Here is a 71,328-nt window from a genome sequence, read left to right on the forward strand (position 1 = left end):
TGCCTGTTCCCATTTGATAATTCAGATGCCACTTCTCCTGGAGAGCTCTGAGAAGGAGAATCTGACAATTCCTGAGCTTTCACGTTTTTTTTAGCCACCTTATCCTGCTGCATTATCCTTCGTAGGTTCCACTTAGCAGTCTCGATCAAACCTAACAGGGAAAGATAAAAATGAATTCGATTCAAGTAATATTCAACGACAGAACATGAGAGGAGATTCGACACGCAACAGGAGTTTATTAGGGGGGATTAAAAACCTGAATCAATATCAACTCCAAGAATGCTTCGACAATTAAATTTCATGGCTGCACAAGATTAAGAAAACAAACGTGAGAAACCTAATGACCTCATCTTGGGGATTGAGACATTTGTCTACAAGAACTACATAGCACCTATAAGCATGCTATATAAGAATGTAGCGAATGAAATCAAGAGTTTATACCCCAAAATGGCAAAATCAAAAGGTTACCTAAGCCAATCGTTACCAAACCCTGGTTGCATCCAATATCGAGACAATCCTTGTTTTCAAACCACTGCTTCTTGAACGCCTCGAGGCGAGGATCTTCACCAACATTACGGTCAATCTGTAGAATTATTGAAGTTATAATTTATATCAGCTGGAAAATGTTAAATCCCCTCCCACCCTAATAGCATTTCGGCATGCTATTACGGAATAAAATATTGAAAAATCCGAGGTTAGGAGTTACATGTAAAAGAGCTCCATCTACTCATCCCTGCACAGTAGTCCGGCCAACAACACTCAGTCCACAGGCCAGTACCAGTGCTTTCATCCCCGTGAACCATCTGTCCATCTCTAGTCACGCGCTTAGGGATGTAATCATGTAAGTTTAACTTTCTCTGGGTCATGGGTCAATCCAAAACAACCCAATTGAACCGAAATACCCAAACCCCACGAACACCTGAACCTACTGTGAGGCATATCGTCGAACAGCTGGCGACCGCGCGTGAACACTGATTGGAGAGTAGCAGTTCTAGGGAAAAGCACAAACGGAAGCGGTTTCGCGCTCACCCGGTAGCCGTAGTAGTTCTTGTAGTTGCCGTAGATGAAGACCACCTTCTTCTTCCGCTTCTGGCAGCCGCCGCCGCAGCTGCTACCTGCGCCTCCCTGGCCCCCCTCTCCCTGTTCGCTGCTCCCCTTCCTGTTGGCCTCTCCTTTCCCCTTAGCCGCGGGCGACGCGCCCTCCGGCTCGGTAGAGGTGGCCATGCTCCGAGAAGGTATTTGTTCCCTCGCCGCCGCAGTCGCGCTGTGGTCCAGTGCCGCTGATTTTAAGGGCACGTGGCGATGTCGTTGCAACTGCCCCTCTTAAATATATATAAAATCTTATAATATATAGATATTAATTTTAATTGTAAAATGAAAGCAAATTTAATAACATATTTTTAATTTAACATGTCTGATAATTATCGAGCAACAGTGCAATATATTTGTAGATATATGATAATTATCGAGGAGCAATGTAGATTAAAAAATCAATATATTTGTTTTCTTTTCTCGCCCATAACAAATGTTTCTTAGATAACATTCTAAAATTCTAACACCTAAATTAGAAGAAAAATATGACTATATGTGTACAAAGTACTAGAAGTCTGGAATACTATATAAATAATTAATTTTGATTAAAAATAAAAAGAAAAAAAATACCTTGGGCCTAAACAACTGATCGGTGATCGCATTTATCAAGACGTCGTTGTCGTGGAGCCCTGCCTGGTCGCCGTCCTCGTGCGCCATGTCCGTGTCTCCGGTAGTCTAACTCTTCGTGGCGGCGTGGCTCGCCAGCTCCACGTGTGTAAGGCGCACGTCGCGAACTCACGATCAGAGTGTGTTGTGTGCAGCGTGACTCTTCACCTCCTTTCTATCCGAGGGCCGTGGGAAAAGGAAACTATAAAAGAAATGTCAATGTTGTCTTTTTGGGTCGCCTGGTCAGTTATATGTCTCTCTTCTCATTAGTTTGCTAATGTCTAATGGACTATAGGACCTGGGGGTTTATATACCTGGCTTTGGCCCCTCCTCCGCTTGGGCCCTCAGCCGTCGCACCTCGTGCCCTACCCCTAGGGCCGGCACTGCTCTGGCCGGTTGTGATAGTTCCACGACTGCAAAGGGAGTTTTGCTGTTCGAATTGAAACGAGGGGAGCTGCACGATGGCGGTGAAAACCCTCGCGAGGTTTTGCGTTGCGGCGCCGGGCTGAGAAAGGGCCAGGAGCCAGGTCAGTGGCGGTGTAGGGCGGTTTGTGTCGTGGCGGGCCTGGCCGAGACCGGAATACTGTCTTTTATCTTCCTGATAAATTGTTCCTATTCGAACTTTAAAATTTGACATTTTAACCTTCAGCTTCCAAAATCGATTAAATTACTTTCATGTCCGGGTTAAATGTGATTTTAAAAAAAGTTTCATCTTTTTTTAGTTAAAAATATGATAGGGTCCGTTCGGTTAGCTTGGAACCAAGCTAGAACTGTTTTGTCTTCTCAACATTGTATAAACTAGACAGCACCCGCGCTTCACCGCGGGCAGGCTATTATGTCTGGAGTTAGAACATCAACTTAAAATGGTGGTGTAAACAGTGAACATCTTTGAATTCACGGTCTCCAATATTGATGTAACAATGGTACTGGGATCAATAGAGCTGCATGAAGTAAAATGTCATTGGAACTTAACAGGGCACTTAAGGAATTTATTACAACCGGGCTGTAGTTTTGATTAGGGACAGGAATAGCAAGGTACATCCTGAGTGTCATAGGAAAGGCAAGCAAAGCAAGATTAAAAAGCTATCGTGGCTGTAAATTGTAGTAAGTAATAGGGACATGCTGGATTCCTTAACCACATGTGTGGGATAGCACTTTAATCAATTTAATCAATCTTACCAAATTGACTAAAGTGCTATCCCAGACAGACTAATGGACAAACTACCAGCCATACAAAACCATGATCCAGGTACATAAATATCAACCATGTCGTCATACCCTGCGCTGGTCACAGGTCGGCATGCCCTGCGCTGGTCACTGGCCTTGCTTTATTTCCGCTGACCCAGTTGAGGTAGGCTTTTGAAGAACATGACGCATGAGGTATTTGAATTTATTACTGAACATATTATTCATATATTCAACATACTTCCAACTTTAACTACAAATCAATGTACTTCTTTTGTTGCGAAAGAGGTGCATCAATTTGCCAAATCCTCTAGAATTAAATTCCTCAATTTATCTCAAATATTATGCTCAGGCCAATGGCCAGGTTTTGAGGGAGATCTAGGACAAAACTTGTGTTGCCAAATCTTTAAACAAAAGGTAAGAAGCAAATAGTTTCAAGTTGGTGATCTAGTTTGGAAGATTATTGTCTTTCAGGACAAAGAAAAACAAGCTCAGCAAGTGGTTTTTAAGTTGGAAAGGACCATACAAGATGATAAAGGTCGATAAAACTTGTAAACGATCTCCATTCAAGATGATAAAGCTTGATCAAACTTGCAAACGACCTCAACGTCTCTCTATCATGTACGCTACTTTTTGATGAGCTATAGTGGATACAATCTCCAGATTGATTTGGACATTATCTCCAAGAATCCAACAGCGTGTGGGACTGTCTGGAAGAGTACACTTCCAATTTTAAGTAAGAAAGATAATAAATTATGGCCACCATGATCATATCCCTGCCATTGTAAAAGCCATGTTTAATATAATCGTGTATACAACTCAATGTAAATGTGAACCCCTGTTCTTTACAAAATTCTTGCACGACATCAAAATTTCAAACATGCCACAACTACTCAAGTGAAAGTCGCTTTGTTTGACATTTCCACAAGTTCCTACAGAAGACCATTCTTGTTCCTACAAGAGACCATTGAGAAGTACAACGCCCAACAGTCACCACATCTGTTTCTGAAAAATCCCGCATCTGTTTATCACAAGTCAGCTGAGTTGTATTGTTGTAAAGTTGAAAGGGGCAATGAGTCAAAACTTCAACATCTTTGTCTTGTCTCAGTCATTGTAGCTCTGTTTATCTCAGCGACTCAGCCAGAGTAACTTTTCAATGCCTTTTTGCAACAGCTCGGCTTGCCATTTCGCCCAAGACGTCTTTATGTGATGGTTCTCTCGATAATCAGTGGCCAATCATGGTGACAACTGACAAATCAGACTGAATACATATTCTGAAGGTGGTTTGTACATCACACATTATTATTTTTTTTAGAAAAGGGAATATATTAATATCCCAGCTTCTGCATCGACCAATGCATATGGCTCTACATCGCACAGGATTATAGTGCAGTATTTTAAGGTTAAAAAGCACTCACCACGACGCAGCAGACCTGAGACCTGTTTTAACCAAACTCAGAGTACATGCAAATTTTGCACATGAAGCGAAGGATGTTGATACCGGTCTTTATGGCTGATAAAAGAACAATCACCTCTTAAGCCAGTAACTTTGCTAGTTCATCTACTCTTAAGGTACCTTGAGGAACAACATTTTTTTTTTGAAAGAAACCTTGAGGAACAACATCAGATAGAAACTCTTGTGCATGGTCATTTGTCTGCATTGCCGATCCTCCATTAGCGATACATTTCTTTTCAACATGACTGCTGGACAGTTTATTTTCTACAAGATGTTTTTTAATTCTTGCATGATTGTCTGGCCCATTTCTCCTGGCACTGGACTTCCTTTGAGTATGCTCGAAAACCAGTCTTCACGGAATTGACTCTGTAAAAGCAACAGACTTTTCATAGATCAGGTCTGAATCAACAAGCTCATCTTCACTCAGAACAAGTGCCCTGCCACTGTCAATGGCCTGCTCCAGAAGACATAACAATCCCTCTATATAGGATGGAACTTTAGAACCACTACCTTTTATACCATCGTTTCTTTTCCTCTTTGTCTCCAAATTATAATCATCTGGACAATGTTCTGACTTCTCTACCAGACCTCTATTTTCACTGTTGTTTGTTGGGATACTTTGGCACTTCAGGGATGGATCCATAATATCACATACTGGCTTTAATGGTGAATATTCCAATGGAGTGTCTGCTGAGGGTTCAGTTCTAGATATACCTGTAGAATGGAACAATGCAGGAACTTCCTTTGCAGAATTCAGTACCGTATCACTGGCAATGGAATCTTTAAATTTTTCTTGACCTTAACCCAAGTTGCAGTTCTTGTGAGATGTTGCAACACTGACCAACTCAATCTGGGTCAGAACATTTCCTGAATGTGTAACCTTTTCATTAGATTCTTTGCCACTTAAACTTTCTTGCACCTTTGTCACCTCAAAACTATTTTCTTCTAATGGAGGAAGAGATGATTTCCAATCACTTCCTCTCCAGGGAACTAGATCCTGTGAAGGTAGAGCTCATCAACTTCTGAACAAAATAATCCATGACTAAAGAACATTCTTCAAGATTTATCAAACCTTTAGTTTAGCTCCAATTTTTCTGCAATCACTTTTGTTAAGACCTGAGCAATCAACACGGACAAGATCACATGCTTCAAATGCTTCTCTGACTTGCTTCACAAGGTTGGCATAAACACCATTTTTCCCTATATAAAATTGGACAAGTTAATGAGTGTACAAAGAGTTGTAAAAGTACAATTACTGAACGACACATTGCATACAAATGTGCTATGTTGCAGTTGGATATAAATATAATATGCACAGCATGAAAGAACTTCAGAAAACCAGGAGGAACCAAGAGTACATGACAGCTATCAAATGTTCACCGCTCTCTCTCAACATGACAGGGAGCCATTGGGGGCCACCTAGGTGGCAAATAGGCTAGTGCCAGGCACCCAGGTCCCCTAAAATCTTGCCAGATCCCCATGTGTGCACAATTCAAGGGCCCACAAAAAACCAACAAAGGGAGGATGCTCTTGGCAACCCGCCCCTCCCTAATTGGTCGCCGGTTGCCTCTCTCCACTACGGGGATTTTACATTTTTACCATTATAAAGATTGGCACTCATCCGAATATTACTCTTAGAACGACACTTACAACTTTACCAGATGAGAGAAGTTTTAGTTTTAGATTTACCACATTTGCGCATGTGGCATGCCACGCCAGCTCGACACGTTGTCGCCTAGTCAGCCTGAGCACGTGAAATGTCGTTGCTACCCCTGTCTTGCTCCTCTCTCTCCATCCCCGACAGCTGGGTCCCGCGGCACCTATCACTTCCAGGTGGACCCCACTCGTCAGCTTCGTCTTCCAGCTCCAGCACCTGGATGGGAGACAGCTCGCCGAAGCTCCATCACCCAGCGCCTAGATGTGGCACGCACCACAGACTCGGCACGGCCTTCACGCCCAGCTCGCCGGAGCAGCTGCTCCCCATGCGAGCTCCCCAGCGGGTGAGCCACCACCTCAGCCTCCCTCTCCGTGCGCTCGCGAGGCCGCGGCGGAGTTGCTCGCATGCGTGCCCGCGAGGCCGCGGTGGAGCTGCTGCTCGCACGTGCGCAGACGAGGCCGCGGGGGAGCTGCTCGCACGTGTGCCGACGAGGCCGCGGGGGAGCTGCTCGCGCCCGCACCGGCGAGGCTGCGGTAGAGCTGCTGCTCGCGCGCCTCCTCCTCGGCTTCCTCACGCCGTGCTGCTCCGAGCTCTGTGGCGCGTCCGCACTGGCCGCTGTGCGGGTGCGGCGTGCGCCTGTGCGTCCGCCGGCTGCCCGTCCGGAGCTAGACACCAGTCACTACTATCCTCCTTGGCTCCCTTCTTGTGACATGTGAGCACCTTTGGAGTCTTGTCTTGACTCGTGAGTGGTGACTCCCTATCTTCCTGTCCTTGCCGCTGGATAGATTGGCCGATTGGCTGTCTCCCATCCAGGTGCTGGAGCTGGAAGACGAAGCTGACGAGTGGGGTCCACCTAGAAGTGACAGGTGCCGCGGGACCTAGCTATCGGGGATGGAGAGAGGAGCAAGGCAGGGGTAGCAACGACATTTCACGTGCTCACGCTGACTAGGCGGCAGCGTGTCGAGCTAGCGTGGCATGCCACATGCGCAAATGTGGTAAATCTAAAACTAAAACTTCTCTCATCTGGTAAAGTTGTAAGTGTCATTCTAAGAGTGATATTCGGATGAGTGCCAATCTTTATAAAAGGGCGTACCCAGTGCAGAGAGCTCTTGCTCTGTGCGGGGTCTGGGAAAGGGTGTTAGTGGCAAGCCTTACCCTCGCCTGTGCAATGCGAGGAGACCGCGACTCGAACCCGGGACCTTCCGGTCACAGGCGGTAAGACTCTACCGCTTGCACCAGGCCCGCCCTTCAGTGCCAATCTTTATAATGGTAAAAATGTAAAAGCCCCCTCCACTACCACCAGGACTGCAGTAGCTCTCCATAATAGGTTGTCAGCCTCATTACCTGAGCCAGTGAGGCAACGCAGAGACGGTGGCCACCTCAAGGAATGGAGTTGTGAAGAGGCTTATCTCTTTCCAGTTCTAGCTGCTGCTTTCTCACTCCTAGTCATCTATTATTGAGTTACATGTGCAACCAGTTCAACCCAAAAACTTAAGTTGATAAGAAAAGGCTTATGCTTCAACACTCCCCCTCACGTGCAGGCTCCCTTAGGCTTCAAACATGGAAATAGGAGTCAGCTGCAATTATTTTTATTTAATTGCAGCCCACGAGGATTTGAACTCAACACATCTCGCTGAGATACCATATTGAATTGTAGCCCACCAGGATTTGAACTCAACAGCTGAGATACCATATTGAATTGTATGCACCAACCAACTCGACCCAAAAACTTAAGCTGATAGGAAAAGATGGGCAATTCACTTATATTTCAACAGCTATCCCCGTCAATCCCTGCCACAACATGCCTCTCGGCCATCACAAAACCAATGCCAAATCTCTCCACCGCCACCGGACTCTTAGAGTTGAATCACAAGCTCGGTGCATGCTGATCTGATTGGCCAGTGCTGCTTTTGGTTGAGTAGTGAGCGCTTTGCTGCAAACTGCAAGAATGCATCTAGCTATTTCTGTTGTAAGCGTGAAGGTCACATAGCTCGCAATTACATGCAGCCTCAGTCTTACACGTGCTAAGTTGAATGGCCAGTCATGTCAGCAGGTCCTCCTCCCAGAGCACCCCAATCAGTCAGGCTGTAGTAGGTGTCATCGCTTGATTCCTCGCCATCTACAGTTCTGTCAGATGCTGCGCCTTCATCTCCATCCATCCATGAGGCACCTGCTTGATTGCGAGAACTGGAAATTGCCATCCACGCTCCAGGGAGATGGAGTGCAGGGATACTCTCTCGCAGGCTTCAGTCGCCATCACTGATTCTCCTGTCCTTCGCGCTGTCGGCATAGGTGCAACGAATTGTTGTTCAGTTTGAAGAAATTCCATCACTTGTGACCTCCTTAGTGCGAAGGATTTGTGGTCTCACCTTGAAGCCATCAATGAATTTCCTCGTCAAGGTTGCCATGGCGGATGGAGGATGGATGGGATCTGAAGATCCTTGAAGCATCTACCTGTCCACCTCGGTTGGCAGTCAAGGATCCTAGTTGCCAGGCCACTTCCAATGGGATCTATCTCATATTGAGGTCAGTTGGAATCATTGGTTTCCATGTAGGCATTGTGTTGGTCGAAGAGCCATGTAAGGTAGTGTTCGGTCTTTGTTTTGGTCAGGTAACATGTTGTCTGATGATCATTGCTTTGGTTGTGTAAGGTGTTTGTCAAAAGCATGCTTTGGTCATGTAAGGTCATTGTACTTGACTATTTTGGTCTTTCTTTCTCTCTTAACACAAAATCTCCTGCGTGTTTAGAAAAAAAAAACATATCTGTATATTCCATTTTTTTAATCAGCACACATCGTGTATGATCATATGGTACTTTTAGGCTTTTAAGAAATGGTGCATCTGAACAAAAACATGTTTTAAATTTAGCCAAAATACTTGTCAATGAGTTAAGCATCAGTATAAGCCAAAATTTAGGTAGTGATCTCCCTGAAACAAGGGGGCGCATGAAATATGCTGTATATCCAAAATTCAGAATAGTTCAAAGGAACCAATACTCCAAAAAAAGGAAACTAGCCTTACCAAGTTTGCAAATTGGTGGTAACTGACACCTTCTCGTGCGCATTTCTGTGGCCTCATCTGGAGTTAAGCCACCTGGGACCTTCATGACAAGGCACGGGTACACAGGTGCAACGGGTTTCCAGAGCATAAGCAGAATAGTTCAAAGGAACCAATACTCCGAAAAAAGGAAACTAGCCTTACCAAGTTTGCAAATTGGTGGTAACTGACGTCCTCTCGTGCGCATTTCTGTGGCCTCATCTGGAGTTAAGCCACCTGGGACCTTCATGACAAGGCGCGGGTACACAGGTGCAACGGGTTTCCAGAGCATAAGCGGAAAACATGGGCGGGTCCTGTAATTGTAGTTTCTACCACGAAAAAGAAATATGACACCCCTTTGGCGGTGTATTACTTTTCCTCCAATTTTTTCCTGTTGAAGTATATGACAAAGTTGTCAAAAGAGAGAAACATGCAGTCAAAAGAGAGAAAACATGCAACCACAGAAATAAGTTCAGTAGTTACTATATCTAACTAAGATGACTTCTAAAAGTATGAATGATGTATTTGTTTCAAGGAGCAAACACGAGCCTCTCAAAGTCTCAAGAATGAGAGAATGTTAGGTAGGTGTATGAGTTTTGCATGCCTCTCTGGGAATTTACTTGTATCTTATTTACTTGTTTTCACACCTTGATTGGATTACATTTTATTTGTGTACTGATATCATTATTGATGCAGCTCAACTAATAATAATCTAAGACGATTAAAAAAATACAATCTAAGAAGTAGATGTGTTCAACTGTGTGATCAATTTTGGTGGCCAAAGATGCGAATGGCATCATGAAAAAGGATTCGGAATTTCTGTATTGGCTGTACCCATCAACTCCAAATCCTATATCTTCCAGAGAAAAGGTATGACATGTGTTAAGCTTCTTGTAAAGAGCAATGCCGATATGCTAGTATAGTTAACTTTGGAAAGCTGAATGTTACTGGTAACCTTCTTAATCATAGAAAACTACTTGTTCTACTTTCATAACTCCATCTGATCAGATACATTTGATTTGTGTATTGATAATCATTATTCCTGCAGCTGGACTAACACAAACAACTGAACCAAAAGGAAGGAGAAAGAAGCTAACTACCTCTAGTTGCTGGCAGATATTATCCATATCACCGTGCAGACACCTATGCACTTTATCTTGCAAACTCTTTTCCTCTTCCAATGTGAATGAATGTTCTCCAACATATTGTGTGTCAAACCATCCCTACCTGCAGCAAGCCAACATGTACCAACAATCCACATTTTAATCCGGCGACACAGTTGAATCCACAGCGAGAGAGGGAACCCACCCATATTGAGTTGCCGTTTGGACTTGAGGCTTCCTTTCACGAGTTCGGAGACCTCTTCCTTGGTGAGAGGCTCCCCGAGTATGTCCTCCCTGGACACCGATTGGTACCTCGGCTCCATACCGGCGAGGAACGGCCCCGGTGACTGCACGGGCTTCACCCCCTTCTTGCCCGGTGGTGGCAGTACGAACGAGTCAAATTCCGGAAGCTCCTTGCGGCTCTTTGGCAGCGGCTTCCTTCCCGTCCACGGGCGTGGCGTGGCCTCGGGCCCGAACGGGGCCTCACGGAGCGCTACGGGGCGTGCGCGTGGGGCCTCAGTGTAGTTATACTGAAACTCGAATGGCGCGCCATCGAGGCGGTAAGAGAGGCCACGATCGGTGACGCGGACTCCGGCGGCGGGCTCATCGGTGTCCGCGATGGGAATCTTCTTGGCATGACCCCGCGCGGCTGCAGAGAAGGCCGGATGCGAAGTGACGGCGCGTCGGGGGCGCTTGGGGCCGGTTGGGAGGTTGCTTGTGGTGGGAGAGGCAGAGGCGGAGGGAGGCGGGAAGCCGTGGATGGGATTGCTGAGCTGGGGCCAGGAGGGAGCGAGAGGGCAAGGGGGCAGTCGCCATGGAATGTTTGCAGGGCGAAGCCAGGATAAATGGCTGCTGGGGTCGGTACTCCAAGTACTAAGTGCTAATTTATAGGGTCCGCTAATATAATACCATACATAACATTAAATTGTTAAAATAACAATGCATATTATGACAAAATAAGGTTTCACAAGAGTAGATACCTCTTACAGATTCCGTCTACGACTACAATCCTCCATCTTATAAAAGCGAACTATCACATATTTGAATGGAATTGCATATAGAAATTCTAGTTCCACGAAGCATATGATACAATCATTCATAAATCCATCTCCAATACGATTTCTCAGTATTGTCTTCACAATTTTAATTGCTGAAAAGCACCTCTCCACCGATGCAGTGGCGATAGGAAGAACTAGTACTAGCTTGAGAAGCCGATAAACTAAAGGAAAAGCCAAATGTTTTTTTGTACCCACCATCAACCTAGCAAGCTCAGAAATAGTGTTCAAGTCGGCAAATCTTTCATCAGCTCGCATATTATCAATGTAAATATTAAGCTCTCGATCAAGATCCTTAAGTTGTGTTGAGTTGAAATCATCAGAATATGACTTAGCCAACTCCATTAGACTCTTAGATTTGAATGCCTCAAAAGAATTCTTGGGATTGAAAGCAGCGATATAAGTAAGTAACTGAGAGTTTACCGCATTGAAACGATCACTAAACTCTGTAAGCTGCAAGTCAATAATTGGGTTTAAACAATCATATCTACAATGTCGATAGTTAGTGCGGTTGGTCTTTCTTCTTGGCTTCCTACTGAGCAAGCTCCTCCTCCTCAGTAGCTGCAATGCCCCTGATAATATCATCCTGTTGGGCTGCAGACTCTGGCACCTCAGGACGTCGACGCGGCTGACTAGGTGCTGTAGGTGTACTGTGCCTGATCATTTGTGTCATGTTATAGGCAGAAAACTCTGTGGTGGCACCACTGTACTCAGCAAGCATCTCAGGCGGCCTCACTGTGACTGCCCTGTGGATAAGCAATGTGATCTGGTGAGCATAAGGTAGCTGCATGTGTCCTCTGAAGCCCTCAGCTATAGTGTCCTTCATCTCTGACAGAATAAGATCCTAGATATCAAAGATTGTCTGCTGCATCAGAGAGTTGATCAGCCACAACTGTATAGTGTCAAGCCCTCTCTGTATCCCATCCTAAGAAGTAGTGTCCTCCTCATAATAGCCTCAAGTATGCGAGCAGTGGGATTTAGGTCGCTGGGGTTCCTGCGTGATCCTTTGCCGAAAGGCTCGGTGAAGCAGTGATGAACCAAGTCAGTAGGGGCACATTACCACCATGAGGGCGTCTGGGGGGTGCTGTCTGGCCATAGCACACCTCGTGAAGTCTGACTGGCTGCTCCTGAAGCCTCAGTATCTCCCTGACCCGCTGGCTCGTCAGGTGATAGTCTCTTCCTCCGAATGTGAAGTGAATATATCTATGCTGTTGGTCGATCCAGAGGAAAGCATAGAACTGCCGAACCCAAGATGGAACATATAATCCGGTCCGTCCAATCAAATCTGATAGCCCCAGCAAATATGTAAGGTAGGGGCGAATGTGCTCTCCAGCTGCTGTAACTATAGAGTCAATGTGGCACACCCTCTAAGATCTAAAAACTGCCCCACTGTTGAGATAAGCATTGTAGAAGTCCTCCTGCAGTGGAGTGTAGAAGCCCTCTGAAGCTCTCTTATCCCTCCTCGATGGAAACCATACCTCAAAATCAACAAATCTTAGCTGCTGAACCTGCTTGACCGTGGCGGTCCTCAAGTCAAGATGGGTCACTAGAGGCGGACCTTGTGGTCTGGGCAGTGGACGAGAACCCCTCCGCTGTGTGTCAGCCCTCGGTGTGACTGAGGCACGGGTACGACCAGAGCGGCGAAGCTGTGGCTGAGGTGCCTGCTCTGTCTCCTCAGCCTGCTGGCCCTCCTAAGTCTGCCCTATCGGCTCTGCTGGTGGGGGCTCCTACTGTGACTCCCCCTGAGGCTGAGGCTCCTCAATGGCAAGACGTCGTCCTTGCATCATGACAGTCCCAGGTGGACCACCATGAAGATGCTCAATACGCTCAAGTCTACCATGTGCTTCTAGTGACAAATGATCTGCAATAACAACTCCACTGCGAGTACCTCCTCTCTCGGCACGCTCTATGGCCTCTACAACTGCAGCTGCTCTGGTTGTCTCTACATTAGGGTACTTGCGCTTCCTGACTGCCAGCTTCTTGGTCGCCTTGCCTTTAGGTTTTGCAGGCTGGCGAGGCGGGGGCCTCGGATCCTCGTCACCGGGACCACCACCGACATTCTTCACGTGAGCCATTTGATAATCTGAAGAAAAATTGTCGCTGACAAAAAAACAACTGCCTCTGTCGAAGATCAACTATCGCTGACACTTTTGAGGCTTGGCCTCGATCCTTACTCGCGAGCTTGGCCCCGAGTTAACTGACAACTGCCACACGATCTCAATGGCACCGACTTGCTACACGATGGAATAGATAGGATATACAGATAAATATGATATATCTAATAGATGCGAAACCCTTGGAAGCAAGCAATTTAGATATGAAATTGAAACGCGGGGCATTGCTACCTGTCGAAACGGTGAAACGGTGAGAGGAGGAACGGATCGGGGGACACCGAATTGGCTAGGGTTTGCAGTGGTGGATCGACGGCACTGGATGCAATTCAAGTCAGTGGTTGCAATGAGGATGCTGAGCTAGGTCAAGTGCGATGGCGTTAGGGCAGGGCGTTACCAGCACTGGACGTGGATGGCACTGCTACGGTGAAAGTTCGCCGACTGCTCTGCTATTGCGGTGGCTGCGACGCGGAGGCTAGGGCACTGGTGGCGGCACTGGTGAGGAGTACGGCGACAACGGCCAGGAGGCAGGACGACACAGGGAGGCACTGCTGTCGACGGCACTACACACGACGGCGCTGCAAACAGCAGGTGGCGACAGTGCATGGTGCTGGGCGCGCGAGTGAGTGGCGGCGTGGGAGGCAAGGGCGCGGTGGCACTCGGGAGCGAAGTAAGGCGGCAGCACGTGGGCGAGCAGCGGCGGTGCGTGAATCCAGCGACTAGGGCACGGCTGCGGTGGCATGGAAACAGCGGCGGCAATGGCGTGCGCGGTGGCTCAGGGAAGACGGCGCGGGATTAGGTCAAGGAACACACGCACGTGGATTATATGGGTCCCCTGATGGATCAGAAAAGGAAATGGGAAAAGAGATCTAATGCCGCACGTTTTCTACTGACTAGACGCTCTGGTGGTAGCGACCAGACGTCCAATCGATTCCAGAGAGGTCCAAATCCTCTAGAATCATGACCAGATGCGTCCGGTAGACACCGACCGGACGCAGCCAGAGTCCGATCACCTAGCCTTGACGTCTTCATCATCAACCGGACGCTAAAGCTCCTCCTGACCGGATGCTGGGAAAACACTGTTTCAGCGTCTGGTCACTCCTAAGGCAGCAGGTTCACCTCCTGTGAACTGACCGAACATTGGACATCAAAGTCTGATGCAGCGTCCGGTCACTCCTTTAGCAAATCTTCAAATTCCTCCGCGCTGCCTGTTCCCAATCAAGTCCCAACTCCAATAAGATCTAAATAAACACAAATTGGAACTGATATGAGTGACCTCTCTCAAACCCTCAAGTTTTTCAAAATATTTTGCCTTAGGCTATAATTTCTTTTTAAGAAAGTAGACAATAAGAGGGCAATTTGAAGACAAACGACGAACAACAATCATGCATATGCAATGCAATACTTGAAAGTAAATCTAGTTGTTTGTCAAGTTTGATCCAAGGTCAAGCTTCTTCACATGCTTTTCGACGGTTATCTTAACCATGTTAGACAAGCCCTATATGCATTATAAAGCATTAAACATGTTGTATGTTATAATGCAATGCAATGCAAGGGACAACACAATCTCAATTTTTAGTGAAGTTGCTAAAATCAAGCACATTGAGCTCATTCCGCAATCTACAAAATGTTGCCTCATCTAGCGGTTTAGTGAAGATATCCGCCAATTGATCCTCGGTCCTTACACCTTCTAGTGATATATCATTTTTAGCAATATGATCTCTAAGAAAGTGATGATGGATATCTATGTGCTTGGTGCGAGAGTGTTGAACCGGATTATTTGCAAGTTTTACCGTACTTTCATTGTCGCACAAAAGAGGTACTTTATCTAGAACTGCACCATAGTCTAGCAAAGTTTGTTTCATATAAAGTATTTGTGCACAACAAGCACCCGTGGCAATATATTCCGCTTCGGCGGTAAACAAAGCCACACTATTTTGCTTCTTGGAGGACCAAGACACAAGTGATCTACCAAGCAAATGGCATCCTCCAGATGTGCTTTTTCTATCAACTTTGCATCCGGCATAATTCGAATTGGAATAGCCAATTAATTCAAATCTGGCTCCTTTGGGATACCAAAAGCCAATGCTTGGTGTGTGCTTAAGATACCTAAGGATTCTTTTTACGTCAGTTAAATGAGTTTCCTTAGGATTAGCTTGAAACCTAGCACACATACACATACTAAACATGATATCGGGCCTAGATGCGGTCAAATATAACAAGCTACCAATCATAGAGCGATAGAGAGTTTGATCAACCGGATTACCTCCCTCATCTAGGTCGAGATGTCCATTGGTTGGCATTGGTATCTTGATTGGCTTACATTCATCCATCTTAAATCTCTTGAGAAGATCATTAGTGTATTTCTCTTGAGAGATGAAAATCCCTTCTCTTATTTGCTTGACTTGAAAACCAAGAAAGAATATAAGCTCTCCAATCATTGACATCTCGAACTCCTTCGACATCAATTCACCAAATTCTTTGCATGAGTCTTCATTTAATGATCCAAAGATAATATCATCAACATACACTTGACAAATGAAGATATGCCCATCAAGCTTCTTGATGAATAGTGTGATATCGACCTTCCCAATGATGAAGCCCTTCTCAATGAGGAAGTCCCGAAGGTGCTCATACCAAGCTCTTGGGGCTTGCTTAAGCCCATATAGTGCCTTGGACAACCTATAAACATGATTAGGATATCTAGGGTCTTCAAACCCGGGAGGTTGATCAACATAGACTAGTTCATTAATAAAGCCATTTAAAAAATGTACTTTTCATAACCATTTGATAAAGTTTTATTTCATGATGTGATACATATGCAAGAAGGATACGGATAGCTTCTAATCTTACAACCAGTGCAAAGGTCTCTCCAAAATATAAACCTTCAACTTGAGAGAACTCATTTGCAACTAGTCTTGCCTTGTTCCTCACAACAACACCTTGATCATCTTGCTTGTTCTGGAACACCCACTTTGTTCCAATGACTCTTGCACCTTTTGGCCGCTCTTCAAGAGTCCAAACTTCATTACAAGTGAAGTTGTTCAACTCTTCATGCATGGTATTTATCTAATCCGGATGTTGAAGAGCTTCTTCTACCTTAGTAGGCTCAAAGCAAGAGACAAAAGAGTGATGAGCAATAAATAAAGCAAGTTTTTGAGATCGAGTCATTACACCCTTTGATGGACTCCCTATGATGAGATCTTGTGGATGATCTTGAAGTAGGGGTGTATTTCTTCTATTGACCACTTGAGAGGGAGATTGTAGAGCATTAACATCTTGTGCTTGTATAACCATTTGTTCATGGGAGACATGAGTATCTTTATTTTCTACTCTTCCATCTTTTTCACCATCTTCTGGTACACTTGATGAAGAAGGTGGATCAATCACTTGTACATCATCTTTATCTTCTTTAGGCTTGATGTCTCCAACCGGGATGTTCTTCATAGCCTCCCTCAATGATTCATTACCTACATCATCAAGATTCTCATATGCTCCTTAGGAGCCGTTAGATTCATTAAATTTCACATCATATGTTTCTTCAACCAAGCCGGTGGCATGATTAAATACTCTATATGCTTTGGACTTTGATGAGTAACCAACAAGAAAACCAATATCACAACGTCTTTGAAACTTCCCTAGGTGTTGCCGCTTCTTGTAGATGTAGCATTTGCAACCAAACACCCTAAAAAAGGAGACGTCCGACTTCTTCCCATTGAGCAACTCATAAGGTGTCTTGACAAAGAACTTTTGAAGGAATAGGTGGTTTGATGTATAGCATGCGGTGTTGATTGCTTTCGCCCATAGAGCTTTGGGGGTATTGTACTCATCAAGCATTGTTCTTGCAAGAGTGATCAATGTCTGGTTCTTCCTCTCAACTACACTATTTTGTTGAGTAGTATATGTTGTGAAGACTTCATGTTTGATTCTAACTTCATCATAATAAGCTTCTATGTTTGTGTTGTCAAATTCTTTCCCATTGTCACTTCTTATCTTCTTGAGCTTCACTTTAAATTTATTTTGTGCTCTCTTGGTAAACTTCTTGAAGCAAGATGCAACTTTGAATTTGTCATGAAGGAAGAATACCCATGTATACCTTGAATAATCATCAACAATCACAAGACAATAAAGATTTCCTCTCAAACTCTTATATGTTGTTGGTCCAAATAAATCAATATGAAGGAGTTCTAGCACTCTTGCAGTTGATATAAAAGCTTTTGTTGGATGGGTATTTGCAACTTGCTTGCTGGCTTGACATGCACTACAAAGCTTGTTCTTATCAAACTTCACATCCTTCAACCCTCTCACCAAATCATTCTTCATAAGCTTCTTGAGTGAGCTCATCCCGACATGAGCAAGTCTTCTATGCCATAGCCACCCAAGTATTGTTTTGGTGAATAGGCATGTCTTTAAGTTTGCATCTTCAGAGGTGAAGTCCACTAGATATAGGTTGTTGTATCTAAATCCTTTGAATATCACATGATCATCATCCTTCTTGGATACAACAACCTCCTTCTCGGTAAACAAGCATTGGAAGCCAAGATCACACAATTGTCCAACGGATAGCAAGTTGAAACTCAATGAAGCAATATATAGCATATTGGAGATGGAATGATCATTTGATATTGCCACTTTGCCCAATCCTTTGACTTTGCCCTTTGAGTTATCTCCAAATATGATTCTTTCTTGCCCATCTACTTCTTCATCAAGTGAGGTGAACATACGAGGATCACCGGTCATATGTTGTGTGCAACCACTATCAATAACCTAATGACTTCCACCGGTCTTGTAGTTCACCTACACACAAGAGATCAAGCTTTAGGAACCCAAACTTGTTGAGGGCCCTTTACTTTCTCAACAAGTGACTTTGCCACCCAAATTTTCTTAGGCCTATTCTTGTTGGGAGGACCTAAGAACATCACTTTTATCTTTCCACTAGAATCCTTTCTAAGCATGTAGTGAGCATTAAAAGCAAAGGATCTAGCATGCTTGGGCAAGGGTTGTGGTGGTGGAGTTTGGTACTCATGAGCAAAGTGGCCTTCTTGTCCACACTTAAAGCATCTCTTTGGCTTTGGCTTTGGCTTTGGCTTTGATTGTTGTTGTTGAGCTTGAGCCTTCTTCTCCTTGTTTGCCATGTACCTAATGCCACTTCTATCCATCTTCATGACGATGTTTATTAGGAGCTCACTTTGAAGATATTTGTCTCTAGTGAACTTGCTTAATCCAATCTTGAGATGCTATTTTTCTAACTTGAGCTTCTTGTTCTCTTCCTTGAGTGCATCACTACTTTTATCTTCCTTGAGTGCAACCTTGTTTCTTTCTTCCTTGAGTTTCTTATTTTCTTCTTTTAGCTTCTCATTCTCAAGAATCAAGTTGCCATCATGATCAAGAGTTTCTAGCACAATAGTGTTGTGGGTTTTGAACTCTTCAAACTCTTTCTTTAGCTTTTCATTGTCATGCTTGAGCTCGACATACTCATCATAGTCATTGCACTCAACCACTTGCTTGCCTTTGCCACTAGATCATTGCTCAATGCTCTCATCAATAAGATCATCACATGATGTAGCTATATCAATCTTAACAACATCATTAGTGGCATCATGTGGCTCATTAGATAAAAATTCTTGAGCAATAACAAGGGTATCATAATTAACCTTAAGAGTGGTATATTCATCCTTTAGCTTGTTATGGCTAGTGATGAGCTCTTTGTGCACTCACTCAAGTTTATTATGTTTATCTTTGAGCTCTTTCTTAGAAGATTTGAGCTCCTTAAGTTTAGATGACATAGCATCATTTGCTTCTCTAAGCTCAACACTAGCCTTTTCGACTATCTCACATTTAGCTAAAAGAGAATCATTCTTAATCTCAAGCTTTTTATTTTTAGCTCTAGTCTTTATAATGATCTTAGTGTATTTCTTTAGTAATTTAGCAAGATCATCATAAGTAGGTGACTCATATTCATCATCGCTATCACTATCACTATCATCATTATGAGCATGATCATCACCACTACTATCATCATCATGTGATACCTTTCGTTCACCTTTGGCCATAAGGCATAGGTGTGTAGAGGATGATGGCGGTGGTGGCGGTGAAGATGATGAGTCAATAGCAATGGCGGCCACCTTCTCATTGTCACTTTCATCATCGGATGATCCACTAGATGAATCAATATCCATGAGCCAATCACCGACGATGTAAGCCTTTCTACTCTTCTTCTTCTTGTGGAAGTCCTTCTTGCCATCTCTCTTCTTGTATGGCTTGTTCTTTTTCTTCTCATCTTCATCTTTATTGCTTGAGTCATCTTTCTTGCCCTTGTTCTTGTTCTTGAACTTGTCTTTCTTGGGCTTTGTGCATTGATGAGCTAGATGACCAAGTTCTCCATAATTGTAGCAATCCATCTCGGAGATTGGCTTCCTTCTAGAGCTTGTGAAGAACTTCTTGCCATCAAACTTGATGCCACTCTTGTTGAGCTTCTTTAGCATCTTGGCGGTCTTCTTCACCATGAGAGCAAGACTTTCATCATCAACTTCATCTTCACTTGAGCTCTCATACTCAAGTCTTGCCTTGCCCTTCTCTTGGCTAGCTTTAAATGCTAAGTCCTTATCTTTCTTCTTGGTAGAGGATGAGCCATCTTGTGGCGTGATGTGCATGTATATTTCATGAGCATTGATTTTCCCCAAGATTTGTGTTGGTGTAGCGGTGGAAAGATCACCTTGATGTAGCACGGTCACAATATGTCCATATTTGTCAATGGGGAGGACACTCAAGATCTTTCTTACAACATCAGATGGTTGCATTTGAGTGAGTCCAAGCCCATTGACTTCCTCTATAAAAACATTTAAACGTGAATACATTTCATTAGCACTTTTCTTAGGAAGCATTTCAAAAGAGTTGAGCTTTTTCATGACAAGATGATAGTGTTCCTCACGCTCACTCTTAGTTCTCTCATGGAGCGCACAAACGTCTGACTATAGTGCATGGGCGTCTTTGTGGTTCCTCACATGATTGAACACATCTTTGTAAAGGTCTCTAAAGATAGTGTTTCGAGCCTTTACATTCCACTTCTCATAGTTTACCTCATCGTCTTGTAGGTTAGTAGCATTCTGAGGTTTTGGGAAACCTTGTGAGGCGGCTCTAAGTATACCAACATCTAGAGCCTCAAGATACGCCTCCATACGAATTTTCCAATAAGGAAAGTCATCTCCCTCAAAGATAGGAGGAGATCCATCTCCGTGAGACATCTTGCTCTAGGTGGTTAAGCCTAAATACGTGAGCACGAGGCTCTAATACCAATTAAAAGGATCAAGATGCTCAAGAGGGGGGGGGTGAATTGGGCTAATTCTAAATTTCTTTGCAACAATTAAATCCTACGGTTAGCCCAATTAACCCTTTGTGCCTAGAAAGTGTTTCTAAGTGTTCTACCGCACAAACGATTTGCAACCTAAAATCTAATCCTACTCTAGCATGGTAATTCTATGAATGTAAAGACAAGTATTGAATTACTCAAAGTAAATGCTCAAAATAAATGGAGAGGGAGAGGAACACGACGATGTTTTGTCGAGGTATCGGAGAGTCGCCACTCCCCACTAGTCCTCGTTGGAGCACCCGCGCAAGGGTGTAGCTCCCCCTTGATCCGCGCAAGGATTAAGTGCTCTCTATGGATTGATTCTTCGATACTCTGTCGCGGTGAATCACCCACAACCGCTCACAATGTGAGTTAGGTCATCCACAAGCTCTCCGGATGATTACCAAGCTCCCAATCACCACCAAACCGTCTAGGTGATGGCGATCACCAAGAGTAACAAGCACGAACTCTCACTTGACCACGACAAGCCTAATGAGAAGGTGGATGCACACTTTGCTACTCTTGATCTTCACTAATGAGGGCTCTCTTTGGGTTCTCAAATCTCAATCACCTCACTAGGACATTGCTCTTCTTGGCACTCTCTAAGGTGTTTCTCAGCTATTGAAATGAGCAAAAGTACCCCCACACACGAGTGGAGGCTCTATTTATAACATGGGCTGAAAAACAAACCGTTATGTGTCTTTGTAGGGTGACCAGACGCTCCGGTCATATTGACCGGACGCTCCGGTCATATTGACCGGACGCTCCGGTCAGTATACCCCGAACTCCAGTGTTTACAGTGTGACCGGACGCGTCCAGTCACGATTTTCCCTCTCTGGAACCTTACTGGAGTCGACCGGACGCTGCCTCTCAGCGTCCGATCACTTGACCTCTCAGCGTCCGGTCAAACCAGACGCAGTCACCTTGGTCAAATGAACTGACCGGACCCTAAGCCAGTGTCCGGTCAAACCGGAGCCAGCGTCCGGTCAGTATTTGACCCTCCATTCACTTCCAACTCCCGATCATATATGAATGAAGTTTGCTCCATTGGATCTAAGGGCTATTTTGGAGCTACCTAGTGCTAGTTTTAACAAGTGTGCACCACACCTAACTCACTAGACTCACCTAGGTCAAGCTACCCGTCTATACCCCCTTAATAGTATGGCCAAAGAAAAAACAAAGTCCTAAACTACTCTAAGTGTCTTTCCAACTCCAATCGACACTTAGAACTAGTCATCCTTAACCTTGTCGTCCATCCTTTGAAACCGAACCATTTCCATTGTAGGGGCATGACCACCTTGATTGCCCAATCGATCTCCATTACCATGACCTAACTTAATTGCCTCTGCAAAATACACGTTAGTCATAGTAATCTTGTATTGTTATTAATCACCGAAACCCTACTAGGGGCCTAGATGCTTTCAGATCGCCATAGGCCAAGAAGAAAGACCAATCGCACTAACTATCAACATTATAGATATGATTGTTTGAACTCAATTATTGACTTGCAGCTTACAGAGTTTAGTGATCGTTTCAATGCGGTAAACTCTCAGTTACTTACTTATATCGTTGCTTTCAATCCTAAGAATTCTTTTGAGGCATTTAAATCTGAGAGTCTAATGGAGTTGGCTGAGTCATATTCTGATGATTTCAACTCAACACAACTTAAGGATCTTGATCGAGAGCTTAATATTTACATTGACAATATGCGAGCTGATGAAAGATTTACCGACTTGAACACTATTTCTGAGCTTGCTATGTTGATGGGTACAAAAAAACATTTGGCTTTGCCTTTGGTTTATAGGCTTGTACTAGTTCTTCCTATCGTCGCTGCATCGGTGAAGACAATACTGAGAAATCGTATTGGAGATGGATTTATGAATGATTATATCATATGCTTCGTGGAATCGGAATTTCTACGGCCCCGTTCGTTTCGCTGAAAAAATAAGCCGAAATATTGTTCCGGCTGATTTGGTGTGAGAAAAAAACACTGTTCTGTCTAAAAAAATAAGCTGAAAAGTACGGATTATAAGACAAGCGAACAGGGCCTATATGCAATTCAAATCGAAGATGTGATAGTTCGCTTTCATAAGACGGAGGATCGTAGTCGTAGAGGGAAACTGTAAGAGGTAACTACTCCTGTGAAACCTTATTTTGTCACAACATGTATTGTTATTTTAGTAATTTGATGTTGTGCATGATATTATATTATCGGATCCTATAAATTAGCACTTAATACTTTGAGTACCGACCCCAGCAGCCATTTATCCTGGCTTCGTCCTGAGGGCAAGCAAAGACAACAAGCGCAGCCCAGCCCAGCGTCCCGCGCACGCACGCGCCGAGGCCGAGGGCGAGGTGGCCGTGGCCCCGCCGGACCCATGGGGGCTGCTGCTCCGCCTTCGCTTGCTCGCGGAAGCTGCGCGGCCGCATCTCCTTCGTCCTCCCAGTCACCGAGCGCGACCGCGACGATCGCTCCAGCGACGGCGGCGCCAGCTCCGCCGCGTCCGCCACGCCGTCCCCGTCCCCGTCCCCGTCCCCGCGCAAGAACGACGCCGCCGCTGACGCCGGGCCGCTGGTGGTCCGGACCACCGCGGCCGAGTTCGCGCGCCGCTACGTGCTGGGCCGGGAGCTGGGGCGCGGTGAGTTCGGTGTCACGCGCCGCTGACGGGACGCCGCCACGGGCGAGGCGCTCGCGTGCAAGACCATCCGGAGGCACCGCCGGCCCCGCGGCGGCGGCGGCCCCGGCGTCCGCCGCCCGGGGGCCGGAGCCGGGAACGCCGCGGGTGCCGGTCCCCACGGACCGGCCGGAGCGCCCCCGGCCGCGGCCGTGCAGCAGGACGCCGCGGCGGCGGCTCACGCGGCTGACGTGCAGAGGGAGGTGGCCATCATGCGGCGCATGTCGTCCCGCGGCGGCGCGGCCGTGGTGCGGCTCAGCGAGGCGTGCTGCGAGGACGCCGGCGGCTGCGCGGTGCACCTCGTCATGGAGCTCTGCGAGGGCGGGGAGCTGTTCGACCGCATCGTCGCGCGTGGCCACTACTCGGAGCGCGCCGCGGCGGGCGTGTTCGGCACCATCGTCGACGTCGTGCGGCTGTGCCACTCCAACGGGGTCATCCACAGGGACCTCAAGCCCGAGAACTTCCTGTTCGCCAACAAGTCAACTTCGGAGGACTCCCCGCTAAAGATGAGCAACGGGCTGGCACGGCACGGCACGGCCCGAGCCCGGGCCAGGCACGGCCCGATCGGGCTCGGGCCCTTTTGGCCCGCCGGGCCACCGGGCCGTGCCTGAACAGTCCACCGTGCCTGTCGGACGGCCCAGGCACGGTCCGTGGGCCGAATATCGGGCCGTGCCAGCCCGTTGAGCCCGCGGCCCACTGGTCCATCAGGCCGGCCCATAGCCCGTTACACAGTAAACACCATATTTAACAGCACAATCACAGGTTCACATATTCATATTTAACGATCACAGAAACACCAGATGACAAAAGATTTGAGCTTTTTATGCAATGCCGCCTCATTAAAAACCATTCTAGGTAAAACTCACACCTCGTGAGATAAAACCCTAGAAAGGAAAATAGTACGACCAGCTCAATAAATTAAAACGGGCCTCCACCGGGCCGGCCGTTGTAAAACGGGCCGTGCCGTGCCGCCCGGCGGGCCGAGGCCTCAGCCCAAGCCCGGCCTGCTACGGGCTTCGGGCCAGCACGGGCCCGGTTAGGGTTCGGGCCGTGCCGTGCTCGAGTCGGGCCCAATAACCGTGCTTTGGGCCGGGCCTTTGGCCCACGGGCTGCATGCACATCTTTACTCCCCGCTCAAGGTCATCGACTTCGGCCTCTCCGTCTTCTTCAGCCCCGGCGATCGGTTCACGGAGGTGGTGGGGAGCGCGTACTACATGGCGCCGGAGGTGATGAAGCGCAACTACTGGCCGGAGGTGGACATCTGGAGCGCCGGCGTCATCCTCTACATCCTGCTCTGCGGCGTCCCGCCATTCTGGGGAGGTAGGCCGTAGGCGGCGTGCTTGCGTTTTCTTCCTCCTCCGGCCCGGTGCTTTGCTGATCTGAACAATTAATGCATGCATGCAGACAACGATGAGAAGATCGCACAGGCGGTCCTCCGCGGCGTCATCGACTTCAACCGGGAGCCGTGGCCGAGGGTGTCCGCCAACGCCAAGGACCTCATCCGGCGGATGCTGGACCCCGACCCCTCCACCCGCCTCACGGCGAGGCAGGTGCTTGGTAAGCCACCGATCGTCCTGGCCTCCGGTGCTGATCGCTGGCGATATGATGTCGAGAATGCACGGCACTGATGCAATTGCGTGCAGAGCACCCGTGGCTGAAGAACGCGGACACGGCGCCGAACGTGTCGCTGGGCGAGGCGGTGCGCGCCCGGCTGCAGCAGTTCTCCGCCATGAACAAGTTCAAGAAGAAGGCGCTGGTGGGCGTGGTGGCGCGGAACCTGCCGGTGGAGGAGCTGGACAAGTACGTGCAGATGTTCCACCTCATGGACAAGGACCACAACGGCAACCTCACGCTGGAGGAGCTCATGGAGGGCCTCCACATCAACGGCCAGCCGGTCCCGGAGTCGGAGATCAGGATGCTCCTCGTGGCCGCGAGTGCTCTGCTTCATTCATTGCTTGGTTGCTTGCTTGCTTCCTTCCTTCCTCAATCGTCGCCGGTTCGCCGCCGCCGCTCGTCTTTTCATTCTCAGACCGGATGACGACATGCATGCATGCAGGCCGACACGGACGGCAACGGCACGCTGGACTGCGACGAGTTCGCGACGGTGTCGCTGCACCTCAAGAAGACGAGCAACGACGAGTACCTGGCGTCGGCGTTCAGGTACTTCGACAAGGACGACAGCGGCTTCATCGAGGCGGAGGAGCTGGGCCCCAACGACCAGGCCATCCTCGACATCATCCGCGACGTCGACACCGACCAGGACGGCCGCATCAGCTACCAGGAGTTCGAGCTCATGATGAAGGCCGGCACCGACTGGAGGAACGGCTCCCGCCAGTACTCCAGGGCCAACTTCAGCAGCCTCAGCCGCAAGTTCTGCAAGGACATGTCGTGATGATCGCGATTCGCAGATACTCTAGCCACCACCACCATCTACGATCCACGGGCTCTGCGCTTCTTGATTAGAACTGCGGTGCAAAAGGGGAAAACGCGTGCATGTACGGCTGCTGCTGCTCATCTGACAGAAAATCATTTTCAATTCGTTGGGTAATTAGATACTGCATTTACAAATTCAAATTCAGAACTTACAAAAGAACGGGTGCAACAAAGGGCGCAACGCAACGCAACTGACGCAATTCCGATTTCAGAAGCTGCAGCAAAGCTGAGAACGGATTGCAAACTGAAACCTGTAGAAAACTTGTAAAACCGACCGACAACCGTTTCAGCGTTTCTTCATCATCATATCTAAACGCCTGGTTTCCTACATCAAGCCCTTGTATGGTGGCCAACAGCCACTTTCAAACATTTCACCAATAACCGATAAGCATACGAGTATATTCAAATGAATAACAACTTCAGCCAACTTTTCAAACAATTTCTACCCAGCCTATGAGCAAGTTGAAATGAAATCCAAAGTTTCCTATTACTCCAGGAACGGATGGGTAAAAGAGGCGAGCATACGGTAGAGGTGACACCGTGACAGTATATGGGAAAACATATATCACGCGATGTTCGGCTTTGAAGTAATATTGACCAGCACTAGCAGATGGCAAGTAACCATAGTTTATAAGTCCTTGAATAATAGACAAAAGCCCTGCCCGCAATTACGAGGGGATAAACAGAGCTACCTCCCATCAGATTCGTGAAATTTAATTTCACAGATTGGTCAGATGCAAAACCCACCACATGACACACAGGTTACCACTTCACACCTAATATTTACAAGGAACAACAGAAACGAACAAGGAAACCAAATGACAACACCACCCCCCACCCCAACACACACATGTAATCATCTGAGCCTCCACTCCGTTTCCAACCATTTGAGGCCCTTAAATAACTCTGTACACCATTGCTGCTGCTGGAAGCTCCACTTCTCAGCATCCAATGCAGGATCTAAAGCACCCCTCATGAACTTTGAGCTTTTCTTGGGGTGCCTCCCTTAAGCTATTCCATCATCTAGTACCTACTCTTTTCGCAGACGCTGCACGCATCCACTGATGGAGGGTTAAGAAATGTGCAGCGCTCGCAGGGCCACCCATCATCAGTGTGGTCAGATGATGGTTTAGTGTACTGCTGCTTCTTGGATTTAGTTCCTCCTTTCTTCGAGCTGGTGGCAGCGCTGGATGTACCAGCAGCCTGGGCAGTGGTGCGGACATCCTCCAACCCAGCTTCCAAAGCTTGAACAAGGTTCTCAAAGTAATTCCGAGTAACACTGCAATAAACAAAGCTCAGTACACTAGTAAAATTAGGGTAATGATTGAAGACTCCAGGACATCCTTCTATGATGCAGGGTTCACAAAAAATAAGCAAATAAAAGGGCATAACTGAAATTATGGAGCGAATCATACTAAATGAACTTTCAGACATACTAAATCACTTTTCTGCCTATTTGTTTTGTCAAAACATCATGCTTTAGAGATCAGAGGTAGTAGTCATATCAACACAAAGGTGGACAGCATGGTGAATTTACTACCTCGTGAGCCCAGCAAGCTTCACGCGGAATTCACTAAATTCATCCAGTGTAGGTGCCGTCGTTTCAGTGCTGTCAGATTTCACAGAAGGCAAAAATTTTTGCAAGTCTTTCTCAGCGCACTGATGCAGACGTTCCAAGCCAGACTCAGCCTCACCTGTCAAATACATAGAATTCACTGATGTTCCAAGAGTTCCCACAAGCAATTATAAACCCAGTAATAATGTCAACATGAAATAGAAATAACAAACCTTGCAGATACTCAAAAAATTCACTCTTGACCTTATCATCCAGATAGTAGCCATAAGAATATGTCCATTTCAGCACTCGCCTGCATTCTATAATCTGATGTACAATAGAGTGGTGAAAGCATCTGATATAAGAACATTTGTAAATCATAAAACCCATTGAAACCATAATATAAAATTTATGATGGCAAACCTGTGACCAAGCTTCAATTATGAACTTAAGCTGGGTCTCTGGTATCCCGAAAATATCAGTTAAATTTGCAAGCTGTGGCACAGAGGAACAGGGAAACAGCATTATAGTTGGTCCATCATGGAAGAAGAGTTAGGGCAAGCAAGACTAAAATATAGTCTAGCACAGCAGCTAATACAGAAAAGAATGACAAGCAGAGAAACTTCTACATGGCACGCTGAGAGCCCTTAAGGCCCATAACATGATTTATTTTCTCACCTGATCCTTTTCCGCTTTTTGCAGATCTGCTTGGGCCTTCTGCCTCGACTGTCAATAAAGGCAAACATGAGAACAGAAATTACAGCTGACAGTTCAAAATATACATTATGAAATGAAAAATATGAATACTCAGCATAAAAATGCACCGGATATCAAGAACATCAGGAATAAAAATATGTCGTTGGCCTATAAGCATATCGGTAGCCCTGAAATAATCAGATAATGCACGTACAAAAGGCAACGCAATTATTTTTGGACTGAGGAAATAATCATGAAGCAAACCCTCGAACAACCTCAGAGCACATTTGGTTAAGACATTACTCTTCTTATTTGGTTAAGACATTACTCTTCTTATGCACAACCAACATAATACTGAAATGGGTATCCCACCAAGGAGGCAAGAACTATAGCTGGCATTATATTATAGAGTAGCAGCACAACAAAAGAGAAGGTTCAAACATTACATTATGAGCACAAAACAGATATATTTTGACAGAAACCTAGGTACATTGAACTAAGGTATCTTGAACGTACTGTCTGATTGGATGCCCAGCGCTCATAGTAATGCATATATCTCTCAAGAGAGTTCTTAGCTCTTTCCCTCCTTGCTTCAGTCTCATGATACTGCAACAGAAGCAATTTAAGTTTGAGAAGAAAACATCCATGGAAATGAAAAGAACAAGAACCACAGAAAATCACAACATCCCAAAGATGAGCCGCTGTTCACCCACCAAACACGGGCTTCTAATCCCATTGTAGCAGCAGTGACAGAAATAATATTACAATTATACTAGGGGTTCTAGAAAAGGATTTCTCTGAAATGCATGAAGTAAAGAGAAGACATACAACTCCCTCTTTCTTTGCTGATTCATAACGATTGCAAGCATAAAAGCCACCTGTTCTCTCTCCATGGTCTGACCATGCGCCCAGACATAACCTAGAATGTCCAAAGAACCTCAGACAAGAAGATAAACATGGCATGTATATTACATCCTCCATTCCAAATTATAAGTCATTCCAAAGCGTCTAAAGTTTGACCAAAATTATAGAGAAAATTACAAAGATTTGTGACATACAATAGGTATACTATGAAAATATAATTAATGAAGAATCTAATGATAGCTTATTTGTTATCATAAAAGTTATTATTTTATTATATAAATTTGGTCAAACTTAGGATGCTTTGACTGGAATGCCTTATAATTTGGGACGGAGGGAATAATTCTTTCAAGCTGTGAGTGAACTATACCAGCAAAATTCGAATTTGCAAGGAGGGGTGCATGTCATATGCATGCATCCCTGGTTTTTCTCGATTGGCCGTTTGCACTTCGGACAGGGCTTAGAATTAGCCAGTATCCTGAAAAGATGAACACAACTTAATAAAACTTTTCATGCAATTTGGAGTGCCACAAGGAATAAAATAAAAACAATCACAATTATCAGCTAAACACATTGACACACTATCTCAATGATATGTGAACCTAGTGCAGGTAATGCAAAGTTTAAGTTGAACAGCGTCTTAGTTGCTTGTGCCTAGTGAGGGCCTTTTTTAAGGAAAAAAACAAGACAAATAGATGAAAATTAAATCAATCCCAAACCTTTATAATCCACTTCAAATCAAACTAGCTATCCTCATCATCTTCCTAACATAATGATACACAACTCTCCTACATGTTCAGAGAAAATAAACTAGCTATCCTCAATCCACAGCTGCAGTAACAACAAAGCCTATTAATCCCAAGCAAGTTGCAGTAAACAAAAAAAATGCTATCTTAAAACTATATTAGAATTACTAGGATATTTTTCATAGTTGACGACACCTATTGATTCAACCTCAGAAATATTTGCCGTGGCTTCCCCACCCACTTCCAAATCAACTTAAATCGCTTAAAAGATGGTAACAAAAGCCTGTGAACCTGAACAACTAACTCTAGGCACATTTTTTTTCACCATCTCACTTATTGTCAGCAGTCAAGGTGAATAGTTCCAGGATTGTGACATTTACATTGTTGAATAAATTGCTAAAAGGTTGGTGAAATAGGATATGAAGCTCCAACCACACAGGAACTAGTTATCACTGTGCTTAGCCTGAACTGATAAGTGGCACATTACAAAACAAATAATCAAAATCGGAAAGTAGAAAGTTGAAATAGGTTGTATCTTCCATAATAAAATCAAGGAACTCCTTATCTATACGCCCTGTCTTAACTAAAACATAGGTATCAACAAAAACAGGAACTTGAAAACCACATCAAACGTTAGTGTTGAGCCTGCAACGAACCAGTTCATGTTTTCAGATTCTGCACTGTTCTTTAATATCCACTTAGAAACAGTCTCACAGTTCACAGGTCGATGAGCTTCCTCAGTGCACTGCAAACAAGAGTAATGGATATTGATGAAGCCTTAGATGCTCAATCCCTAGGATTCGTGAAAACAAAAGCATAAAATTATTAGAAGAATGGAACCATCATACATTCCAGCAAAAGCTGAACTTGCAATTGCATGAGACATCATAGTTTTCATCACCAAGAAACTCCACAGCACATGTACAGTCAGGAGCTGGACACCATTTAGTCTGCATGAAATGAGGTTTCACAATTGAGTTTGCGGTGAGAGAACATGATGCCAAAGCAGTGTAAGCAAAAACAAGGCAGGACCAAAGAACTGTGTATTTGGAGAATCAGTCAAATTGTTAAAACCAATTACCTTCTTGCTGCCTTCAACATATGCACGTAAGAGAAATCGTGCATATTTTTCTTTATCCTCATCTTTAGCTAATTCATTAATCATCCCTTGAAGAACCATAGCACTACATGATGGATCAGGACATCGCAATGACAAACATCCTGGACCACCACCTATCGCAGCACTAATGTAGCCTACAAAATTTAAATTGATCCATCAGAGATCCCCCTTTATTAGGAGGGAGATAATCACATACAAGGGAAAACGGGATCGTCATACGACGAACGTTACCAGCAGAAGCAATACTTTAACATATAGAAGGCACCAGAAAAAACCTGATGTTTATGTCATTCATATTGACATTAGGAAATTTACTCTGATGTGTCTAATGTAGTTCTATGGCGTTACAGAAGAAAACAGAAAAAAGTTTATACTACATTTAGATTTCTGGGTAATATACAAAACTAGACATGATCTGCTTCAATATCATTCTATCTTATGTAGAATATATAGGGGCATGCATAATACTAAACATTTAGTATTATCACAATCAAAGGATCACAAAACATGCTTGTGGGTAGTCAAGTTAAAACATAAATTTGACCAGTCAAACAATGACAACAGAACCTAATCATGCAAGCATAAAGAGCAATAACAAGGGAGGAAGGAAGGGAGACCTTCCCAACATTCATGGCAATAAAAATGAGCACAACCAGCGGAGCTCATCATATCAGAAGAATACCCTTCAAAACATATTCCACAAGTTAGCTGCAACCAAAAAGATTGTTAGAAGAAATTATGAATATATGCCAGAGCCAAAGGTTCTACCATATTACACATGCTGCTTTGATGAAAAAAAAGCATAAAAATATGAAATATAAATCTTGCCTTCCTAGAGTGAGGCTCATGATTTCCATTCAAAAGTAAGCCAACAGTATGGCGGACTTTTTCTTCATCTGCAAACCATTCGTCACTCAACTTGCTGATGTTCCTGCATAGTGAATACAGAACACACAGGGCGCAGATGTACATTAATTCCACTTCCACACCATCTAGCAATAAGAAAATGTCAGTGCATTGCTTCTAGCGCAGATTTAGTTTTATCATTCTAAATATATCCAAGTGCATAAAGTGTGCACTAGCTTTTGCGAACAACCAAAAACAGGGAAAATTAGTAGGATCAAACTGAAGGTAGCAGTTTTCTTGATATCTCATGTATAGACGCAAACATATGGAAAAATAGAAAATCATTGCCATGATTAGCATATGGTACATATCATGCAATGTCCTTTCCAGAGTATTTTGAGAGAATATTTACAGGTTCTATCTCGAGCTTGATAGAGGAACTTTCAACAATAAAAAGGCGGGGCTGTCAGCACCTTGGGAAGTAATTAAAAACAAGAAACAACCTACACATACTGCGGCATAATACTGTGTTCATGGATATAGACACGAGTACAATCTGATTTCAGTGACATGTGTACTAACATACAGTATAATGAGGATAAATGCCATTACATTACAACGTTGTTAAGAGTTTGCTGCCTTAAAAAAAGAATACTTGATGGAGCACTGACATAAACTCACCATTTATAGTGATGCAGGAGGGCACATGCATCTTCCCTTGTGATCAACAACACGGCAGATACCTTGCTTACATCTTCCTCTTGACGCTCAGATATAACTTCTTCGTTTAAAACCACAAATGTCTGTTAATAGCAAATGCAACTCCCCAATTAGCAAAACTCGTATCCCATGGAACAAAATACGGGCAGAAGAGCAAAGCAACACAAAGACACCAAGCATGATCACTCATCTAGGATGCTTGACAGAGCCTACAAGAGGCGGTACATCACTCATCTAGGACCGTTATACTAACAGTTGATTAAGAAGCAAAGGAAGCTCATGCAGTGCTACTTTTAAGCCCAATTCAGCCCACACAAATCAACACTCAGATTAAGAAGCAAAGGAAGCTGCTGCGGTGCTACATTTAAGCCCAATTCAGACCACACAATGACACAAATCAATACTCAGCGTTGCATATAAAGCAGGCATCAGCAGCCTAGGCACTGAGATGATCATCAGTTTGCAGCAAACCACCAATTCTAATAAAAGTCTATGAACCGATCTAACACTTCACTGATTTAAGAATGAGCTGATCTAACCCACAATTCTAATAAAAGCCTATGAACTGACCTAACACTTCACTGATTTAAGAATGAATTGATCTAACCCGCTACCACTCTAGCACACCATCACATCGCTACCGCGCTTTACCACTCTAGCGCTCCAGTAGATCGCTAACACTCCAGTGCTCCAGTAGATCGCTAACACTCCAGTGCTCCAATACATGCACTGATCGCCCAAATCCCCAACACGCTCACATGTCACATACGAAAATCCCCAGCTCACTGACATATATCACTAAAAAACACCGTTCCATTCCGGCAGGAGCACGCAGCCTATTCCAACACATCCGAACTCAAACCCCAAGGAATCCAGCGATAAAACTAAACATCCTAAGCACGGCACCCTCCCTATCCGCCTCGTGCTCGCGACAACATCGCCTCACCTGCTCGCGCCTAGACACCACCTCGTCGGTCCCCTCGGCCTCGATGCCCTCGTCGTAGTCCCCGGCCATCAGCTCCTCCTCGCTCCCGCCGTCGTCGCCCATGTCGCTGTCGCAGTAGTCGTAGTAGTCCTCGTCGTCCATCACCTCCTCGTCGCTGGCGGCGTTCATCTCCACGTCGGAGTCCATCCGGCCGCGGCAGGAATCCGGCGATCGGGAGATCGGGAGGGGCGGGGAGGCTAGGGTTCCGGCGGGCCGGGTCGGGCGGGCCTGGGAGGGAGAGGCCGAGAGGTGGGCGGAGATCGTAGAGTTGCGTGCCCGAGTCGGCACCCTAAGGACAATGGTGGGGCGCGTTTTTAATGGCGTTTCTTTTGGGTTTTCTATGTGCCGCGGGAAGGGTGATTTGGGAAAGCAAACGCGGTAGGAAGCCTCCTCTTCGTTTTCTTCACACATTTGATTTGACCCGTTTGATTCGCATTTAAAACTCCATTTATTTGTGCCGTTGTGTTGCTATAAATAAACACTTAAAAAGAAGTAGTACTCCTGCTCCGAGTAGTAGTTGCTTTTAAAGGAAATGTCATGCGTGGACTTAAAATAAACACTTAGGCCAGTCTCAGTGCACCGTTTCAATACACTGTTTCCCATAAAAAAATGATGACAAAGCAGCAATGAAACGAGTATTGAAACAACATCCACAGTGCAGCTATTTCACTTTGCCGTTTCCCATGCTTTGCAAAGCAATTAATTGCTGTTTGCTTATCGGATCATATGCATCCTTAATTCTGTAGCCATTTCACAGCAAATTGTACACACGAGCAAAGAGAAACAGGCCCCAAGAGCTAAACTGATATATGAGCACAAGTGACATACAACAAAACTGACATTGAAGCATCAGACATTTACTTTTCACAACAAAACTGTAATACATACACAAGAGCAACTTGATAAATAGCATTGATCGACAAATAGTTCTGGAACTGCATTCACATAGTGCAAAGTCTGAAACTGCACTCACATAGTGCATTGATAAATAGTAGTGATCAAGATAACAGTTCAGATCACAGGAACATATAGATGACTGGTACTTAAGGTAGAAAAAAACAAAGTACATATAGCTTGCTACTCTCAGGACAGCAGCAGCAATCATCACTAAAATGAGCTCAAGTGCATATAATAATATAGATATATATTAGATATAAGAGCTACAGAGCTCATCTTCAACCAATCATGACTTCCAAAAGTCCAAATTGCTGCACCCCATAGACTCCAGTAGTTGCTTTCACCCTGCATAAGTTAAAAAAAATAGCACAGTATTAGTTCAGGTCACAGCAAGAAATATATATGTATAATTGGTACAAAAAAATTAAACATACATGTATTAGCTCAAATTCCTGGTCTAGGTGGAAGAGGACCAAATTTATTCCATATATGTTCCACCAAATCTTTCTTAAGTCGACGATGAGCCGATCGATCTCTAATACTAGTATCTTTTTCTAAAACTCTCTCTAATGGAACTTCCTGATCCGGAGAGAATTCCGGTTCTTGAACGGTTGTCGAACTAGGAGGAACGTTTAGGTCCAGATTCTCTTCAATAATCTCTGCCTCCTTCTCATCTTCAACTATCATATTGTGAAGTATGATGCATGCTAGCACGACATCACGGAGTACAGCCCTGTCAAATAGACGAGCAGGTAGTTTTAAAATGCAAAAGCGACGCTGCAGTACACCAAAGGCTCTCTCGATATCCTTTCTTGCCCCTTCTTGTTCTGCTGCATACCTCCTCTCCTTCTCATCAGTAGGGAGTCGAATTGACTTAACAAATACTGCCCATTCAGGATATATTCCATCACCAAGAAAGTACCCTATGTTGTACTGATTTCCATTCACCATGTACTGGACTCTAGGAGCTTGTCCTTTGAGCTCATTGATAAAAACAGTAGATTGGTTCAAAACATTAATATCATTGTTAGAACCAGCTACTCCAAAGAATGCATGCCAAAGCCAAAGATCATGTGATGCCACTGCCTCAAGTATCAAAGTTGGATGTTTTTGATCACCACGAGTAAACTGACCCTTCCAAGCATTTGGGCATCTTTCCCATTGCCAATGCATGCAGTCAATGCTGCCAAACATACCAGGAAAGCCTCGTCTCTCACCAAGTTTTAGTAGCCGTTCAGTATCTTCCACTGTAGGACGCCTTAGATACCTTGCACCAAATACCTCTCTAACACCTTTGGCAAAATTCTTCAAACACTCCATTGCAGTTGTCTCCCCAATCTTCAAGTACTCATCTAGTGCATCTGCAGAACTACCAGTAGCTAGTTGGCGGATAGCTGCAGTACACTTTTGTAGTGGACTGAGCCCTTGCCGATTAAGAGCATCGACCCTCTGAGTGAAATACGGAGACCATTGGCCCAAGGCATCAACGATGCGCACAAATAGTGGCCTAGACATGCGGAACCTTCGGCGAAAAATATTCGGAGGGTATAGAGGATTATCAGAGAAATAATCATTCACCAATCTTGTATGTGCTTCCTCTCGTGGCCTGTTGATGTGCTGCCTTGGATTCAATCTGTGGTCAGCAGCCTCCTTCTCAAGTTCTTTGACGCTGGACTGTATGAGCAGCTTGGCTTGGTGAAGAACATCATCTATGATCTCCTCCTCTGCAAGGAAGTCATCCAGCGAGTACAACGGAATTGGACTACCTTGAGGACTGTCACTTTCCTCAGACATCTGTGATCAAGCTGCTATTAGAGATGAGGAGAAGAGATGAGGAGAAGAGATGATGGGAGGAAAGAGGTGCACAGGCAAGTAGAATGGGAGGAGAGAATGTATATATATATAGGTGCACGGGCACCACTTGACACCAATTCACACTAGACATACGTACAGGCACCAGTTCACACCGATTCACACTAGAAACTGCATATAGTGCAGCATTCACAACTAGAAACTGAAACTTTGCTGCATTTACACCTACAAACTGATATAGTGAAGCATTCAAATGATTAAAGTACAGAGCTGCATTGAGACAAAACTCACCTTAGTCTGCAAACAACTTTTCTTCTAACTTGCGTATTGCCTTGTCATGTCTAGCCTTCTGATCTTCTGACATGTTCCCTGTATCTTGATGAAGCAAGGAGTTGTACACCTTAAACATCGCTGCCTGCAGGTTTGCATTGGATATCTGAATTTGTGCCTCTGTGACCTTGTCACGCTCCATCTTCCGATCTTCCTCAATCTTGATAATTTTCCCTATATTATCCCCAAGCATGACAATTCCGTCCTTGACATTTTCTTTCTTACGCTTTCCACTGCGCTCAGCCTTTGCAGCTTCTCTGCCTTCGGGACGTATCTGTGCATCAGGAATATCAACTATGTCATTGTTGTCTTTCTCACTCACGAACATTGCACACCATTTAGGCTCATCTTTGAGTATCTTCCACCAATGGATCAAGGTAAACTTCTTTCCATGCCTGTTTGCATACATTTTCTGTGCCTCTTCCTCCAGCATGTCATCTGAGTAACCACTTGTGTGCATTTGACAAACCTTAGTCCAATAGTCATTCCACTCACCAATTATTGTCTTGAGGCGTGACCAGTGCACCTTCAATTGGTTGAGTTCCCTTGTACGCTTCCCATTCCCTTTCCTGTTGAATTCATTAGTGATTTCCTTCCAAAATGAATCACGATGCTTATCATTTCCATAAATTGGGTCCTTAGATATTTCCAACCAAGAACTAGCCAACCGCTCTTCCTCGTCATGAGTCCAGTACCTCAAATTTCTTTGTTTGACAGTCTTGTTAGCTGCAGTGCTTTCTTCCATAGCTTGTTCTGTACTCTTGTTAGCTGAAGTGTTTTCTTCCACAGCTTGTTCAGTACTTCCTGGTGAAGGTGTTCCATAGGTACTTGCTGGATGTGGTGGAGACATTGGGTTGAATGCCATATTCTGACCAATCAAATGAAAGTTCTCTCCCTGGGATTGCGGCGAATAGTTTGGTTGACGAATCATATTTACAAAACCACCTTGCGGATATATCCTGAAAAAGCAAGTTAAAATGATCATGACTCTGGGTTGCTTGCAGCTAACAGAAATCACAGCATTTTGCTACCAGCAACGCAACAGATGATATATACATGATGATAATGCACATGCAGCAGCAACGCAAGATGAAACACTAGCACGCTAGCCAATCGAACAAACAGATGAACTCTCCCTTGCTGTCATGCAGCAGCATCGCAATGAAACACTAGCACGCTAGCCAATCGAACAAACAGGTGAACTCCTTTGCTGTCATGCAGCAACAAAACAAGATGAAACACTAGCTGAACTAATTGTACAGAGCACAACAATGAAAAGAAACTAATCTACTTGGGGATCGATTGACCATCTATCAAAATCACAGCAACTAGCAAATAGCAAGAATCAAAATCACAGCAGTGTCGATTGACTGAAACAATAGTTCGAAATCATACCAAGAGTTTGGGTCTTGTGCAAAATTTGGTGGAATGGAGCCCCATCTTGCTCCTTGCGGAGGACAAGTCAGCGCAGGAAAGGATCCAGGAGCTTGTCCTGGCGCCGGCGCGGTGGGGGTGGGAGTCGGCGCGGTGGGGGTGGGAGCCGGCGCCGCTGGGGACCAACTCACCGGCGGCCGCGACGCCGGCGCGGTCAGGGTGGGAGACGGCGCGGTGGTGGTGGGAGTCGGCGCGGTGGGGGTGGGAGACGGCTTCTTGAGTCCAAGCCGGCCGCGAGACTTGCCGGACTTGCCTCCTCTGCCGGCGGCGCCATGGCTCGAGTCATCGGCCGGCGGCGGATCCATGGGCCGCGAGGTGGCGGAGGTCGCCCTGCCCGCGAGGTGGCGGAGTTCGCCCTGCCCGCGAGGTGGTGGAGGACGCCGGAGAGCTGAGACCGGATCCGGCGGCGGATCCTTCGCAAGTCCAGTGGATCTCGCGCCTTGACCTAGCGGGAACTGGGACGCGCGCTGGGACGGTCGCTCTCGCTCGCGGGAAGAAGTGGTGGCGCGCGCGGGAGAGGATGGCGCGGGCGGGAAGGATGGCGCGGGAGAGGATTTCGGGGAAGAATCTGGCGCGCGGCCGCAGCGGATCGAGGAAGACGAGATGAAACCCCTCAGCGCTGGTTTCATTTCCGTTTCACTCTCTGGGAAACAACGCCAGCACGGTGTCACCATGGTGAAACGCTGGTGCTCTCTCTCCTCCTCGTTCCAATCAAATTGCTGATGTGTCACTATATTTAATGTGCATGATACTATGGTGAAACCCCCATTGAGACTGGCCTTACAGCATGTTCTTTTGGCGGTGGCCGGTCGTAAATGATCGTAAATTTTCAGTTAGAATAGTATTTTTCTCTCACACAAACCAGTTAGCAGTACTTCTTCACGAACCAGCAACGATATGAACCAGCCAACCAAACAGGCTGTTAATCGTTGTGTTGCTATAAAATTTAAATGATATATTTCCCTCCGATATATATATCCCTCCGAAATGTCAAGAACATGTTCTGTCTCTTCCTCCGATATATATATTTCCCTCGTTTCATTTGATGTCAAAATTCCTTTTTCTTTAAAAATTTCAAGCAACAGGCACCCAAACCACGTAATAGCTAGTACGCACGCTCATCCCACCGCGTGCACACGATTAAAGCCATGCTTTTCCGAGATTGTGGACTTTTGCAGCCTGGAGATTGTTAAAAAATTGGCGAGCTCAAACGTCCCAACAGTGTAGTCCCCTTGTCATAACAGCCTGTAAGTTACAATGCACAGTTTAGGGGCTCAAACAAACAAACTGAGATGGTAGTAGTCGTTTGGCAACTATATATCAAACAGAATAGCCAATGGCTGAAATGATTATGAATGTCCCTATTTATCACGTCATTCTCGACGAAGAGTTTTATAGCGTAGTTTTTAATAACTTATTTATTCTCTCTCCTCTCAAAAACATTGTCACGTCATAAAAATTAATTATGTGGCAGCCTATTAAATACAAATAAAACTCTGATAGAACTTCCACTGAGAATGGCCATAGTTTCATTTTTCATTTTAAGGGTTATAGAATTTGGTTCGTCTTTGAGAATTGTTACATGCAACTTTGTACTAGAATAATACGCGTACAATCATACAATTTATTTATAGACAGATCATACAATTTATTTCTCCCTCCGTCCTATAATATAAGGAATATAGTTTTGTCCTAAGTCAAACTATAGTAACTTTGACCAAGTTTATACAAAAAGAAGGAAAATATATAGGACTTGAAATTAACTTAACTAGATATATTATGGATTATATTTTAATAATATACCTCTTTGATGTGGTAGATATTAATATTTTTTCAATAAACTTGATCAAAGTTATTATAGTTTGACTTATGACAAAACTAGATTCCTTATATTTCAGGACGTAGGGAGTATTTATTAGATTGTTTCTCATTAGTAACTCTTTGTTAATTAGATATAGATGGTATACATTCCGTCTACTTTAAATTGTAAGTCGTTTTAGCTTTGTGCTAAGTCAAACACATTGGTAATCTACATTTTGAATATAGATGACATATAACTTTGACCAAGTTTATTGAGAATGTATTAACATCCATAATATCAAATAAATACATTATCAAAATATATGTCACGGTACATCTAATGAACCTAGTTTGGTGTTTGTAGCTATTTGTACATTTTGAATATTTGTGCTACAAAACGATAATATATGCGCTACAAAATTTAAATTTTGAATGCAACATTGTCATTTTGTTTACCGAGGAAGCACTAGTTTTGGTTTTGTTATTAATATAATCTTGTTAGGGAAAGTCCATGTATGAACTAGTATTCAAATGCACAACAATTTATGAATGATGATGTGCATAGTGGCATGAAAAAAAGATCGTTTTGGTAGGCTAAAGATATCTTAAACTTGCTAGATACTTGCCTTATATGTCAAAGTTGTGGACAAAAATTATGCTCTGCGCGAAGCTTAACTCTATCAAAGTTTTCCAAGAGAGCGAGGGCGAACAACCCATGTAATTGTGGCCCTGTTCGCTTCGTTGAAAAGCCATGGCTGAAAGTACTGTTCGCTGATTTGTTGTGAGAGAAAAACAATGTTTCTTCGTTGAAACAGTACGGCTACAAACGAACATGACATGTATTTGTAATTTTGTATAGAAATATTATCTCCATCCTGAAACTAAGCAATTCTAACTATGCCCTTAGTTAAACTATTTAAAGTTTAATAAAGTTTATAAAAAAGAGTATCAAATATTTAGATACCAAATACTGTTAAAATTTGAAAGTCCATGTATGAACTTAGTATTCAAATGCACAACAATTTATGAATGATGATGTGCATAGACGCATAGTGGCATGAAAAAAAGGAACGTTTTGGTAGGCTAAAAATATATTAAGCTTGCTAGATCCTTGCCTTATATGTCAAAGTCATGAACACATATCCTGCTCTGGCGAAGCCTAACTCTATCGAAAATTTTCAAGAGAGCGAAGGCGAACAACCCATGTACATGTATTTGTAATTTTGTATAGAAATATTATCTACATCCTCAAATTAAGCAATTCTAAGTATGTCCTTTGTTAAACTATTTAAACTTTAATAAAGTTTTAAAAAAGAGTGTCAAATATTTAGATACTAGATATTATTAAAATTTGAAAATATATTTCATGAAAAAATTAATAATTATTATTTGGTATCACAAAGATTGATATATTTTTTATATAAATTTGATCAAAAGATAGTTTCACTTAGTGCTATACTAAAATTGCATTTTCCCAGGGATGGAAGTAATAGTGTTGAAAATACCTTTTTTGAGACGAAAGGAGTAATGTTCAAAATATAAATCGTGTAAGATGAGGTTGAGCCGATCATGACCCTTCAAGCGATGACTGTCGGTGTTTGTTGAAACTTATGGACCGCAGCTTGCCATGCGCAGCACGACTCCATCGTACTTCCATGTGATTTGACAAATTGATACCACACACCGGAGTCTGTCCATATCATGCTAGGACAACATACACGCACAGCACATGCGGCAAGCTACCAGCCTACCAACCACAGCTGACAACCCCGTCCGCGAATCCATCTGGAACTGGATGGAGCTACTGACAATGCAAGAACCAGTCACAGAGAGCGACTGCCCTCCAAACCCTGCTCGCATGCTCACGGCCGTCAGCCGACTGATGGCCGGTGATGCTGCATCGAGATTCGAGAGAGATCAAAGAACAAGGCTTGTTTAGATGCCCTCCAAATTCCAAGTTTTTTCACTCTCTCTCCATCACATCAATTTTTAGACGTACGTATGGAGCATTAAATGTAGGTAAAAAAATAACTAATTATACAGTTTGGTTGTAAATCACGAGACGAATCTTTTGAGTCTAGTTAGTCTATGATCGGACAAAGTTTGTCGAATACAAACGAAACGTGCTACAGTATCCAGATTGCAAATATTTGCAATCTAAACAGGGCCCAAAGAACAAAGATTGAAGCTTACATCACATATTGGCAGTTGGCACTCCTTATTTTGTTTCCAGCCAGTCTCAAGCAGCTACAAAATAATGAAATATTGTGGTTTCTACATTACAATGATCTAGCTATAATAACAATAGTTCTAGTTTCGCCCTAACTGTGATACAGAGAATCGTTAATGATATTCTACATCGATGCAGCTTGCTCAGACCTCTCGGTGTCTGCGGGAGCCGCCGCCTCTTCCTTGCCGAAACTTGGAGCCTTGGGGATGAGACCAAGGATCTTGAACATCGCCTGGTCCGCGTCGAAGTCGTTGTTTGGGGTCGTGAGAAGTTTCTCACCGGCAAAGATGGAGTTGGCCCCGGCAAGGAAGCAGAGCGCTTGTTCTGGCATGGAGAACCGTACTCGGCCTGCTGAAAGCCTCACCATCGCCTTTGGCATCACGATCCGAGCAGTGGCGATCATGCGGATCATTTCCCAGATCTCTACAGGCTGATGTTGAACATTAGTTAGCATAAACAAATAAAAAAAACAGTATGTGCAGAACTTATAGTCTACTCCTACACAAGTACACATTGTAGCCAACAATGTGCAATCAATAAAAAAAAGGGCGTACCCAGTGCAGAGAGCTCCCGCTTTGTGCGGGGTCTGGGGAAGGGTGTTAGTGGCAAGCCTTACCCTCGCCTGTGCAATGCGAGAAGACCGCGACTCGAACCCGGGACCTTCCGGTCACTGGCGGCAAGACTCTACCACTTGCACCAGCCCGTCCTTCAACAATGTGCAATCAATGACTTGTATATTATATACAAAGATATAGCCATGTTTTCCATGTGTGAGAATGTGAGATGCAGGATCACCCACTAGCTGCAACAACCTAAACTGGAGTACAAAATAATCGGCAGTACGGATACCTTCTGGTCCTCAAGAGGTGTGCCTTTTACAGCAACCAATGCATTAATAGGAACACTCTCTGGGTGTGTAGGCAAGGTGGCTAGTGTATGCAACAACACCACCCGGTCCTCCTCTGCTTCACCAAGACCAATGATTCCACCTGTAAAAAAACAAATGGAGCACCAAATTATACACTTAACTACTGAAGACATATATTCCCAAGTTTTTTTGTAAACTGGAAGAGGATCGCTTTGTGCAGGGTAGTCCTCATATAAAAGCAAGAAACATCAGTGACTTCGAAGAATCACCTGAGCAGATGCTTATTCCAGCTTCACGGACATGCTGAAGAGTCTGCAGTCTATCATCATATGATCTTGTGGTAATAATGTTGGGATAATATTCTCTTGATGTATCTAGGTTATGATTATATGCTGTAAGCCCAGCCTTCTTGAGTTCTTCAGCTTGTTGTTTCTCTATCATGCCCAGTGTGCAACAGACCTCCATGCCCATACCCCTGCATATTCAATTATCCAATGCATGCTAAAATGTTGAAATAATCTATAATAAACATGCATAAAACTTCTGTTGACCAGATATATCATCATATTCCATGCAATTAAGGTCTTTAAGTCAATGGCCTGCTTATTGTAGGTGAATACACAAAGCTAGTTTGTTTTGAGAAAAATACAAACTAGGTGAAAAATGGCATGATAATAGAACATTGACCTAGACAAAAACTTGTGCATGGTTAAGCAGAACATGCGCCATATATATACCATAGTTTTATCGTATAAACAAAAGATTTCAATGAATACCTTATTTCCTTGACATATTCAAGAATCTGGTTGAAGTTTGTTTTCCTGCCGATGGTTTCTCTCCATGCAGCTCCCATGCAAAAACGGGTGCTCCCAGCCTCTTTTGCCTGCACAAAAATAGATTAGGAAAAGGAACAATATATAGAATAGTGCACTGTGAGAAATAATAATATTGCACAGAATTTAATAAGTTATAAAGTTATAAGTCTACAATCAACAATAAGATTAGATGTCACTTTGCGACAGTTAAAAAACAGTTGAAGTGAACTTGTCACCTCCCAGACAATTATTACACTAACAATACCTTTTTTGCTGCTTCTAAGACAACATCTTTGTTCATCAATTTTTGGGCCTTCAATCCAGTGTTGTATCTTGATGACTGAGGGCAGTAAGAACAATCTTCACTACACCCACCAGTCTTGATTGAAAGAAGTGTGCACTGCTGCACTTCTCTGAATTTATGGGTAGTTCTGTGGACCTGAGCCTGAAAAAAATAAAGTGGTTGCCCAGTAATTAGAAGAACAAATGGCACGTCAGAGTTGTTGCCCAATCAACTGTGCATTGTGACATAGTCACATGAATGCTAAATGCTACATCACAGGTAACTCATATTGTAAAGAACATTGCGTTCTTCAGAAGAATAATGATCCATTTGACTCGTTCCACCTTGTTACATCTCTATTCCGTCTTACAAACTGGCAATCTGTGGAGATACTCCGAGGAATGCTTACAATCCATGATGGGTAAAGACGCTCAGTAATGTAATAGTTCTACACCAAATGAATATGTTACTTTGACCAATATATCTAATAGGACATTAGTCACGCAATTTTTTTTTATTGACCAGCATTTATCAGACTATCATGAATTTCAACGAATCATCATCCCTGATCTTCACTGAATGGTTTACAACAATAACTAGACTTTTCTATAGGTAACATAATGATAAAACTTTGGAAATCCGTAGCAGTGTAAACTTGTATATGACTTCCTCTACAGAATTATGTGATGCTCCAACACTTGCCCAATAGGTATGAGAAGAACCAACAACCATACAGCCTTCTAGAGGTGGATCTTAGAAAAACTTGTCAAGAACATCCCATTCCTGCTCCTAAAAGTGAAATTTTCCATTAACTACAGTGCCAACTATTGAAAGAAAGGCTTGATGTGAATTTCCACGCTATAGGCTATACGGCCCTTGGCCCTTGGGGGCAGTACCTTCCTACCAACACTACAGATGGACTTATAAATAGCTCACCTTTTTTACAAACTTATGAACACATAAGCTTGACAGTTGACACCAAAGTCCATATGAACAGTCTTTTCTTGCACACGCAACAAGGTCGAAATTTTTATAATATGAAAAGTATGTCTTTGGCTTTCAATGCTAAATACTTGCAGCACAGTTCAAAAAATCTGGACGCGAAGTTCAAAAAGAACCCAATGAAGTTGACATCACTGTTGAAGTGTTGATAATTGGGGCTTTCCACAGGTTAAAAGTCCTAAAGCCTAAATTGACAGAGTCGATGCTCATCACCACCACTTAACGAAACTTGGGCAGCATAACAACAATATTTGTGTACTAAATCCATCGACTGTTAACTGAACATGGACTGATGTTTCATAATATATTCATTCTTATATCTGAGAAAGCAAATAAAATACCTACTGTCCTCATCCAAAGTTCCACTGAGCTGAAATGTCAATCGCTATCGTTAACTAGAACAAGAAATTCCCCAAAATGAAACATTTTTGGCATTTGCCCAACCGACGACACTCTGTGGCAATCTCCACGGTTAAATTTTTTTTTTTGGCATTCAACTAGTACTAGCACCTCTCATGCAACAAATCTAGCGTTCACATCCCAACGACTCTAAACATAACCTTGCCAGTAAATCTACGGCCTTCAACTGCCAGAAGCTCAAAGACAGAATCTTTCACCAAATTTTTCCGGAGACCATTAATCCAGTACCAAACCCGAGCGCAATTTGGGATCGCGAGGTGTCCATTCCATTCCAGGCGGTGTGTCATGTGTGACGGGCGGTCGTACGTACCCCGTGGAAGAGGAGGTCGAGGAGCGGGGAGTCGTAGACGGCCTGGATCTCGGGCCGGCTCCAGTCGTTCCGCGGCCCGTCCTGTATCGCCCTCTCCGCCTCCGCCGCGGCCGCCGACGCCGACGCCGAAGCCGAAGCCGCGGGGGCCGACGAGAACGCCGCCGCCGCGGCGGCGGCGGCGGCGAGCGGCGGGCGGAGGCCGGAGCGCAGGTTGCGCGCTAGCAGCAGCATGGCCGTGCTAGCAGGAAAGGGATAGAGCAGCAGCGGGCGATATGGCCGAGGGAGGGAGGGAGTTCGTTGCAGCTTGAAGCCAGCGTGAGATTACACGCTCGTCGGCTGGGCGGCTGCGGCGACTTGCGACTTGGCTGCTGCGGTCCCGAGGTTGGTAGATTTGACTGGCGCCTACGGAATTTAATTCTTGTTTTTTTCCACAATTCGTCAAACTTGTGGTGTGGCAGATGAAAATAGTGTGGATGACTCCCGGAAAGAGTACTCACTGTTTGGACTTTCGACTGGGCTTGGTGAAATATTGGGGGCCTTGTTTAGTTTCCATCAAAATTCAAGTTTTTTCACTCTTTCTCCATCACATCAATTTTTGGACGTTTGCATGGAGTATTAAATATAGATAAAAAAATAACTAATTACACAGTTTAGTTGAAAATCACCTCTACTAGGATATTTCAAGTTAAGACCTCTATTTCACGTTTTTCTTTCTTCTCATCTGCTTTGTATTCTGCCTATTTGATACATATCCTATATTCAAACACGAAATTTCTAATTCAAAATATCAATAGAGTGCCATCTCAAGGAAAACACGACAATGCAAAATGATTGATTCTAACAAAAGATGATTTGATCGACTGGCATGGGTAAGGCTACTATAAAACCTATTTTTATAATGGTATAATGCTATACTCCCTCCGCCCCGTTGTCTCTGTCATCCTAGCTCTGAACCAGGTGCATCATTGCAGGTCTGAACCTAGACATCCATATGACTAGATACATGGACTTCTTTATGAACCTGGTCACTTAAATACTGAGCTAGAACGACAATTGTCGTGGGACAGAGGGAGTATGTGCAGGGAGTGCAGATTAGCCCAATAGGCCTGCACCCTCCACGACTTCTCCATCTAAAAAAAATTGGACGCATTCCCCTCCCTCCTCGGTCGTTGCGGCGTTCTCCACCGCGCCATTCGATCGTCGTGGCCGATTCCACCGCGTCACCCGCCCGCCGATTGCCTTCTCCAATGCGGGGGCCACTCGCCATTCCACCGCGCCGCCCTCTCGCCGCTCGCCTTCCCCAGCGCTGGGGCCACTCGCTGCAGGCACCGCACCTGCCCGCCCGTCACAGCCTTCTCCAGTGCGGGAGCCGCTCATCGTGGGCACTGCACCCGCTGGCACCCCCCGTCACTCCGCGGCATTGAGCTCCACATCAACGAGTCTCCATTCATCCAAGCAGCAAGTAGATGTTGCGTTGAAAGCGCATGTTTCAAGTGTTTTAGATGTTTCAGAGGTATGTTGCAAGTATTTCACATGGATGTTGCAAAAGTAGATCCGGATGTTGCATATGCATGTTGCAATGGCTATACAAGTATGTTGCAAGCGTCTCTTCCAAATGTTCCATCTGTTTTCAGATATATGTTGCAAGTGCTTTATCTGGATGTTGCATATGTTTTACACATATGTTGTAAGTGTTTTATCTGGATGTTTCATATGTTTCACACATGTTGCAAGTGTTTTATCTGGATGTTGCATATGTTTGCAATAGCTTTTAAGTGTTTTCAGGTGTTTTGCAGGTGTTTTAGATGTATGTTGAAAGTGTTTCAGCTGTTGCAGACGTAGCTTGCAAGTGATTCATCTAGATGTTGCAAAAGTAAATCTGGTGTTGCACATGTCGTAATGGGACCCAGCTACCACAGCGGCCTATTTGTAGTTGCTGGGGCGCCGCCGAGTGGACGCAGTTGGTCCTGCGCATGCGTGAGAAGCGGAGGGGGCACAAGCGGCCCCGCATGTGGTCGGGTGGCGCGGACGACGTCTGGGCAGTGTGGGCCCCTGTGTGGGCGCGTGAAATGGAGCAGATGCGTGAAACAGGGTGTAGGCATGGATGTCCGGACGTGAACGTCCGTCTGGACATCCGAGCGCTAGCAATCCCGTTTTTAGGGCCTGTTTGGAATCCAGGAATTTCACAGGAATTAGTTCATTTTCACAGGAAAAACACAGAAACATGGAAAAAAATTCCCATGTTTCAAACAAGGCCTTATAGTGCTATATGGCTCGGCTCATTTGGAATATCATATTCATCACTATTGGCATCTAACCACCTTCTAATGTATCCAACAATATGTTTGGTTCTTGGTTCAAAGGACTTTCTTCTAAGCCTAGAATACAAATTTTAGTAGACACAATTCTCTTTGTTGGGCCATTTGGTTGAGTAGAGATGATTTGATTTTCAATGAAGGTGTAACTAACTCTTTCATGCAGGTTGCTTCTAGGAGGACTTATATTGGATCAAAAGAGAGGAAGAAACATATGTTTTAGAGATTGGGTGTAGGCTAGAAGTTCAGCAACAACATTGAAGCTTAGAGTAGCTTTATCTTTCTATCCTGTATCATTCTTCTTCTTAATCTTTGTAATTAATGTTTTTCTTCTTAATCTTTATAATATCCAGTATGCTTAATGCTACTCCCTCCATTACAAATTATAATACATTTTGGTTTTTTAGATATATTGCTTTTAATATATGTCTAGACATAATGTATATATAAGTGTATAGCAAAAATTACATATTTAAGAAAACCAAAACGTCTTCTAATTTGGAATGAAGGGAGGAGTACTTTGGTCTGTATTGCCTATAACCATTCATTTGTGAAATGAAGAGGCCAGATTGATGTTCCTTTATCTAAAAAATATGTGTCGGTGTTCTTGGACCACCGACGAGTAAATTTGTATTTGCGCGTCTGTCTCGGATGGTGTGCTCGGAGGACACAAGAGTTTATACTGGTTCGGGCGAAACGTTCCTATGTCTAGTTTGTTGTGGCTCATGTTACCGACACTTGATTTGTAGTAGAGGTTACAAACAGGCGAGAGAGGGAAAGGATCCCAAGTCTCTGGTGAAATGAGTGAACGGGTGCTGAGAGCTCGATCGCTGCTCAGCTGTGTACTCGTGTCGTGCTCTTGTGTTTTTATCTCATGGTTCTGTCTGATGCAGATCTAGATCCCCTTTTCATGGGGCGCCCTGCTTCCCTTTTTATAGGCGAAGGGAAGCATGGGTTATAGCGGAGGAAAATGAGAAGAACGAGAGAGAGAAGGCTTCTAGGATCGTCGGGTCCTTCTTCTCCCTCATGCGGGTCCTGATCCTATAGATGTCAACATGGACGGCTCCATGTCATGGCCTTGTTCATCACTGGCGTCATACGCAGGCGTCATCTGCCGGTCATGGCGTTTCATTCCGTCCCAGTGGACGTCGTGGTGAACTAACGCGCCTGTCAGCGTTCATACGAGGGTTAGGCAAAACAACACCGGCACGTCCGACGCTATTCTTGATGTGAATCCTCAGGTATGTTAGCTACGGGTTACATCGAGGCGTGCCAGTCTATTCCCTGGGGTTAGAGTTTTGACCCAGGCCCATACGCTTGGACCTGGAGTGGTTGGTGGCGGTATGGGTCCTCGTCGAACAAGACGAAACCCACGTCCTTAGGGGTGGGTGAGATAGAGCCCGCACCTGAGGGGTCGGGCGAGATGGAGCCCGCGACCTTAGGGTTGAGCGAGATGGAGCTCGCGGCCTTGGGGTCGGGTGAGACAGAGAACGTGGCCCTAGGGTCGGGCGAGATGGGGCATGAACCCAAGGGGTTGGGCGAGACGGAAATCCTATCCTTGGGGTCGGGCAAGACGAAGCATGAACCCAAGCGGATCGAACAAGACAGAGCCCGCAGCCTTGGGCAAGACCCCCATAGCCAAGAGGTCAGGAGAGATGGAAACCGCATCCTTAGGGTCAGGCGAGATGGAGCCCATACCTAAGGGGTCAGGTGAGACCTTTTAATATGTCTTGCTCCATCCGGGGATGTCAGCGTGGGCGCTAACCTCCTTGCTTTGGGTATCCCTACTATTGATACCCGACAGTAGCCCCCGAGCCCGTGGTGGAGTAGAATACTCCTTTGGAGGTTTTTTCGGATAGGACTCTGAGGGCCCTAGCCTTCTTTTTGTAGCCCACGACGTGTCCTGGTAGGGTGCCGGTTCCCTTTTGTCACGATCGGTGTTCTTGGGGGCACGTAACCATAGGACTTAGGAGGCCAGAAAGATTTTTCTTAATTCCGGTCCCCTAGGATCTGATCGGTCCACTGTCATGCTACGACCACGTGTTCGGTCTCCTTATGAGTCCAACTTTCCTCGAACCCGCGTAAAGCAGTGGTCCGATTGAGGGTCGGCTTGTCTTTATGATGGATGAAACATGGTGCTCGGTGAGCTATTAATGGGCTAGTCTGAGTGGGGCCCTAGCTTCCTGTTCGCGAGGGTCTGACATGGGTTTGCTGGTGACCAACTCTAGACTCTTGACGGTCAGTCCATATAGTTCTTGGGTTCGTTTGGACGGTCCTAAGGGCTTGTTGCCTTTCTTTGAGGAAAACCATGGACTAGGAACCAACCAAGACTCAAACATGGGCCAGGATGCCCACGGCACTCGTGCACCTAGGTACTAGCTGCTAGTGGGCCCATCCCTTTCCACCCCTCGCTCTAAGGGTGCCCCGGAGTGGCTGTGAACCCATCGGTGGGCCAGCCTTCAAATTTCTGGTCCTGAATGGGCCGTAGGAGTGTTTTCATCTCTAGATCCCTTCTTACCTATGGCGGTTCTTGGCCCATTGAATGGGTGAACCATTATCTAGCGTATCCTTCGAGGGCACAGCCAGAGATAGCATGCGCGTGATCTTCGGTGGGAGGTGACATGACGTGGCACAGTGGACACGTGAATCTAGGTGGACGGTTTGCCTTCTCGTCCCACTCTGCCCTATAAATAGCGGCCTCCCCCTTCGTGTTCCTGCACATCAAAACTACAGCCTTACCTTCTTTGTTTCTTCACCGCCGCCGTTTGGATCTCCTGTGCTTGCTAATCCACCGCTGGAGCCCTAGATCCATAGCTTCCACTCCTTCGCCACCGCCTTTGCTTCTCTATAGCCACCTCCATCCTCCATGGATTCATGGTATTGCTCTGATGTTACCTATACATGCCTAGAGGGCCTCATCAAGCGTGGTCTTCTCCACGGGAGGACCGATGTGGCTTAGTGGCTTGTGCCCGGCATGAGGATGCGTCAGCACCGCTCGATGGCTATGTCATCTCCTTCGCGCTCTTCCATGAGTGTGGACTTGCGGTTCCTCCTCACCCATTCTTCTAGGGTATGCTGCATAACACTTGAACCCCAACAGGATCCAGCACATTGCAGCCTTCATCGCGATGTGTGAGGGGCACCTAAGGATCGGGCCTCACTTCGAGCTCTAGAGATATTTCTTCTCTATCTCCTTGATCAAGAAGGAGAAAGGCCGGGAGGCCCCGGTGCCGATTGGATGCACGGGCATCCACCTTCGAGGGCAGTGGGCGGCCGAGTACATGCCCTACTAGCTCTCTAGATCCAACAAGAGGTGGCACTCATATTGGTTCTACTTGAAGGACGACCATGCCGCACCCTTGCATGTCTTCTTCGGGCGTTTGATCAAGAGGTTCCACCGTTATGGCCATGGGGGACACCCATCAAGGAGAAGAAGAGGATGCATGACCTCCTTGAGGCCAGCGTGTTCCTGAAAACCCATGGCCTTCATAGGGCTGGCGTCATTGGGGGTATCACGCGAGGAGGGTGGCGCTTCTGATGGTGTGCATCCTCCTGCTGTATGGGATGATGCCCGACGTGTAGCTCATCAGGACGACGCTCGCCTAGGGGCTGCTCCACGATAGCAAGGTCACGCAGTGTGTCAAGGAGGCCATGGGGGAGGCCAATGCCGTTTTCTTGATTCTTAGGCATCCTGTGATGCGGCCGGATGTGGGCTTCATCGAGCTGCCAGTGGGGTTAGTCTTCTAGGACTCCATCGCACCGCTGCCAGAGCACATGGCCATGAGGGCAGCAAACCGTGCCATGGATGAGCAGCAGCAGAAGAAGAAGGATGACAAGGAGAAGAAACGGCGATCGAAGCAGCGAAGGAAGCGGTGTCAAGGCTTGTCGGAAGAAGAGGATGAAGAAGAGGAGGAGGAGGAAGATGATGGCTCCATGTTGCCCATCCCATGGGATGATCTGGTCACCGAGGATGAGGACCCGCCTTCACCATAAGCGGGGCCCTTCCTGTGGCATGTCGTGAGGCAGAAGGGGAGGATATGCTCCTAGAGCCAACAAAAATGAACCGCCCCATCGCATCCGGACCTTTGACGGTGGCCCCAGAGTTGGTGGATATATGTCGCCCTACTCCATCCGAGCCCTTGGCGGTGCCTCTGGAGTCAACGGGAGGTGACTGTTTTGATTCGTTCGAGCCCTCTGAGCCAAGGGAGGGCTCAAAGCGGCTATGTGTCAATGAGGAGCAGCCAGGATTGGGCAAGCCAACTCCAAAACGTCCTCATATGATGGCGTCAAGGTGAGTCTAGAGTTTTTGTCATCCTTTTGTCCTAACGATTTTTTGCCACGAACTGACTGCCATGTCCCTTGTAGCATCGGAGGACGTTGGACTCTCCTATGGCTTGCTCTAAAAAAGATCCTCCTCTAGTAAACGTGCCAGGAGCCGGCTGTCACCACACCGGTTTAGGGCATGAGTGGCGTCTAGGCAGCCACGATGTCGACCGGGGAGGCACAGCCGATGGTTTTGTCCACGGGAGAGCAGGTGGAGGAGGGCACGTTCGGGGCGCCTATGGTGGGCATAGCATGGCTAGTCGTGTCCTTGACATCGCAGGCGAAGGAGGCACAGTCGGAGTCACCATCCGTGTAGGTGGCCATGTCTATGTCGAGGCAGACAAAAAGGGGCGTACCCGAGGCATCCTTCACGGATGTGGTGATAGGGTAGACCTCCATGTCCACGTCACCTGCCCACTCTATTGCTAGAGGAGCCACTCTAGAGGAGCTGCCACCACTAGAGAGGTCGGCACCGCTTGAGGTCGATGTGGGGACGTCTCGGTCTCTGGTCTGGATGGCTACCCTTGATGAAGTGGTAGAGGAGAGGGAATGGGGGAGCATCCACATAGAGGTTGGGGACGCAGTTTGCGCCCTAACCACCATGCTAAGCTCGATGCATGACATTGTCGCCCTAGTTGGCTAGGTATGATATGACCGTGCTTCCAACCCCCATGTTCTCTTTTCGTGCCTCTAAGTCTTGTCTTCTTCGTAAGTCCTTATGGCCCGCAGATGGGAGAAGTCCTAGCTCCTTGCTGAGGAGATGCGGCAGAGTGAGGGGCTAGCCACACAGCTTGCTACCACCTGTCAGGAGGTGGCTGAGCTTGCCCCTACCACCTAGGAGGTGGCTGACCTTTGAGTCAGGGAGAAAGACACTCACAAAGACACCCACGAGGATGAGGAGAAGCTCGCAGCCCTGATCGAGAGGGCATGCATAGACACCATGGAGGCCAAACAGCTACGAAAGGAGTGGGATGATTTGCTTTGGGCCATAGAGGAGCTCCACATGGGGACTAAGCTGGCTTGCTAGGAGCGCACTGATGCTTAGTAGTAGATCGGCCACCTCGAGAAGGAGCTCCGGAGGGAGAGGGACCTAAAGGTTGTAGCCGAGGGCATGTCCATCAGGCTCGCCACGGAGGTCGGGCAGCGCCAAGAGGAGGTCCGGTGCCTAGAGGCTGAGGTGACCCGGCAGCGCGATGAGGTGTGCAGGCTTTGGATGGACGTCGATGGTAAGTCTCTGGTTTCCCTTGTTGTCTTTCTACCTAAAATCCATGGTAGGTCTTTTGACATGGTTGGTATGTGACTTGGGCAGGTCTCGATGACAAGCTCGGGTCAGAGGTGGTGAAGTGCCGTGGCCTAGAGAAGGAGCTTAGCGAGGTGAAGGACACCCTCTAGAAGGAGAGCGATGAACATGACAACCTGTGCGTCATCGTCCAACTGGTCTACAATGAGCTCAAGCTTGCCCCGGAGCAGGAGACATGCTCCCTCATGGTTCGTGCCACCTAGATTATGGACCGAGCATATGATATGGTGAGGGGTGCGCTTCGCTTTGGCGTTCACTGATCATTCATGATCGCCTGTTCTCATTAGGAGAACATTGATATGGCGACGATGAGCCAAGGCTTCACGCCCATCTATACTGACGTCGAGCTGGACATCATCAAGGAGGAGGTGGCCCCCTAGCGCATGACCTTTCTGCCAAGATAGAGGATGAAATCATCCATCCGAGGGGTTAGTTTAGTTAGATAGGTCAGGCGATGCCTTTGTAATAAGCGGACTAGTTCCATCCCTTTTGTTTCGTTTGAATAAGTCTGTTATTTTCTTTCGGTTTGAATGAATTTGTTCTTTCTCCCTTTTTATGTGTAAAAAAGGGGTTAATGCGCTTCGACCCTTCCTTTTGTTAAGACTGTAGAGCTCGAGGTGTGGGCAAGAAAACTCTGGTCACGCTAGTAGGCAAGAGTGCCATAGCCGCTGGGGCATAGGTTTCTTACAGTCCAACCAGTTTTACTTAGCGTTTGTTTCTACAAACCTTGGCTCTAGGTTTTTAATATGAGAAAGGGTCGGGCACGGCGACTATTTCAGAAAGGGTATATATACACCCTTATCAGCCCCCGAGTGAGACCTGACCCCTTACTGTTTCTAGGGTCGAGTTTCACTAAAGATCGAGGAGACGATAGCGAAACTGGTGGGAGAAAGCGTTATTCTTAGTTTTTGTACGTACCGCCTCCCTAGGATCCGAGCCATCGTTCTATAACTGCGCATTTGGTCTCCTTGCAAGTCCAACTTCCCTCGAGCCCCTGTTGTTGCAGGGGTCTGGTTGAGGGGTTAGCTCGTCTTTGTGATCGTCACCCCATCCATAGTTTTCGCAACCAGAGGGGTTGAGCTAACGTCACTTGCCTCGATGGCTCGAGTGTCATGCTCGGTGAGCTCGCTAATGAGCATCTCCGAGTGGAATCTAGGTCCATCGTTCATAATGGGGTCGGCATAGCCCTCATGTGGCATTCCACTGCTCCTTAACCAGCCTCTCGGCAGATGCCTGAGTCATTTCGGAGACCGACTCAGGTGGCCCGCTGGCCTCCCCTCGATGGAGATTCTATGGGCATGACTCGAGGTTAGGATCAAACGAGAAGGTCGAGATGACCCTGTCCGCTTCTGAGCGGGTAGGGCAAAGGCCGCTGGGGCTCAACTGCATTTTCTTCCCTAGCTCTGTTCGACATAAGGCGGCCTCAAGCCCTTCTTGGGCCGGCCTTCAAACCCTAGTCGGTCGCCGCTCATGTTGAATGAGACGACTACCACTTTGTGACGCGATACGAAGCGTTGTGATGCAATAATTGCATATGTGATGCTTGGATGTATGAGAATGGATGAATGAATGCTCATGCGCTAGAGAAGTAAAGTGGGGGTTGGTAAAGTTACCTCGATAGCTCGAGTGATGGGTTCGGGGGGCTCTTACCAGATATGTCCAAGTGGAATCCAGGTCTGTCGTTCGTGATGGAGTCGGCATAAGCCGCATGGGGCATCCTACTGCTCCTTACCCATCTCTTGGTAGCGGGCTGAGCTTCTGATCGACTTGGGTGACCTACTGGCACAGGACTTACCTATGGAGATAGAGGATGAGATTATCCCGCCCTAGAAATTAGTTAGGCAGATATGCCAGGCGGTGAACTTGTAATAAATGGACAAGCTCTTAAATTTTGTTTTGGCCAAACAGATTTTTAGCCCTTCTCCCCTTTTTGTATAAAAAGGTTAATGTGTTCTGACCCTTTTTATCATTAAGTCCATAAAGCTTGGGGTGCGGGTGAACAAACTCTGATCACGCTGGTGAGCAAAACCGCTGTAGCCGCTGGAGCGTAGGTTTCTTGCGTTCCGACCAATTTTACTCAGTGTTTATTTCTGCAACCCTTTCTTCTAGATCTTAACGTGAGAGAGGGTCGGGCATAGAGAATATTTGCTAGGTGGATATCCTCTCAAATGCATCCTAACTCTTTTCGTAGTTAAGGCTTAAAAAGCTTGGGGTGCAAGAAAAAACTCTGATCACGCTGGTGAGCAAAAATGCCATAGCTTTTGGGGCGTAGGTTTCTTACGGTCCGACCAATTTTACTCAGTGTTTGTTTCCATAAACCTCCCTTCTAGGTCTTAATGTGATTGGGGATTGGATAGATATGCTCTTATCAGCCCTCGAGTGAGGCTCGACCCCCTATCATTGCTGGGGTCAGGCGTCACTAAAGATCGAGGAGTTGATAGCGAAACTAATAAGAGAAAGCATGCATAAATTAAGGGTAAAAGCAACGTAGCTGTTTGATGTTCTAGGCATTGACGAAGACATTGCCGTCGATGGTCCTGACCTTATAGGTGCCTAGTCAGAGCACCTTCACGACGACATACGGTCCCTCCCACAGCAGAGAGAATTTGTGGTGGTTCTTGTTGCTCTGGACGAGGCGAAGCACCAGGTCCCCGACATTGAAGGCCCGACCCTGCACTCGATGGCTGTGGTACCAGCATAATGCTTGCTGGTACTTGGCCGAGCACAGGAGGGTAATGTCACACACTTCATCTAGCTGGTCCATGGTATCCTCGAGGGACGCCTTAGCTCCCTATCCGTCGTATGCCCTAACCCTTGGCGCTCCATAGTCGAGGTCGGTCAGGAGGATAGCCTTGGAACCATAGACCATGAAGAATGGCGTGTAGCTGGTGGCCCGGCTGAGGGTCGTTCTTAGGCTCCAGAGCACAACAGGAAGCTCCATGACCCATCGTCTGCCAAACCTATTCAACCGGTTGAAGATCATAGGCTTGAGGCCTTGTAGGACCATGCCATTCACGCGTTCGACCTGCTCATTCGTGCGAGGGTGTGCCATGGCGACCCAATCAACATGGATGTGGTATTCATCGCAAAATCAGAGGAACTTCTTCCTGGTGAACTGCGTGTTGTTGTCCATGACAATGGAGTTTGAGACTCCAACTGCATGCCATTGTCCATGATAATGGAGTTCTGGACTCCAAAGCAATGGATGATGTCAAGGAAGAATAGCACGGCTTGCTTGGATTTGGTCACGAAGATCAGTCGACCCTCTATCCACATTGTAAAGTTATCTATGGCAACAAGCAAGTGCGTATAGCCCCCGGGCGCCCTCTTGAGAGTTCTGACTAGATCAAGCCCCTAGACCATGAATGACCACGTGATGGGGATCATTTGGAGTGCTTGGGCTGACAGGTGGGTCTACCGAGCGTAGTATTGACACCCTTCATAGGTGCGTACAATTTGTTTAGCTTTGGCTACTGCGGGTAGCCAGTAGAAGCCTTGTCGGAATGTGTTTCCGACCAAGGTCCTAGGTGTAGCATGGTGCCCGTAGACCCCACTGTGGATATCACTTTGCAACTGCTTCCTTTGTTCGATGGGGATGCAGCGCAGTAGGATCCCGGTGCGGCTTCACCTATAGAGCTCGCCCTCAATAATGACAAAGAACTTGGCATAACACGTGAGCCATCGAGCCTCTGTTTTGTCCATCGACAATGCCTCACAGAGGAGGGAGTCAAGGTAAGGCGTCCTCCAGTTGGCCAGAGGGTTAGGCTCTATCGCTGGATCCTCATCAAGATCCATAACTTTAGGGTCGGATGGAGCTACTGGCTGGTTAGCCCCTAAGCCCAGGGCAGGTGGCCTATTACCAGTCTGTTCTAGCTCCTCATAGTGGACTGAGGGCTTGTACTAATCGCTGGCAAAGACGCTCGTCGGCACCAACTCTCGGCCAGATGCCATTTTTGCTTACATGTTGCCACCTCATTAAGACGCCTCAGGATGTGATTGAGCTCGAGATCATCAAACTTGTCCTCCAGCTGGCAGACTTCTCGGCAATACACATCTATCTTGGCATTATGGCAGCTTGATTCCTTCATGACTTGGTCAATGACTAGCTAGGAGTCGCCCTGAATGTCAAGCCATCGAATACCCAACTCGATGGTGATGCGTAGGCCATTGATGAGTGCCTCATACTCGGCCACATTGTTGGAGGAGGGGAAATGGATGCGAACAATGTACCTCATGCGTACCCCGAGGGGTGAAATGAAGACTAGCCCCACACTGGCGTCTTTCTTCATCAGCGATTGATCGAAGTACATCGTCCAGTACTCTTGGTCGACGACTACTGGCGGCATTTGGATCTCGATCCACTCTACAACAAAATTAGCCAGCACTTGGGACTTGATGGCCGTTCGAAGGACATATGAAATGCCTTGACCCATTAGCTCGAGTGCCCACTTCATGATTCTTCCTATGGCATCCTGGTTTTGGACGACCTCGCTGAGAGGGAAGGACATTACGACCGTTACTGGATGTGGCTTGAAGTAGTGATGTAACTTTCTCTTGGTGATAAGGACAGTGTACAGGAGTTTCTAGATTTGGGGTAGCGAGTCTTAGAATCAGATAAGACCTCGCTAATGAAGTACATGGGATGCTGCACTTTGAGGGTGTGTCCCTCTTCTTCTCGCTCTACCACTAGGGCGGCGCTGACCACTTGTGTGGTGGCCACAATATAGAATAGAAGTGGTTCCCCATCGATCAGAGGGACTGGCATTAGGGCCTTCGTTAGAAGCTGCTTGACCTTGTCAATTGCCTCCTAGGCCTCGGAGAGTCCATTCAAAATAGTCGGCCTTCTTCAGAAGCCGATAGAGGTGGAGACCTCATTTGTCGAGGCGTGAGACAAAGCGATTGAGCGTGGTGAGGCACCCCGTAACTCGTTATACCCCTTTTATGTTCTGAATTGGGCCCATTCTCATGATGGCTAAGATCTTCTTTGGGTTGGCTTAGATGCCACGCTCAGAGATGATGAAGCCCAGCAGCATACCCCTTGGGACCCTGAAAACGCACTTCTCAGGTTGAGCTTAATGTTGTTTGCTCGGAGTTTCACAAAGGTCTGCTCTAGGTCAGCTATGACCTGGTCAGCCCATTTGGATTTGACCATGATGTCATCCATGTAGGCCTCAACGGTCCACCTGATGAGATCCCCAAAACACTTGAGCATGTAGTGTTGGTACGTAGCCCCCGTGTTTTTAGATCGAACAGTATTGTTATGTAGCAGAATGTTCCAAATGGGGTGATGAAAGATGTCGTGAGCTGGTTGGACTCTTACATCATGATTTGATGGTACCCGGAGTACACATCAAGGAAGCAAATGGTTTCACACCCTGAGGTCGAGTCAACTACTTGGTCTATGCATGGCAAAGGAAATAGATCCTTTAGACATGCTTTGTTGAGACCTCTATAGTCAACACACATTCTCCATTTTCCACTCTTTTTTTTGTACAAGAACGGGATTGGCTAACCACTCAGGGTGGTATACTTCCTTGATGAACCCAACAGCCAAAAGCTTTGCAATCTCCTTGTCGATGGCCCTACGTTTCTCCTCGTCAAAGTGACACAGACGCTGCTTCACTGGCTTAGAGCTTAGCCTGATCTTCAAGGCATGCTCGGTGACTTCTCTTGGAATGCCTGACATGTCTGAGTTTCTCCACGCAAAGATATCTCTATTGGCATCGAGGAAGTCAGCGAGCGTGCTTTTCTATTTCGAGGAAAGCTTGGTGCCAATGCACACTACTTTGCCCTTGGGTCGCTAGGGTCTCCGTAGGCTTGAAAGACCCGACCGACTGCTTGGGGTCGGGTGCTTCTTCGACGACCACCTCCCTGATGGTCGCAAGCTCTTTGGAGGTGACAATTGTCGTGGCATGTTCGTAACACTCAACCTCACACTCATAGGCATGCTGGAAGGAGATGCCGATGGTGATGACCCCGTGTGGACCCAACATCTTCAACTTTAGATAGGTGTAGTTGGGGATGGCCATGAACTTCATGTAGCATGGACGTCCCAGGATGGCATGGTAGGTTCTATGGAACCCGACCACCTCGAAGGTAAGGGTCTCCGTCCTATAATTGGTCGCATGCCCGAAGGTGATAGGCAAATCGATCTGTCTAAGTGGCATGGCCTACTTTCCTGGCACGACACCATGGAAAGGCGCCCCAATCGACCAGATGCGTGCTCTATCAATGCCCATGGTGTCGAGAGTTTTAGTGTACATGATGTTGAGGCCGTTGCCGCCATCCATCAGCACTTTGGTGACCCGCTTCATGCCAATGATCAGGTTGACCACAAGCATATATCTTCCTAGCTATGGGACACTTTCTGGGTGGTCGGTCCGATCAAAGGTTATGATGGACTCCAACCATCGTGGTGCGCAAGCTTCTGGCGGCGCTTGGAGTCGTAGGCCACTGACCCTTCGAAGATGATGAGGCAGCCATCTAGCATCAAAAAGCCACTGTCCTTCCACTCGGTGTTATCTATGGTCAGCTTGGGCTCCTTCCTATGCTCCCCCTTATTGGAGCCTCTAGACAAGAACCGCTTCATGAGGACGCAGTCCTTGTATAGGTGCTTGATGGGGAAAGCATGGTTTGGGCATGGTCCTTCGAGTAGCTTCTCGAAGTGGTTCGAGGTACTCTTAGTGGGCTTCCGACCCCCCTTGTGGTTGGTGGTGGCCACGAGCGAGCCCTCATGCCGCTACTTGTTCTTCTTTTTGTTCGGATGGTTGGAGGCACCTTTGCCGGCGTCCTTGTCCCGCTTTGCCTTGCCTTTGAGGCGGTCAAAAATCACCCCGACCGCCTCCTTGCCTGAGGAGTGGTGATGTTGAGGAGCTCCATGGTGGTTCGTGGGCCCTTATGTCCTAGTTTGTGAACCAGGGACTCATAGGTTGTCCCAGATAGGAAAGCTCCTATGATGTCGGCTACGTTGGGCAACTTGTTGCACTGCTAGGAGAAGCGCCGGATGTACCCACGAAGAGTTTTCTTGGACTTCTGTCGGTAGTTTTTGAGATCCCATGGGTTCCCAGGACGTGCGTATGTGCCCTGGAAGTTTTCCACAAAGATCTCTTTTAGGTCCACCCAACTTTGGATTCAGTTGGGCGGAAGGTGTTCCAACCATGTTTGCGCCAAATTGGCCAGGAACAATAGAAGGTTGTGGATAATGAAATCGTCACTATCCACTCCACCGGCTTGGCAAGCAAGCCGATAATCCTTGAGCCATAGTCTAGGGTTCATTTCCTAGAGTATTTTGGGATGTTGGTCGGTGGTCGATACCGTGGTGGGAAGACAGCATTGAGGATGTGTCGACCAAAGGCCTAAGATCCTGATAAGTCAAGGCTCAGGATTTGGTCCTTGCCGCTATCATAGCATCCGCCACGATGAGCGTGGTAGCTGTGGTTAGCCTCCGCCCTCACATCGCCACAAGTACGCCTATGGGTGTCGAGGGTGTCGCACACGTCATGGTGGAGGACGAGACGTTCATGCACTGGGACCACGACGCATGGCCTACCGCCTTGCTATGCCTGGTGGACTGACATGTTCCTGTCGGGTCACTCTGATGGCACGCACTGGCTGGCGCTGAGCTCGCATCGTTGGGACAACGAGCTCTCGGCCTGCTGTGCCACCATACGCTCGAGTAGCATGCGAATCTCACGATGGGCCCGATAATCCTTAGGCATCGCGGGCCCAGGAAGCCCCTAGAGAAAGGCCACCGCAACAGCGATGTTCTGACTTGCTCGGGTGATGTGTGGGAGGGCTTCATCATCCTCGATGATCCTTCGGTTCACATCACAGGCCACAGCGCACGCACACCCACCGTCTTCATGGCACTTGATCTATCATTCGAGCTCCATGAGTTCCTGCTCGAGCTGGAGTCATGCTTCCTTGACCTCTTGGTGCTGGGCTTTCAGCTGCTCTATCGGTAGGCGAGGTGGGGCCCCTACATCCCCCTCAACCCCATCGTCAAGGTCATTTGTTGGGGTAGCCTCTCCCTCATGGATGCTTTTGACGTATCCCTTAGGGGTACCTATCATGAAATATTCACACGAGGGGTGATGGCTCCCCCTGCTGGATTCAGAGTCGGAGGGCGACTCTGATTCTCCCACGAGGAGGTCATGGAAAGATTCTATGACATATTCGGTCATCCCCACAAACTTGTCATTCGTAGGGGGTGGGGGCGCGTTGCGCCACAAGGTGGCCAACGGTCTCGGCGGCGTTGCGCAGACCGAATGTGAGCGCTGTTAGGGCACTCTGGATGAGGTATTCCAGAGAGAGTGGCTCTCCTCTAGCATGCTGCGTCATGACATTGGCGAACGAGAAGGTGAGGCGGCCTTGGTCCTTTCGGGACAGTTAGGGTCCTAGGAAGGCACCAAGCTAGCGCTCTAGCCTCCCATAATCGAAGCCGAGGAGTTGGTCGCTCCCGGGGGCATGGGCCTCCATTGTGTGCAGCCGTAGCTCCTCAAGCGCCTCGGCGATGGCATCGAGGCCGACGGAGTAGAGAGATTGGACGACGATGTGAGCCTACACCAACTCTCCCCCCCATCGTGATAATGAAGTCTAGGTTCCCAAGGCGCATGTGCACGTCTGAGACCTAGCTGACGCTGTGACTAGCCATCCAAGGCCTGATGTGGACGTCGAGATGCACAAAAAGGCCCTACCTAGTTCGCCAACTGTTGGTGTTTTCGGAACACCGATGAGTAGATTTGTATTTACGCGTCTAGCTCAGATAGTGTGCTCAGAGGACACTGTAGCACCCGGTTTTAAGAACAAAACCAGATACACACCATATGTGAGCCTAGAAAGTCAAATCTCACTTATAGCTACAAATAAGGGTAATATCAAAAGACAATGCTCAATATATAACGTACTTAGTATAAAGGATATAACCTTAGATAGCAATAGCGGAAAGACAACTCCAATCTTCGAGTGAAGACTCCAATTCCATAGGAACAACTGACTGGTTACTCACAAGCCTAATTCCTCCAAACTCTAGCAATCTAGTACCCATCCAGGATTTTATCCAAATAATTGAAAAATAAGGCAAGCGTAAGTACATGTCGTACTCAATAAATATAACATGGGGTTCATGAGGCTTAAAAGGCTGACACTGGTTCAACTCCGATTAGTTTTTAATGAGTCATGATTTTAGCAATTGAGTAGCAACAAGTTTATCACAAGCCTATGTAAACACATGATCAGGTAAACATGAATAATGAATAGCATAAACAGTAATCATTAGTGAGCATCTTTATCATCATCATTAACCATTAATGATTATCTATTCCGTAAGGGTCCAAGGCCGCTCATGACCGTGAGCACGACTGATATACCAGTTTTAGACTTTGCAGAGGTTGTACACTTTCACTATAAGTCGTGATTGCCAACCTCTTGACCCACTACTAAGGAAGATCGGCAGGGTTCACTATGAAGCCTTTCAAAGGTTCGCCTAACAAGTTAGGGCCGCTAAGGTTTCCCCATCAAAAAGCATAAACCCCCTCCAAGGAGTGACTAACAAAATATCAAGAAACCAAAGTGCACCCTCTTGGCAGGCCGAGATCATACCTGTGACGGAACCGACCAATTATACGAAATTAAGTAAGAAAATCATCCATCAGAGCAGACGATTGAGCAAACTTAAGCCCGTATAACCCGGTAGTCCGTGAAATCACGAAGGATTTCAAACCAACTTGTGTCCCAGCCATGATCGTAATAAATTTAGCGGTCACCATCACACATTACATAAAAGTTCGAAATCTCAAATACATTAGAGTTTCAACATAGTTATTACAAACCAGTTCGAATTAAAGTAGCGGAAGTCATTTGTTCAAACCACACACATAGAGTTTAAATAGAGTGCCAGTGAATGATCATCTCCAACAAAAGCATCAGGTGAGACGTAAGGAATGACCATGCCCATGGTCCTAAGCATCACCCATCGCAGGATAAAGGCAGTTGATACAGTAGCCGTAATACATCTGCCCATCTGCAACAAGTGGGAATAAAACCCTGAGTACGAGAAGGTACTCAGCCAGACTTACCCGACATAACCGAAAATAAATGACACCAAGGATTATGAAGGGCTTTATAGTAGGGTAGCTGACTCATTTGCAAAAAGAAGCATTTTTAGCATTTCAAGAACCTTTCTAAAAGCATTATTGCCAAGTTAATTATTATTAACCTGTCAACTAGATTTGCACCTATACTAGAGTAAACATGTGATTAAGCAGATAATGATAACCAATGATCATTAAACAACTTCCATACTGTCATATTCATTATAACTGTCCAGGTGTTCCATAACATTTACTACGATGAAGTAACTCAAGTCAAGTGCTCACTATCCAGGAGCGATGGCGATTCGAATCAATTCCTAACCAGCTGGTGATTTGTTCCTTACACAGACCTCACTCACCCGCTAAAGTGAGATATTGATCACTGAGTCAACTTTCCAGGAATCTCGAGTTTGCCAGGAACCACATGTACCTGGGGGCCGACCGACTGCACTTTGGTCTTATCACCCCGCCCCCGTGTCCTACCACACCTGCTCCGGTACAGTGCGTTGCGGGCAATCTACTCGGCCCGAAAAATCTCCCAGCTTCATGGTCGGAAGGTACTTTATCTGGCCAGCTAAATGTAAGGCATGCGCTCAACATGACTCGAGGCCCAACAATGGTCGGTCCTTAATTGACACAGACGGAAAGCACTACAGTCCAAAACTCTACAAGTCTCCGTCCGGTCTCAACTTCATTTAACACTTAGTTATACCATGACTTCATAGTCATCCAAACAGATCCAGGTAACCACCTATAGCTCGCAGGTGACAGGAAATCACCTGACTTCTACCGGTCTAAGCCAGCTAAGCATTGACTCGACTGCGGATACCAGGGTAACAAGGATATAGTATAACAAAGGTAAGCAAGGTATAATGCAGCAACGGTTGCAAACAACTCCTGAACATAATGCATCAATTTAAAGTAAGGTATTTAATTAAATAATCGCAAACCAGGAGAAAAATGCTCCGGGGCTTGCCTCTCTCGAAGGAGCTCGGACGGTGATCGGGGCACTCCGGAAGTTCCTCAACGTCCTCCTCGTTGGCTTCTGGCACTTCCTGCTGCTGCACCTCGAGCTGCTCCTCTGGCTCCTCGGGTATGACGACTGGGTTCTCGGTTTGTGATCCTGTATGATGCAATGCGCGTAAGTGATTATGCAAACGGTGCATCGAAGGAGATGAATGCCATGGGTATGTTGAAATACAAGGTAGTCAACATCATCCAAGAAACTATACTATAAGCACATGTCATCTACTGCATTCTCTTCTACTACTAATATGTTAAGTCAACATATTTTATTAAATACTTCAAAGATACACCAAAGCTTTACTAATTTCTTAATCACACTTAAAGCAACATTTACTTAAACCCTAATTAATAATAGGTTTGAATAGCAACATATATTTTTGATGCTCCTAAAAATCTAAGAACATTACAGTAGCATAATACTACCCTAAACAAACTATCATAAAAATTTCATGACATTTGGATAAGTAAACTATCCTACACAAAAATGACAAGCTATAGCATAAAAATGAGCATGAAATTACTTTGTACTATGAAAAGTGTCAAACAATAGAATTAATATTTTTCCTAGGTTTTTCATAGCCTATAATGACTGTACTAAAATTACCACATGCATGTTTTATACAAAGTTTGCTCTCTAGCAAAAATAACAAAAATCAGCCATTAAAGGCACTTGAACTACACCTCAAAATTTTCCCACAGCACATGCATGAAACATATTTTTCCTAGGAAGTACATGACCTAAGAAGATTAGCGAACTTGAAATCATATTTTTCTGCAGACTATAGATTTTTCTACATATTTTTCAAGTTATCAGCAATATCCATAATTAAATAAAATCCTACAGAAAAGTATCCCAAAAATGACATGCAATAATTTTCCCAAGTAGATCTGATGATAAGGAACCTAGCAAAATTTGTTTCAACAAATTTGGAGCAAGTTTGATCACCCAAACAATTTTCAAACCATTTTAGATTTCAGATAATAAAGAATAAAAGGGAAATCCAATCACTTAAACAGTACTGGGCCGGCCCGAAAAGATCCGACGGCCCACGACACAGCGCAGCCCAAGCCTGGCTCCCTCTTCGGCTCAGCGACTGACGCGTGGGACCCCCGTGTCATAGACACAGAACAGGGGACGGAGGGAGACGACGGCGCGGCAGCCGCGAAATTCGCCGACGGCGAGCTCCCCCGGTGAACCCGACGGCACTGGCGTGCTCACCTCGGTCTCCCGCACCCATAGCACCCCTAAAGCTAGACTCTAATGGACTCCCTGGATACCGGCCATGGCCCACGGCGGCTCGGCCATGGCGCACGGTGGTGCTCCGGCGAACCCCGACGGTTGGTGGCCATACAAGGCGTGCGCAAGCACAGGGTAAACAAGGCAGACCTTCCTATGCTACGGCTAGTGGCTACGGTGAAGCGGTCAGGCGGGACCGCGTGCGATCACCGGCGGCAACCATGGTGGCCATGCCGTGGTGGTGCACGGTGGCAATGTTGCTCACCTACAGCTTGGCTGGCTCCGTGAAAGCGCTGACGAGGTCCGAGAGGCGATGGCGGAGCTGCGGGTTGAATGGTGGTGGCTGTGGCGCCTCGGCGAGCTCGAGCGAGCTCGGCGGAGCTGATGGCGTCGGCGGTGCGCTGCGGCTGCGAATGGGGAAGGCAAGGAGGGGTGAAAGGGGGCAGAGCGCGTGCGGAGAGCAGCAGGGCGCGCTCCTCTTCAAGCCAGCCAGCGCGCTGCGTGGTCAGGGCGAGCCGAGCGCATGGCGGACACGCGGCGGCCACCACCTGACCTCGGTCGGCCATGGACTGACTGAAACCGGAACACTGTAGCTATGATTCAGCGATCAATGAACTAACTGACAGCGCCATTTGGTGAGGCTCTAACTCCTAATCCGTTGGTCCTTAGCGAAAATAGTAGAAATGAAAGTTATAGCTCTAAGTACCAGCTAGAAATCATGTTACAGGACCAAGACCTAATTCTCACTGGATCACAAGTTATATCGAGCCAAAGTTGAGTACATGAAACTGGAATCTGACTTTTGACTTAGAAATATTCTAAGTGTTGAGTCAGCACCACAATTCTGACTTATGGGCCCAAATTGAACATGTTGTGCTCATTTTCATGACTTGGCCACAAAATAACTTTTGTTCCTTATAAAATTTGCTACAACTTTGCTTTAGGTTGCTTAGACATGCAAACATTCTAAGTGGTACTTTTTGAATAGTCAAACCAAAAAGTCCTAGGGTCAAAGCAAGTCAAACCATGATTTGAAATCTTAATTGGGCAAAATGATCAACATAAACATTGTTCCTAATGACTTTGTAAGCATAGCTAAGATGTTTAACAATATATTTAGCTATACCATAGATTGGTCATACAAAAATCAAGCACTAAAGGTACTGAAATGATGAAAACACTTGAAATGATACTCTTGTTTCATAATCATGTTTCACATGTTTCAAGTGATATATGCTTATGAATGGATGAACGATGCTCATGATCAGGAAATGCAAGTGCAATTAGGTAAGACTAACACCAGGGGTGTTACAATACCTGTCAGAGCCTCTCTTGTGCCATAAAGGTAACCACTAACAAGCTAGAAAAGGTCCTCATACTGAGCTAAAGCCAGAGCCATGTAGCGCTCACAGATGTACTGTAAGTCTCAGATGTTCGCTTACAGATAAGTCCTTAGGGAGAGGAATCTAGAGCACCATAAAATATCCCAATGCTCTAGCCCACTGGTTCCATGTTGCTAAAAAGCATCTTTTAGTGTTTATTGCATATTCCAAGATCATGGCTGTAGTTGAGCACTAGCATCATACTACCCAATGCAATACCCCATAAATAACAAGGAATCCAGGATATTAAATAGCTAGAAAACTTACTACAGATGCCAAGGTAGACACATGCTTATGATTAGATTATTAAAGTGAATAGGACAACAAGAATGATCCTATACTATACTTGCCTTAAACTTAGATCCTTCTTCTAGTCAAAACCTTCAATGGAACTCCATCTTGATCAACACATAAAGCTCACCAACTGGACATGATTATAAATCACCACGCAAGCATCCATGCAATCATACACGAAGCAAATAATAGAACTAAATTAGAACAGTATACCAAACATAATAAATAGCAAGTAAAAAGGTTTTAAAGATGTTCTACATATTGTCAAGAACACACAGCCGTGAAAAGCACTCTAATCGGAACTATAACAGAAAAGTGATGAATTAAACAAGATTTTCTTTAATAAAATAATGGATTAAATCTAACCTCAAATTTCAAAATTTGAAAATATATTTAACAGTAGCTTGAACATGTAGATTATGCAGTTACGAATCTAACACAACTTGAACGAATCAAATTGGAGTTAAAACAAAGAAGTTATGGCCTAATGAAGATAGTGACAATTTTATAAATAGATGGAACTTGATTTTCGAATTTAAAATAAATAAAATTGAATTTTGGATCTGTAGGAGGACTGCGGATACTATTTTATCAAAAGGCAGGAGCTCTTTAGAAAAACTGCAGGGACGGCGGGTTCTATATTAAAAACCCAAGGGGTTTTTTGACAAAAAGGCAAGGGCGAAGGGGTATGGCGAGATCTAAGCTGTTGGATCGGTGATGGACGGTTCAGAACAGATTTGGAGGGGAAACAACAACGTTGGCTGGCTGGCGGCGACACCGACGGCAGTGCCATTGATGGAGTTGGGCGGCGCAAGTGGTTTATGGCCTACAGTTCACGAGGAAGCAAACCACGCCACTAGAAGATAGAGGAGAAAGCAACGAAACTCGACTAGATGGCTTACCGGAGTGTGGAGCGACAGAGAGCGGCGCGGAGCACGGTGAAGCGGGTGGCTCGATGACGGCTATGGTTTCGGCGGTGCTGCGGCTTGGGGCAAGGCCACAGCTTGCGATAAGGGTTGGGAACGAGGCGACGCGAGCTTGGCTACTATTTAAGGGGGCGGGTGGCGTGGAGAACACGACAAACGGCGAGGACGGGGAAGAGACGGACATGACATTGGGTAGAGTCCACATTGGGGACGAGCGGGAGGTAGGAGACGTGGCTGACAAGCGGGCCTGGTTCGTCAGTGGCTCAGGAGGCGAGGTCGGGATGGCAGTGAGCAATGGAGAGAAGGAAGGGAGCACGGTGTCCACGTGGGCTAGGCTACGGAGCAGGGAAGAAGAAATGGGCTGGCTTTGCCGTTGGGCTTACGGGGGAAGAGAGAGAGGGAGAGCTGGGCCATAGGGTTTGCCACCCCATGTGGGAGAGGGCAAGGGAGTGAAGAGCTGGCCGGGCTGAGCTGAGAGAGAGAGGCCGGGGTGGGCCGGACCGAGAGAGAGGAGAGATAGAGCAGGCCTCAGGGAGAGAAGAAAATAGGAGCGGGCCGACGAGCGAATTGGGCATGCGGCCAATTGGCTTGGCTGGGCCATGGGCCAGATTGAGGAAGAAATTATTTTTTCCATTTTTCAAACCTTTCCTATTTTCCTTTTTCAATCCAAATTCAAATATGATCCAAATCAAATTCAAATATATTTTTTAAGATGAGAACTTTTGGGAGGTTTCCAAAACTGAACTTTTGCAAACTCTTTTATTTTCCAATTCTCTTTTTCTTTTCTTTTCTTTTATTTTAGAGCCATTTTCAAACTTATTTTCAAAAGCGATTTGAATTCGTTTTGAATTTTGGATTCAACCACTCATTGTAATAAATCAAATGCACCGGCATGTATGCACATCCATGTTGCTACTCCTTATGATGAATTTTAATATAATGAAAAATATTCTTTTTCCTATATTTTATGTGCACAAAATTCATAAATAAATTATTTTAATTCTATTTTCAAAAGTACAAATTTTAGGGTGTTATAGACAAGGGTTTATACTGGCTGGACAGAACGTCCCTATGTTCAGTTTGCTGCTGCTCGTGTTACCGACACTTGGTTTGCAGTAGGGGTTACATACATGCGAGAGAGGAAAATGATCCTAAGTCTCCGGTGAAATGAGTGAACGGGTGCTGAGAGCTCGATCGCTGCTTGGCCGTGTGCTCATGTCGTGCTCTTATGTTTTTATCTTGTGGTTCGGTCTCGTGCAGATCTGGATATCCTTTCATGGGGCGCTCTGCTTCCCTTTTTATAGGCGAAGGAAAAGTGCGGGTTACAGCGGAGGAAAAGGAGAAGAATGAGAGAGAAGAAGACTTTCCGAATGCTGGGTCCTTATTCTCCCTCATACGGGTCCCACCGATCCTATAGATATCAACAGGGACGGCTCCACGTCGCGGCCCTGTTCGTCACTGGCGTCATGTGCAAGCATCATCTGCCGGTCATGGCGTTCCATTCCGTCTCAGCGGACGTCGTGATGAACTGACGCGCCTGTCAGCGTTCGTACGAGGGTTAGGCAAAACAACACCGGCATGCCCGACGCTGTTCTTTATGGGCGTGATTGGTTGCAAAGCGAGCCTTGAGCCAGGATGGCCAGGCTGTGTAGGACCGAAGAAGTCATGTTGAGCTCGTGTAGGTGGTCGTGTTTGGTTGTCTTGGCTATTGGTTCAGTACGAGACGGGGTTGTGTTTGGTTGCATGCATGCATTAGTTTTTTTGGGTGTCTGACGCATGGGTCCCTGCATCCTGGGTGAATCAAGTCATCCTACACCATGAGGAAAGGAAAAATCCAGAAGATGGAGCCGTGCAAGATAGAGGAGGGAATCTACACGGGAGGAGGCAGGAGGAAGATGCGAGTAGAGCAACCAAACACAGGCGAATGCATCAAAGGATGCGGGATGGGCCAAATGACGGTCCGGTTCGGGCAACCAATCACGCCCTATGTGGATCCTCAGGTATGGCCCGTCATGGCCACGGGTTACATCGAGGCGTGCCAGTCTCTTCTCTGATGTCAGAGTTTTAACTCAGGCCCATACGCTTGGACCTGGAGTGGTTGGCGGCGGTATGGGTCCCCGTCGGACAAGACGGAACCCGCGTCCTTGGGGTCGAACGAGACGGAGCTCGCACCCGAGGGGTCGGATGAGACGGAGCACGAACCCAAGGGGTCGAGCGAGACGGAGCCCGCGGCCTCGGGATCGGGCGAGGCGGAGCCCGTGGCCTCGAGGTCGGGTGAGACGGAGCCCACGACCTCTGGATCGGGCGAAACTTTTTAATACGTCTTGCTCATCCGAAGAAGATAGCGTGTGCATTATCTCTAATATCGATATCCGACATTATGGTTGAAAAAAAAAGGAAACAAGATGCATAGGTCTGTGCGCGCGGCTAGATACAATATTTGCATGGTGCGGAGTGAAACGAAATAGGCGCGCGGTTAAGCTTAAACAATGGATGGAAAGTAATGTGTTGGCATGAGGAGGACCGGACCAAGGATAAGTATACACCGTACCTGCTACGCCTATGCAGTAATGCTCTCAGCCTACGTACCGGTGAAGTCACAGCAGACTGCAGAGGAATAGCTTCCGAGGGCCAGCTAGCTACCAGCTTGCACAGTTGCAGTCAGCATCTGGACAAGGAGCCAACGAGGATGATCTCTTCTCTGCTCTTCTCCTCTCTCAAAGCATCCTACTAGCTCATCCACGTGATGTCTCCATGCATCTTCACACAGTCACAGGAGAGCGGACAGGGTGGATCCAGTCCGGCAAGCTCCGTCATGTCGTCAGGCATGACATAAGAAGGTCTTGGCCGCCCTTTGATTCCAATCTTTTCTCATCTTACGCTTCCTTCAGTAGTTCACTTCTGGCAGCCGACGCCTAAGTTGGCCGCCGTTTGATCCGACGACACT

The 71,328-nt window shown here is 46.1% G+C and overlaps 4 protein-coding genes and 2 pseudogenes across 5 annotated transcripts in view; 1 reads left to right on the top strand and 5 right to left on the bottom strand.

Moving 5' to 3' along the window:
- The window catches only part of LOC136501546 (probable RNA methyltransferase At5g51130), a 2,596-nt gene extending 1,321 nt beyond the window's left edge, over positions 1-1,275 (bottom strand). Inside the window, exons 1-4 of the mRNA XM_066497063.1 lie at positions 1,030-1,275; positions 469-583; positions 257-304; positions 1-151 (exon numbers count right to left, since the gene is read on the bottom strand). The exon at positions 1-151 is cut by the window's left edge and continues 90 nt beyond it. Of these exons, the coding sequence (XP_066353160.1) occupies positions 1-151; positions 257-304; positions 469-583; positions 1,030-1,224 (509 nt within the window). The 5' untranslated portion in view covers positions 1,225-1,275. The remainder of the gene's footprint in view (positions 152-256; positions 305-468; positions 584-1,029) is intronic.
- Positions 1,276-3,597: 2,322 nt separating this feature from the next.
- Positions 3,598-10,951, bottom strand: LOC136501470 (CRS2-associated factor 1, chloroplastic-like; annotated as a pseudogene).
- An 11,317-nt stretch (positions 10,952-22,268) lies between these two features.
- On the top strand, positions 22,269-25,944 carry LOC136500107 (calcium-dependent protein kinase 21-like; annotated as a pseudogene).
- Positions 25,945-26,338: 394 nt separating this feature from the next.
- Positions 26,339-33,601, bottom strand: LOC136500480 (probable E3 ubiquitin-protein ligase ARI8). The gene is made up of 15 exons (XM_066495832.1): positions 33,248-33,601; positions 32,263-32,384; positions 31,564-31,666; positions 31,353-31,443; positions 30,697-30,869; positions 30,464-30,565; positions 30,272-30,360; positions 29,240-29,347; positions 28,837-28,927; positions 28,525-28,614; positions 27,991-28,038; positions 27,736-27,807; positions 27,546-27,639; positions 27,298-27,451; positions 26,339-27,036 (listed from the first exon to the last, which is right to left on the bottom strand). The coding sequence occupies exons 1-15, from the start codon at positions 33,431-33,433 to the stop codon at positions 26,781-26,783; spliced, it is 1,779 nt and encodes a 592-aa protein (XP_066351929.1). The 5' UTR covers positions 33,434-33,601; the 3' UTR covers positions 26,339-26,780.
- A 555-nt stretch (positions 33,602-34,156) lies between these two features.
- On the bottom strand, positions 34,157-38,064 carry LOC136498867 (uncharacterized). 2 transcript variants are annotated; one of them, XM_066494584.1, is made up of 3 exons: positions 37,721-38,064; positions 36,287-37,284; positions 34,157-34,528 (listed from the first exon to the last, which is right to left on the bottom strand). In XM_066494584.1, exons 1-2 carry the CDS (start codon positions 38,062-38,064, stop codon positions 36,288-36,290), a joined length of 1,341 nt encoding a protein of 446 aa, XP_066350681.1. In that variant the 3' UTR covers positions 34,157-34,528; position 36,287. The 2 variants fall into 2 exon arrangements, with proteins under 2 accessions (XP_066350681.1, XP_066350680.1); XM_066494583.1 differs by lacking the exons at positions 36,287-37,284; positions 37,721-38,064 and adding an exon at positions 34,618-35,977.
- Positions 38,065-41,648: 3,584 nt separating this feature from the next.
- Positions 41,649-45,856, bottom strand: LOC136500677 (biotin synthase, mitochondrial-like). The gene is made up of 6 exons (XM_066496088.1): positions 45,488-45,856; positions 43,738-43,917; positions 43,434-43,540; positions 42,927-43,132; positions 42,639-42,778; positions 41,649-42,219 (listed from the first exon to the last, which is right to left on the bottom strand). The coding sequence occupies exons 1-6, from the start codon at positions 45,716-45,718 to the stop codon at positions 41,914-41,916; spliced, it is 1,170 nt and encodes a 389-aa protein (XP_066352185.1). The 5' UTR covers positions 45,719-45,856; the 3' UTR covers positions 41,649-41,913.
- Positions 45,857-71,328: the final 25,472 nt, after the last annotated feature.

Source organism: Miscanthus floridulus, chromosome 13 (assembly GCF_019320115.1).
Source record: "Miscanthus floridulus cultivar M001 chromosome 13, ASM1932011v1, whole genome shotgun sequence".
NCBI classification, from domain to species: domain Eukaryota; kingdom Viridiplantae; phylum Streptophyta; class Magnoliopsida; order Poales; family Poaceae; genus Miscanthus; species Miscanthus floridulus.

Bases quoted from the DNA above. Each gene is read 5' to 3' on its own strand.
- LOC136500480 (XM_066495832.1), bottom strand. From the start codon at position 33,433: ATGGACTCCGACGTGGAGATGAACGCCGCCAGCGACGAGGAGGTGATG. The intron at 30,566-30,696 runs GTAATTGGTTTT...CATTTCATGCAG, and splicing joins ATGTTGAAGGCAGCAAGAAG to ACTAAATGGTGTCCAGCTCC. The intron at 27,640-27,735 runs GTTTGCCATCAT...ATTGTACATCAG, and splicing joins TAATTGAAGCTTGGTCACAG to ATTATAGAATGCAGGCGAGT.
- LOC136498867 (XM_066494583.1), bottom strand. From the start codon at position 35,977: ATGTCTGAGGAAAGTGACAGTCCTCAAGGTAGTCCAATTCCGTTGTAC.
- LOC136500677 (XM_066496088.1), bottom strand. From the start codon at position 45,718: ATGCTGCTGCTAGCGCGCAACCTGCGCTCCGGCCTCCGCCCGCCGCTC. The intron at 43,918-45,487 runs GTACGTACGACC...TATTTTTTTCAG, and splicing joins TCGACCTCCTCTTCCACGGG to GCTCAGGTCCACAGAACTAC. The intron at 43,133-43,433 runs GTATTCATTGAA...TTGAATATGCAG, and splicing joins GAATATGTCAAGGAAATAAG to GGGTATGGGCATGGAGGTCT.